This window comes from Sarcophilus harrisii, chromosome 3 (assembly GCF_902635505.1).
Source record: "Sarcophilus harrisii chromosome 3, mSarHar1.11, whole genome shotgun sequence".
Classification (NCBI taxonomy): domain Eukaryota; kingdom Metazoa; phylum Chordata; class Mammalia; order Dasyuromorphia; family Dasyuridae; genus Sarcophilus; species Sarcophilus harrisii.
This window is the reverse complement of record NC_045428.1, coordinates 527,018,630-527,071,924: the sequence shown is the minus strand read 5'-3', so window position 1 is coordinate 527,071,924 and position 53,295 is coordinate 527,018,630. Positions and strand designations below refer to the sequence as shown.

Here is a 53,295-nt window from a genome sequence, read left to right as displayed (position 1 = left end):
CCTTATAGATTGATAATAATTTGTATTTCTTGATCAGGGTTTTTTTCTCTTTTTGTCTTTTTTGGTAGGAATAGCTGCTGATTAAATTCTTTCAGATATTTTGCAAATATTGTTCAAATGCTCAAAATAATGTGACGTGTATCTAATTGGTCTTGTTCGACTCCTTTTCCCCTTTCCCTTCTTTATTTAATGTCATTTTCAAATTTCTCACATAGCACATAAAGGACTATTAATGAATCTACAAGCATTTAAATATCTAGTATGTGCCAGGGACTGTGCTAGGCTGTGGAGATTTAAATACAATAAATGAAACAAATTTTACTTGCAAGGAGATGGAATAGAGAGAAAACGACAAATATGTATTATATCTATATCTATAGAAAAAGTTTCTATAGAATAACTACAATAAAAAAATACAAAGAAACTAAATAAAGGATATTTAAATGAGAGGTGAAAAGCTGAAGGGAATCAGAAACATTTCATATCACAGAAAGTGGTTATTTGTGCTGTGCTTTGATAGAAGATAAGAGATTCTGGGAGGGGGTGGGGGTCAAAAGCAAGAATATTCTTAAACTGAGGGAGTGCCAGTGCAATGTCATGGAGACCAGAGTTAGGCTAACTCAGACTATGGGAGGGAGAATAACATACAAGGGTAGAAAGGTAGGTTGGAGAAATATTTGCTTTCAAAGCTAACAGGAGTGGTTTAGATTTGATTCAAGAGGCAATAAAAGGCACTGGAGTTGATTGAGTAGATGAGTGACATGGTCAGAACTATACCAAAGGAAAATCACTTTTAGGCAGTGGGAAGGATAGATTGAAGTGGGACAAACCTGAAATATGACTACCAATTAGGACTGTGCTGAAATAATGTAAAGGGATGATGAGTTGAGACCTGAATTGAGGTTGTGTGAAAGAAAAGGAGTTGGATGCAAGTGATGCAGAAATGCCAAAATCTGGCAAATAGTTGGATATAGATTGAGGGAGAATGAAGAGTAGGAAAAAAAAAATGTTAAAAACCTAGAACAATAGGATGATCATACATGTTGCTACTCTCAAGTTTACAATCTATGCAGGAAAAACAAGATGAACACAGAAATACTAAAAATCTCACTAAACAAGGAGGCAGAGGGTGGGAAGTGAAGAGGTGGTGAAGCACCAAAATTAGCTAGCATTTAATTATAGGTTATCTACTATTTGTCAGACATTTAATTAATATTTCACTTGATCTTTTCTTTTTGAGGCAATTGAGATTAAGTGACTTGCCCAGGAGTCACACAGTCAGGAAATGTTAAGTGTCTGAGGTCATATTTGAACTCAAGTCCTACTGACTTCAGGGTTGCTGCTCTACCCACTGCACCACCTAGCTGCCCCTCATTTGAACTTTTCAATAGGTAGGTAGGTGCTAATAGTTTTATAATTGGGGAAACTTCAGCAGACAGTGATTAAGTAACTTGCCTCAGAGTCAAAGAGATAGGAAGTGTCTGAGGCTAAAGTTGAACTTAGGTCATTCTAACTCTAGGCCTGACACTTCATTCATTATACCACCTAGCTGCCTCTAACAACCAAAAAGATCAAATAAGTCTTGTGGAGGAGGCAGCACTGAAGTTGATCTTTACAAGTATTTTTTTTTAAAGATAATGGTGGAATGCATTCTAGCCATGAGTGACAGAGTGAGTCTAAGATTATGAAGATCAAGATGAGCCTAACAAAAAGGCCAGAGTTAATTTGCAAATATTAAATGACTAACCAAGACATTTGATCCACTAGACTACTATGAGCTTCTTGATCAATATTTCAGATTTATGCTTTAGGAATATCAATTTGCAAGGTGCCTTGGAGATTAGAGATCAGGAGAGAAATTAGGTTACTGTTATAGTCTAGGCGAAAGGCGATAAGGGCCTTGAGAGATGTGATTATTGTAAATGGAGAAAAAAAGGAAGGATTCCACATATTTTAGAGGTAGATTTGGCAAAACTTTGCAAATGATGGTGCACAAGAAAAGAGGGAAGAGTTGAGGATGACTAAGCTTGTGAACACAGGTGAAAAGGATAGTGGTATCCTCTACAGAAATAATGGATGGTTTCTGACAAGTTGATTTTCAATGCTCACAGGATATCCAGTTGGGAATTTCTAATAGTTAGCTGGTGGTGAAGAACAGAAGTGCAGCAGACTAGCACTGGATATTTAAATTTGGAGTCATCTGTATAGATAATTGAGCCTATGGGAGCTGATGAAATTACCATACAAGAATATATAGAAGAGGGCCCAAGATAGCACTTCCATCACATAGTGAGGCAGGACTAAAAGTGATCTTCCAAAAAGACAGAAGAGCAGTCACAAAGATGATCCGGGAGGAATCAGTGATATATGACTGAAGCTGACCTTTACACTGATCACAGGGAACACCTATAGCAAAGTTCCAAATGGTTTCTCTTACCTTTTGCAACATATAGATCTTATCCAACTTTGTGTTTTCTTAGAAAAAGAGACTAAGTAGAAGAAGGCAGGGAGATACAACAACTGGGACTTCAGAAGGTAAAAGAAAAATGATTAAGAAGCAAGTTGAATGAACAAATATTCAGAGAACTCACAAAAGACTTTCTACACTTTTTAGGCCCAGTAATCCTACACCTAAATAACTCAAGCCAATGAAAGATAGAGGGAGAACTAATAAACACAAAATATATTTCCTAGACATGTGACATTAAAACAAATCTGTCAAAATGGATTTCCTAGTCATGTGACTTTAACTAAAACAAAATCTTTATGTACCTCAATTTCCAAAATTTATCAAGTGATTACAACACTTCCTTACAAGATTGTTTTAAAGATGACATTAAATAATTTTCTAAAATGCTATGCATATGTATGCTACTATAATTATGTGCTTGGTAATGTGTTTTTAAATGAAACAATTATGAAATTAAATTGAAAAAAGATGGGATTGAAAATAAGTTTTCCACCTTTACCTCAGTCTTGTAAATAATATATATAACTACGATTTCATATTCTTGCGTCTAAAAGGTGAATAACTTCAGACATAGCACATCCTTCTTTTGTTCAAAATTTAATGATTTCATTTTTATACTTAGGCAATTACTTAAATTTATGCTCAAAAGTACGAATTTAGAAGTATAAATTCAATTCAGATAAGAATACATTATTCAGAATATTGTATAGTGATTTTTAACAGACCATCTAACATATAGTATAAAACAGTTTCACTTACCCAGTCCATGTAAATATCCAAACATTTATTCAAGTATTTAATTAAACTAGAAAAAAGTAATCAGTAAAACTTTGTACCATGTCTGTAAACTTTATTTTAAAAATTGTGTTAAAAACTAATCATACAGGAATATTTTTATTAATAGGCTTAAAAAGTTTGTTCCCCTGTTTAAAGGAAAATACATTAGCAACATCTTCCATCCGAGACCATCTTTAAAAAAGTAAAACCTCTAGGTGCTGAAATGTTCTACAGTAGATTTTCTACAGTTCACACTTGTAATCACAAGATTGGAGACCAGTCTCTCTAAAATCTGGTAGAGAGATTGCTGTCTTAAACAAATGATTTTCAATCATGTGTTACACTACCACAGGTACAAAATAGAGTGCACACTGCATTTCACTAACAAAGCAAATCTTTTCTATATGCTGCCATACCATTTTTTTTCAGTATTTAAGCATGATGTCTTTCAAAGAGAAATACTAAATCCCATGACTGTAAACATTCACCAAAGATTTCCAGTACAATGAACAAGAGAGATGGCCTACATGCCAGTCAATTGTTATTATTTGTACAAATGTTGTCACCTCTATTGTTAAGAAACATATCCTGAAGGCAAATTATTACAGATTCAGATGTATTTCTGTAAGAAAGCATGCCTGGAAGTATAATTTTACTCAAAATACCTGAAATAGTCATTCTAATGACCAGAGTAAGCACCATTTTTCTAGTTTTTCCTTGACCAAAATATATTTTTCAGTTTAGTTCAGCAGTATGTGCAAGACATTTCATATTAGTATTTAAAAACTATTGGGGGCAGGGAAAAGAATGGGGAAGGAAAGGTATCAGGAAGGAGTCTTAAGTCCCCTTCATGTATACACTCTGAGTTCCTATTGATACCAATAGGAACTACTCATGCATACTAAGGGAAAACCCTAAGGGCCACATGCAACCTTTAATCCCTAGGCACAACTATTACATGATGTCAAGCGAAATCACAGGAAGATTTAAGGCTGTATTCGGCTGTAAAGAATTCAATCTCCTCTTTATCATTCTTTCTATACAGATCACACATACCAAAATTTCATAGAATGGGAGCTGATAAATACAGAACACTTTTGTAATATTGTTTCCCATATGATTTGTTAGTCCTATTTACATGGGAAAATGTCCATACTTAAAACTGCTATAAAGAAAAATTGAAGCTACAATTTAATTCTCTGAAACACTCCAATTTCCCTAAAGTAATCCTGATTCTCATTTTCTGACTTCTCCCCAACTTCTTTTTTTGCCAGGGTGTTCACCACAGTCCTTAAACAATTTTGGTCTTCTTCCATAGGAGGGAGAAAACAAAACAAAACAAAAAATCATTTAAAATTTATATTCACTGCCACCCACTTTGGGAAAGTCCAGTCTGCAGTGAAAATGGGGTTCCAGGTGCTGAAGGATAACTAGGAAATCCATCAGGCTGAGTAGGATAGCTCTCCAAAGCTGAAGCTGAATGTACCTAAAACAAAAAGTAAGAGCAAATTTAAGAAGCTGTTCTAGTTATAATTGTTAATAGAAGTAGGTTTTCACTTGCTTTAGCAAATAATACAATTATAATATTAGTACTGGAGGGGAAGACAAGTACTTAGCTGAGACACTCTTAACTGCTTAACTGCTTAAATTTTTTAAAAAGAATGTGTTACTTTCATAAAAAAATTGCTAGTTTACTGATCCAAATGTTCTTTAAAAAACAAAAAATATAGAAACCATAGAAAAGGAAAAATAACTGAGTCAACATAGCCAACACTAAGTCACCATTTTAAGAAAGCCAATATGATTTGAAGATTTGGGGAGTGAGTTCATTTACAGTTTAGGCAAAAAAGTGGTGATGATAAACACAGAAAAATATTTTTTACTACTAAATGTTAAAACTTTATATTTGACAATAATCTGTCACCATTCTAAAGTACTTTAGAAGTGTGACTGGTTTACCTGCTGCAAAAGGGCTGACTGTGCAGCTGCATTGTGCTGCAGTTCCTGCAATGAAGATTGTGAGGGGTTCTGGGAAAATCCAGGTATTCCTGGGAGTGACAAAAGTCCAGGAAAAACAGAATTTCCCGCTGCTTGAAGTCCAGACGACAATCTGTAATGGACAATTAGGAAAAGTTCATGCACAAGACTAAATGGTTACAAGCTGGATTTCCTATATTTATCAAATATATTTCATATAAATATTAAACCTTCCATACTTCCTGATTTTTAAAAATCTGACAAACCAAAACACTGAGATCTAATTACCAAGGGAAATTGCATATGCATCTACATTCCCTATATTCATGCCAAGTTTGCTTCAAGATGGTTATTTGGAAACCATTTTTGATGATTTACAATACATTACAAGCTTACAAAAATGAATGCCATTATTTGATTTTCACTTTCACCTAATACAGTAAATTGCACACATAGTTTCTTAAGGGGACAAACAAGATTAAAAATGAAAACTACTATGTAATTTCATTAGTAAAAACATACCCAGCTTGTGCAACAAGTGCAGAGTTGAAATTGGAACTAAATGCAGATGCAAATCCTGGCAAGACCGGAGCTGGTGATGGAGCTGTAGCAGCTGCTGGCAATGGTGCAGCTGCTGCTACTGTAGATGATGCTTGGAACCCCGGGAAGGAAGGGAGTGCAGGAGTAACTGTTGGAGTGTTGGAGACAGGGAAGCCATGGTAGGATGGGTTTGAAGATGGTAGAGGGCCTTGCGGAACAGAGAAAAGGGATGGAACAGCTGTAGATAAGTTGAGGGGGAAAGGTGTTGCTGAAACAGGGGCTGAGGCTGTAAGGCCTGAGATCACAGCTGCAGTAGAACTGGGATGAGGGACCGATGTGGAGGAGGCAGTTGTAGGGGGAGTGGCTATTAATGACCCCGGGAGAGATACAGAAGGATTAAGTGCTGGGTTGCCAGCAAGAGGAAAGTTATTGGTCAAAGAAGTGAAAGGAGGAAGAGCAGTAAACACAGGAGCAATTGGTGTGGAGGTACCATGAGGGGTCAAAGAGAGAGGTGTAGAACCATTTAGGGGAGCACTCAAGGAGGAAAGGCCTGATAAAGTTGGATTAAGGCAAGTGGATAAACTAACTGGCACTGATGCTGCTGCTGAAGTAAATGCCCGACCTAATGCTGCTGACAGGCCTAAAGTGCTATGAGTCGGATTAGCAGGATGGGATGGGCCTTTGAAAGCTGAAGGAGTGGGGCTTGTAGGCTCAGTTTTTACCATGACAGGAATGCTTGTGACCACAGGGGTAGCTGGAATCTGCAGTTCGGGATTACCTGGGTGGGGGCCATGCAAAAGTGAAGTTGAGGAACCAGCACTAACTGGGAGTGCTGTTGATGATGACGAGGGAGTGGCTAAAGAAGATTGTGCTGGCAAGGAAGGGGGAGTGGAACTTGGGTTGGCCACGGAAGGAGAGGAAAGACCTGGGAATATGGCCATGCCTGGAGTGGCAGACCTTTGGGGAGTAGGCGTAGCTGATGGGGTATAGCACTTGTTAACGGATGGAGTGGGAGTATCAGAGTTTTGATTAGTGAGAGAAGATAATGACGCCAAAGCAGAAGAATTGATTGAAGTTGTATCATTTGATGTCAGAAATCCTTTTAAGACAGACAGAATTGGATTATTCAGCCCAGGAAGACTGGTAGCAGGACCACCAGCAATTACAGAGGGAGCTGGGCTGGATACCACTTGGGGAGTAGGTGTTAAGGACAAAGGAAGCCCTGCAAAAACTGAAGATAATGGAGCAGGATTAAGGTTATTAGTAGAAACTGCTGTAGAAGTGGCAGGAAAAGGGAGGCTGTTAAAAGGAGCAGGAGCAGGAGCAGGAGCAGGAGCAGGAGCAGGAGCAGGAACAGGAACAGAAGCAGAAGCAGAAGCAAATGCTTCATTGGGAACAGGAGGGACACAGGGTGGAGCAGACCCCTGTGGGGCAGGAGGAGCAGTTGCAAGGCCTGACATAGGAGTCAGGCCAGAAAAAACTGTGGGGATAGGGGCCGATGTAGTGCTAAGTACAGACGTAACAGGGACATTGGGCAGGGAAATGGTTTTGATGACAGTTGATGTCGGGATTGATGACTGAGGTGTATGGTTTGCTGCAGAGGCCTGTCCCGGGAACACAGGAAGGACAGAAGTAGATGAGTTCATCCCAGAAATGACTGGTGTTGCTGGTGCTGATGGATGATTTGCTGCCTTCACTGGAGAGGGGGTAGGGACTGGAGTAGCAATAGGTGTTGAAGGATTGGAACAATGAGGAGAAAAAAGCTGACTTGAGTGGGAAGAAAATGCTGTAAAGAAATAAAAGACAAATAAAATTAGCAATTTTTTTAAAGAAATAATTTAAAATGTAAAATGGGTGAAATTTCTTTTGCACATGGATACAAAAATCTCTCTCTCTCTCTCTCTCTCTCTCTCTCACACACACACACACACACACACACACACACGCACAGAGTCTTTAACATACTATAATTATAGAGAGGTAACAAAGTACAGTCGGAAATACACTGGAGTGCTGAAGTGGGAACCTTGGGCTCAAGTCACAGCTCTGAAATCTGGTAGATATGGAACCTTGCTCAAATCACTTCATCTCTCTGAACACCTCTCATCAATTACTGTAAAAACCATGGATGATTCATTCTGTACTAATTATTTCAGAGTTCTTGTGAGAAAAATACTTTGTAAGCTTATTAATATTTTTGGGAAGGGGGACATCCTTGAGCAGTGGGTCTGGGAGTTCCAATTCCATGTGAAAAAGAATCTATGAGAATACAAACTACCTCCACTAAGATCAATAATTCTTCTGTCTCAAGAATTGCTTGGAGGGTATTAAGAGATTAAGTTACTTATTTATAGTGGCATGGGTAGGCCTTGATTTCAGGTCTTCCTGTTTCAAGGTCAGAGCTCTAGCCACTACATCATACTGCTTCTCATTAGTGAATAAAAATTAATAAAAAACTATTAAAGTAAAATAAAAATACAATAGGAAAAAATATAGTAGTTATTCTTTTAGTAAATCTGACACTTACTTGGATTTTGAGGTTTTGATGGATTAGAAAGTTCTTCATTTTCTGTGGAGAAAAAAATATATAAAATGATTTTAAGGTCCTACAGAACTAGAACTATTTTTCCCAGTTGATTAGAGACAAGAGTCATGCATGTATAAGAGGATCTATTTATTCATTATTCCTTAGGGAAGTCACTCCATTATCTCATAACAAGGGAACTTTAGATTCTCAGAGAAAGAAGGGAAAACAAGGGACATCTAGCCTGCAATATTCATAGTGCTGGAAATTTACTATACAGTATCTAGAGTTCTCAATCCACAAAGGACCCAGCCCCTTTTTAGTTGACCGAAGAATATATTTCAAAAATTAATACTAAAATGGTTGAAAGAAAATTATCATTTGGAATCCACTGTTTAACATGACATCTTGATTCTTGACTTCAAAATTGTACTGGGTCCTAAAAATCCAGGTGGAAAGGACTTAAAGTTTTCTGGGACAGGGGCTAATTTAATGTCCCTTGTAAGCTCTAAATATAGGACCCTAATTTCTTAGGAGGTTAGGGATACTCCCTCTCTCCCTAACCCAATTCCTTTTCTTGATGCTGAGTCGGTGGAAGTTAACTTATAAAAACCAATATTCCTATCACAAGTACCTTCAATATTCATGTATCCTTATTATCTGTCATATTAAAACAAAATGAAACTGAACAAAAATATGGGAGAAGTGACTCTGAAGGCTATTTTATATGGAGGAGTCAGGAAGAATTGGGTTAAAACTGAAGACCCAGAAAAGAAAATTCTTACTATTAAAGTTCTTGGCATTGTCATGTTTCAATATCAGAAACTCGTCAAGATGTTATAAGTGGAAAAAGTATTACAAGTTTGTAGCAGCACTCAAGGATCATGGGACCTTTGCATCTGACCTACAGTTGACACCTTCCATATGTGCTATCTCTCCCATAAGAATATGAGTTTCTTGAGAGCAGGAATTTGTATCCCCAGTGCTTACATATAAGTACTTAATGCAGGGATCCTCAAACTTTTTAAATAGGGGGCCAGTTCACTGTCCCTCAGACTGTTGGAGGGCAGGACTATAATAAAACAAAAACTTCGTTTTGTGGGCCTTTAAATAAAGAAATTTCATAGCCCTGGGTGAGGGGGATAAATGTCCTCCGCTGCTGCATCTGGCCTGCGGGCCCTAGTTTGAGGACCCCTGACTTAATGAATACATGCTTTTCCCATTCATATATTTATTCATATACATTTTAAAATCTTATTAGCTGTGTTACCCTGGGTAGGTAGGTAACAACTCCTCAATGCCTTAGCTTCCTCATCTATAAAATAATATAGTTGTGGTCTCTGAGGACTTTGCAGATCTCATCACATCCACTAGATGGCAGTGCAGTTTGTTAAAACTTCCTTGGCAAGATCAGTTTGATCTGATCAGTAATCATTTTTATTTTGATCTCAGTGACCCAGAATTGAGAGAAGAGACTCTCTGCTATGGCCCCTGAGCTTCTGCACATCCTTAGGCCTGTACATTTCTCAGTAATCATCCAGAAGTCTGGCTGCTTATTGCAAGTGAATCTTTTTTTTTAATCACTGCTTCAATATAGTCCCCTTACTCTTACTGTGCATTATGGAAAATGACTTCTCAAATCCTTTGTAACTCAAGTTTATGGCATGGCAAAGAGCTGTCCAAATTCTTTTGGAAAGCACCTGCCACACTCAGACTAAGACTACAATACCTCTTAGGAATTTTTAAATCACAAAAATTTATAATGGACTTGAAATCTTTTTCATATGATCCATCAGTTAAAAAAAAAAAAAACTCACAAAAAACCCTATAATTAATTATGGGGCATTAAATTCATTCCTATGAAACTTCATCTCAATAGAGTTTTCTCATCACTAAGTCATTTGAATTATGATATTGATACATAAGCTATAGATTTCTATCACCTGCACATCTGACAAATGTTATCTATATCTTCATACAAGTCACTGATAAAAATGTTGAACATCAAAGGGCCAAGGACAAATGCCTGGCAGCATGCTACTATAGATCTTACCATAAACTGACAAATACCTTTATCATTCCACTCTTCCCACTTCCAAAGAACTATACCGCTAGCCCAATGGTGTCAAACTCAAATAGAAAGGAATCTGTGCTGGTGGCACATTGACTTAGAAAACCATTAATTTACCTTATCTGTGTTGTACTGTATTTATGTTGTTCCACATTTCCCCATGATGTTTTTAAGTTTTGCTGGTCAGGCTCCAGGCAATAAGTGTTAACAACCTCTGCTCTATCCTCTATCACTGCACCTCATCCACAGGGGCAGCATTAGAAGCTTCAGATGCTCTGGTAAAATCCTTAGCACTTACTTCAGCACTCCTCATCTACTAGACTGATAACCCTGCCCAATTTAGAAATGAGATTAATCTGATATCATCTATTCTTATTAAAGGTATGCTGATACTTAGTAATCACTTTTCCATGTCAATTTTTAATTCTTCACATTATGCTTCCATCAGCACCATTATATTCTCCAATCTTCTGATTTCCCAAAAGAGTAATTGTGGGCGATTAAACTGTTTCAGGAATTTGGGGTAATCTGTTTTAAAGCACCTCAAATCATAAGATTACAATTTCCAACTGTACATTATCAAAAATAATTCTGTGGATAAAAGAAATGATCTAATGTTAAAGATCTGTTTTGTTTTGTTTTGTTTTAAATAAGATTCCATTACCTGTTGCCACTGGGTTAGGGGTATATGGAGGTGGAGGTGGGACTCCTGGAGCTATGACATTGGCCAGTGGTACCAAACCCGCATTGTTATAAGCACCTAAAACATAAACACATAAGGAAAAAGATTTGTTTCAAAATACATTAACTTGATGCTATTTAATGTTACTGAAAATATTACTTGAGTTACTTCCAGTAGTATTCACTTATATAGAAAGATAAATCTAAATCTATCTACCTATCAGAGTTGATATGACTTATGTTATTTTGATAATGGAAAAAATATCCACACAGTTTAAAATAAACAACTGCTTCAATTTGATATGGTAAAATATAGTAGCTGATGCGAGAAAAAACTCACTTTGTTACATTCCTGGTAATTTTCAAGAGTACATACTATAAGTGAACTCAATAAATTAGATACTTAAGAAATGAAACAGTACATACACAGAAATCAAGTTAGAATCAAATATCTTACTTGGTGCAATAGTTGCATGAGGTCGGCAGGGGGGTATAGGATATGGAACAGGTTTATGTGGATTATATGTTGCAGGAGCCTGGATAAGGATAAAATAAAGTTCAGTAATAAGTGCAATAGAAAATATGCATTACAGTGAAAAATCTGTTCAAATAAACTGAAAGCCTCCCAGCATGCATACCAGATATCATACGTAAGGTACTTTTCTCTGTCCATCTACCCAGTGGTGATGATGCCTACCCAGAATTAACCGTGTGGATTTCAGTCATTTCATTCACATATCTTCAAAAAAATCATTTAATTTAGTGATTCTTAAAATGTAAAATACCCTGTGTCATCCTCTTAACCATTAAGTTACTGAAAACATGGTAGTAACATAATGCTTTTTATAGTTCTTTGAAAAAGTCCTATGACAGAGCCAGCAAGGCAATATATACAATAATTACAACAATGTAAATAGAAGGGAAAGAAAAGTGCAATTATACTGAACAAATCGAATTCCCCCTTACCACCTTCCCCTCTGAAAAGAGAAGAGTCCTCTTTTCTTGGCAGAGGAAGCTTTTGGTTTAACTATATGAATGTGCTGGTTAATGGAGATAAACTGAATGCCTGCTTCCATTTCCCTTTTTTTTTTTTTTAATACTAGAAGGAAAGAACTTCTGGGGAGAAGGAATGAGAGCCATATTTGGGAAAAAAGATAACAAAAAAAATTTTTTTTAAAGAAAAAATAAAAAATGATAAGCTGATTATCAGATGCAAAAAATAAAATTAGTATCCAGTACCCATGATATTTTCACAGCTAATAAATGAATTTTTGACAATGGTGTTCTTGTATCTCAAGATCATGTAATTATATTTTCTTTTCTATACATACTGGTTTACATGGGCCAAGTATTCGTGCAGCTATTCCTTTGCCCTCATTTGTACAATCTTCTCCATCTTTTTTGATAGGAAATCCCTATAAAAAGAAAATTAGTTATTCTACTAATTATCTTATTATAAATTATAATTATAAATTCTACACAAAAAAGGTAGCATAGTAGTATAATAAAAGTAATATAATAGTATAGTAATAGAAAAACAATATTGGGTTGGGAGTCAGAAGATCTGACGCTGACCTAGAAGCCATAATACTGATATGATCACAAAGAACTTTTTGATATCACCTACAAAGAACACTAGATTTAGAATCAGAGCACTGGATCTGAATCTCAGCACTGATATTATGTGATCATCAGCAAGTCACCTTTAAGCTCTGGGGAGTTCACTTTTTTCTATACAATAAGAATCATAAGTCAATTTTATCAATTCTAAGACTATGGTTTCTGAATACAGCTTCCTTTAATTAAAAGGAAAGTTCATTTTTCTTAAATGCTTGAGGATCTCCGATTTAACTGTAGATCTTCTTTCAACCAAAAGATTACATATAGCTTCTCTAGGACATAGTATTCAATAGCTGTTGTAGCAGCCAATATAAGTTTTTCAACACTGATCTGAATTGTAGCCAGTCCTTCATGGTCTGCTAAGAGCTCACCTACTCCCAAGAAATCTTCTCTAATTTACTCCCATTATTAGTGCTCTCTTCAACTTAAAATTATTTTATGCATCAGAAAATGGCTGCTGAAATATATATTTTAAATATATATATATTTTATATATATTTAAAATATATATAAATATATATTTTAAAGATAGTTATCTGGCCTCAGACTCTCCCTAGCTGTGACTGGGGAGAAGTCATTCAATCCTGTTTGTCTCAATTTCATCATCTGTAAAATGAGCTGCAGAAAGGAATGGCAAATCACTCTATTTTCTTTGCCAAGAAAATTCCAAATGGGATCATGCAAAATCAGTCATAACTAAGATGACTGAAAAACAATAATTAGTTTCTAAGATCTATGAAAAAAACAGAGGGTTGGGAGAAGAGAGTGGTAGGTAAGCAGAGGAAAACCAGTTAATTCTAGGTCTGAATTATCACAAATTCTAAACTACTAAGATTATTAAATAATACATTAATAACGAACTTGCAATTTTGATGACACAACAGAATTTTCTTCATGTACTCATTTTTTCCCCAACATATGTCTTTTACAAATTTTAATTATTTAAACCTGTTCTTTATTCACAAGAGCAGCATATAATTATAGTTTGCTTACTGGGAAAGTTCCATTTATCTGACTGGGTTTCCCTTTAGGATATGGGTTGCCAGGAATCATTCCACAAGAAGATATCATGGCATGAGGAGCTTTACAACCTCCCTTTAAAGCCTGAAATAAAGCCAAAAGGAAAATAAAAAATGAGACCCTGGAAACTTTCACCTCATGAAACAGCTAATACCTGAATATATGAAAAACCAACATTTAGATGAATTCATTAATAAATGGCATAACAATCCAAGTTCCCAAAAGAATGGAAGGAGATGAAATACCAATGTCGCATTATTAAGAGAACAGAGCATTAAAGATAGCTACAAGATGACATCTAGGATTCCACTGTAGAAACATTTACTTAGTTATTTAATTTTTCTTCTCATAATCACTAAAAAGGAACAAAGCAACAGGATTGTGATATTGGGGAGGTTCCTTCTTCTTTGTGAACCTCAATTGTCACCTGTAAAATCAGAAGACTGGGAGATTAGCTGATTTCCCAGATCTCTTGTAAGCCTGAAATTCTTGGACTCTTAGTATATTTCTTCTTGGAACTCTAAATTAAATCCAAAAAGATATGCACCTTTTAAAATAAAAACCTCAAAAAAACTACCTGCTCAAGAATTCTCCTACACCGCTTCTTTTCAGACATGTTGATCCTAAAAAGATCTTCAATAAGGCGATAATTCTGTGCATCAATAATGTTCCTACCAAGAAAATAAAATTAATTCATTTATGTCATCTGAAGCTCTAAATATACTATATTATGGGAACTGACAATCTTTCCTCATAGAGATACAACTCTTTTTCATATGCCATTAGGGAGTATATATGAGTGAGTGTGTGTGTATGTATTTATGTATGTGTATACATTTATATAAAAGTCCAACTTAAAGAGCTTTATTTTATTATGACTACAAAATGTAGGTTTGTATAACCTGTACAACTGAATGAAAAAAAGTAAAGTAAATGCTTTCTCCCCACTCCTCTGCAGAGGTGGGAGGTGCCCAGGTGTGGAACCCTTTATACTGGATGGAAAAAAAAAACAACCTTTTTTTTTGGATGAGAGGAGGAAGAAGGGTCCAGGGGAAATTTAAGCAAAATAAAAGATAACAATAAAATTTTGTTTTTTAAGAAGTAATACCAGGTGATGATTCATTTCTATTAATTACTATTTCTTCTATAGCATTCAATTTTTACAAAGTGCTTGAGCTACACTTCAATTCCTACAATTCAGCTTAAAAGAACTCTTACAATTCTTTGTTGTTTCCCTAGTAAATGCAAAAGGGCAGATCTAAAATTTAACAACAGACTTTAAAGAAATCACAAACCCCCCAAAATTTTATATTTTTTCTCTTCACCAAAAAAATTTATCTTTAAGAAGGCAAAATGAAATAGTTGAGAGAAAATGGGATTGGGGGTCAAACAATCCACGCTAGAATCTTGGACCTGCCATGTACTTGAGCAATTTTGAGCATGCCACTTAACTTTTCTAGTCTTAATAATTTCCTCTTTGGTAAAAAGAAGTGGTTGAACCAGATGACAAGCTCTTTATTATTCTATGCAGAGTCATATTGTCTTAGCACAGTGTTCTAGGAAACTGCAACATGCAGTATTAAGAATTCAAAAGGGCCAACTGATAAAAGTAAACAGCAACAATGCCAATTTCACAATCTATCTTTGTAGTCTCAATTTGGGGATTAAATACAGAAAGAGTTCTATAATAAGTACAATGGCTTTTCCTAGAAGGAAATAAAATAAAATCATGATTCTTTCTTGCCAAACATCATTTAGCACTGTTTAAAATGAAAGAAACATTTACTAACTTCCTTACTAGGTTAACTGAAATCTTTTCATCTGAAACAAAAAAGAACACAAAGGATTACTCACGAAGCTAACAGTTCGAGGGCAATCAACTTATCTTTGCTGAAGGTGAAACAGTTGAGGATGTTGACCACTTTTACTGCAGGGACAGCCACCATTTTCTAGTAATAGAAATAAGAAAAGGGTAACAGACAAGTCACAATATTTATTCCCTTGCTTTTGATCCCTTCAGAATGGCACAGATACTACTATGACCCTATACAAGTCACTTCTGCCTCTAATTATATGTCAGTTTCCTCATCCATAAAACAAAGGACTAGACTCGATGACCTCTAAGTTTCTTTCCATTTCCAGATCTTTGATTCTATGACAATCCCTCACCATTCCATGCTATTTATTGTTTTTGATATGGTTAAAATCACTGTCAACTTCATCAAAATGCCAGTACTGTTAAAAATAACAACCAAAAGCAACAAAAACAACATGGTTGAAAATATTTATGGAAAGCACAGGTTTAAAAAAAATCTAAAGATACAAGTCTTTCATTTTTGAAACTGCAGAGCTAAATCAGATTAACACAGAAACTTAAATAACATATTATTATAGTACTGGCTTTGTAGATGATTCAATGACTCCATTCTAACTTAATTAACTTACCTACCACTCAGGCTTAAAAAGAAAGCTACTGGATTAACAGGTCAAGATACCTAGATTTCCAGAGTCAATTTAACTAACTAGGTATATGATAGGAGGCCAATCCCTTTACTACTGAGAGACTTTGGTTTCTATTTGTAAAATGAGAAAGGGGATAGGAGTAGGGAGGAGTAGACTCTATCTTCTGTTTTTATATACAGGCTTTGTAACCAACAATCTTTTCTCTGACACTCAGTTTTTAAAAATGTCAAGTGAAAATGTTTAACTTCAATAATCCCTAAGATTTCCTGGAGCTCTAAAGATATAGTTCTATATACATATAAGAAATCAAGAAATAGTAGAGATTAACAGATTTAAATATATTACTATATTTATGTATTATAACAACAATACAATTAACATTATACCATATATGGTGATATATCACATATTATAATACATTAACATAAATAACTTTAAGAATTTAATATATACATAGATTCTATAATTATTTAATGATAGGGAAAACCAAAAGGAGAACCCCATAAAAAGTCATTTGAGTCACTCTGCAGCAGATTTTTTAGAGTAAGAATTCTTAACCTGGGATTCCCCAGACTTGTGATACCTCTCCATTTTCCATGATCTTTTAGCTCATCGAGAATTGGCTCTGCAATCACTTCTGTCAGTTCTTTCAGGAGCTGAGGACATAGTTCACCTGAGTCAAGTGACTTAGCAAAGTTTGCTTTTACTGTCTTTCCTTGCCTTAGGAATCAAGTCAATTAGCAATTTTTGATCTCTAATTTTTACTGTAAAGAACATTCTCCTTTACAACAAACTTCAAGTAAGAATTGGGCAGCTCTTTCATTTTTTTTTTTTTTTTATTATTTATCGTCATCCCACCCATTTCAAACAAAGATCCTATTCCTTCTTTGAGCCTTCCTTTACTAACAACACCCACACCCCTTTAAATTACTCTTTCCCTTGATTGATTCAGGAGCATTCCTGAATCTTTTTCTAGGATCAGACCATACCCTTATATTTATTTTTTTACTTGGCCTTGCTTCCTGTATATCCACACGGGTCTCTTCAGATAAATCCAATTTTTAGTCTTATTTAAACTGTTCTCTAACTCTTCATATTCAGAAGCATCTTTGAGTGTCTTAAATCTCTTTGGGCTTCCCTTGGTACATTTTAATGCAAAAGAATGCTAGCTTTTTCCTATGAACCTTTTGATACCTTAAACTATAAATAGAATTTCCATCATTTCCACCCCAATAAAAATCAGGTCCAGAATAGAATTTCCCCTTGTTGGTTCAACAACTTATGGAAGCATGAAATTATCTCTAAGGAAAATTATGAAGTTATAAAGTTCAACTTTTCATGGACAATTCTAGAAGATGACTAAACTATTATATTATGCCTTAGGGAGAGACTTGTAATCCATTTCCTAAAGTCCTCATCTATTCTCTCTCTATCCAAGTGGTTCAGTAGTCTGGTCTATAGTATGTTCCAATGACCACATTATTCTGTTATTTCTCTGTTTTGATGTGTACTCTAATATTTTCCAAATCCCCCTTACTTCTGAATTCTCTCACATATATGTCCCTTATTACTACACCATTTTTTCCACCTATCATTCCCCTTTACCCATTCCATTTCTTTTTAGGATGTATCCCTATCTGGAGCAGTTCAGTCTAGAGTTCAGTCACGGGCTTCATGCCACCAAAACTTAATGCTACCAGAGGCCAAATGTGTTCCTTGGCATTAGTTATCCTCCTATTTAATTCTGAATGGTATGGGTTTTACCACTGGCTTCTTTTAGTTTCTTCTTACTGTTTCATTTACTATTTATCTCACTTCTAATATCCATCTGTGGGGGCACACACAGGCATTATTCTCATGTCCTTGTTCTTTTCAGTTTACAGCTTGTCACATACACTCTGTTAGAGATGCTCCATTCCTTGTGAAGAATCTGTCAACCCTAGCCTATAAGCTGTGAGTCAGAATCCAAATCAGTCTGGTGTCATACTCTCTCACAGTTAGCTAAATGAGATGATGATCAAGTTCCTTTCCTACTCTTGAGTGAGACATGATAGAAGACAATGTTGGTTTTACAATCAGAGGCACCATTTCAGTATAGGCCATGTCACTGTTAGCTTATAGAGTACTAGGGAATTTATTGTACTGTTTGAAGTTTCAGTTTCTTCATTTATATAATGAAGATATTGGACTAGATGACCACTCATGTCCTTTTCAAGTATAGTGACATGATTCTAAGACTTCATGTGGTATATAAAATATAATTTGTATTGTTCTGAACAATCACCAGTTTTTTTAAAAAATAAGAATCAAACAAATTTAAAGTTATCTTGCTTGATATACAAGTTTTCAAACCAGCTTGATTCAAAAACCAAGGAATAACTGATAGTATAACAGAAGATAGTATAACAAGATAGTATAACAGAAAAAAAAATTAAGTCATATATTTTAAAAGAAAAAGGAGCAAAGTGCATACTTACATGTTGTAATGCTTTCACTGCTTTCAGCTGGGGTTCAGCCCAAGAAAAGTATCTCAGCAATTCAACTACCTGAAAAAGAAAATAATTTTACTCATATAGGTCAAAAGCAAAATAAACTATCTTTGAAGATATTTTCTACATGAGTTTTATGACTATTTCTACATCATTTCTACCATTAAAACTGGGTTCATCATCAAATCAGAATAGTTTAAATAAATTTAAATCCAGAGAAATCAGTGCAATATCATTAACATCACTTAGGCAGTGCTAGAGTGGTATAGGAGATAGTGTGCTGGAACTAAATCTGGACCTGAGATCAAATCTCAGACATTAAGCAAATTACTGAACCTCTATCTGCCTTAGTTTCTTCAACTGATAGATAAGGATAATAATACCACTTACCTCCCAGGGTCATGTGATTATATCTATAAAACATTTATAAGGCACAATGCCTTATATAATAATAGGTGCTCAATAAATGCTTGTACCCTCATCATACAGCCTATTATAAAAACTCCCCTCCCCCTTTTTCTTCTCTTAAGCCTACAAATACATTGATAACTAGTTCAATTGGAATAATGCAGAAATGATGTTAAATAAAAAAATCTGGGTCCTAATCTTAATTTGACAATTGTCTATCTATATGACTTGACAGTACAATCTGATTCCTCTGAATCACTTTTCTTGTGCAGCCACCAAGGGAAAGATCTTGAACAAATCAAATTAGTGAAATATTTTTTTGTTCCTTAGAACAAATATAAATGAGATCATAAATATGCATTTTCCCAGACACTTGGATGGTAAGGATACACATACCTTTTAAAAAGGTCACAATGTCAGTATAGAAAAAGCTGTTTTCTGGAACCTCACTAATTAAGAATACTTCATAACCTAGCAATTTAATAAAAAATCTATCTTGTAAACTACTCAGCCAATGTTAGCACACGGAAAAAACTCAGATAATACTCCATATCTGATGAGAGCTAAGCAGAAAACATCTATAAGGAAAATAGAGAACTTTAAAAAAAAAAAAAAAACCCTATAACCATAAAAAGTAATAAAACTTTTTTGAAAAAGTTAAAAAAAAAATTTGGTTAGAAAATAAGGCAAAGGATTTTTTCCTAAGATGAAACTGGAACAGCTATTAAAGCAATAAGGTTTGGTATAAGATTGTAGAATTAACAATCTAAGGTCATCCCAGAATTATTAGAGTATTTTTTTGAAATTGAAATCAGTTTTTTTCCCTTACCTTCCCAAACATCTCTGCCAAAAATTAAAAAAAAAAAAAAAAAAAAAAAACCACCCCAAACCTGAGTTTTCATAGGTTAAAGTTCAAAAGTAAGGAGCAGAAAATATAGAAGTTTTGAGCAATGCTAGATAAGCTGAGCTCCATCACTACTACTAAAATACTTTTTCTTAACTAAATCTATACTTCTCTACTCCTTCCCAGAGATTTTCCTTTGCTAAGTATATTAGAAGCTATTTCAGATTTGTACTTCTACTAGAGGTCTGAGAATGATAACTAACAATTTTTTTTTAATTTTTATTTTTGCTTTTTCTTTATAAGATATGAACATGGGTAATTTTTCAGCATTGACAATTGCAAAACCTTTTGTTCCAATTTTCCCATCCTTTTCCCCCAATGGCAAGTTGACCAATACATGTTAAATATGTTAAAGTATAAGTTAAATACAATATATGTATACATGTCCATATAGTTATTTTGCTGTACAAAAAGAATCGGACTTTGAAATAGTATACAATTAACCTGTAAAGGAAATAAAAAATGCAGGCGAACAAAAATAGAGGGATTGGGAATTCTATGAAGGGGTTCATACTCATTTCTTTCGCTGGGTTTAGCTGGTTCAATTCATTCCTACTCTATTGGAACTGATTTGCTTCATCTCATTGCTGGAGATGGCCACATCTATCAGAAGTGATAATCATATAGTATTGTTGTTGAAGTATATAATGATCTCTTGGTCTTGCTCATTTCACTCAGCATCAGTTCATCTAACAAATATTTTCTAAACCCTATTTCCAGATATCTGTCATCTGTGTATCTCTCTCTCAAGAAATAAAACTGATAAAAGGGATAAAACTATATTATTAGGCTTAAAAATATTGGATTAAGTATGAGAACTGATAGAAGTCATCTCTATTATTATGATTATTCTAGAAGTTCAATTTCAATATATAAAACATGCTGCTTCTATTAAGGCACCTCCCAACAAGATGGAAAGAATTTTAAAGATCTTGAATAAATACATCTGTAAATGAACCAGGCAATCCTAAGGTATCTTTCATATAATACTGTCATGAAAACAGTTGCAATGCTAAAAACAATAATAAACAAAGAACAGTACCTGTTCACTAGAGAAGTATCCATGCACATATTCAATTGCTTTTAATTTGTATTCTGTCAAAACAGCCTAAAAAGAAAACAAACCACACACAGTATTCTGTTAAATATGTAAATAGCACAAATAATAAGTATCAAAGAAAACTATCCTGTAAAATATCATTGAGTGCCTTGGTACCACTGAGCAACAGGATCATATAGGAACTCTAGAGTTGGTGGAAATATAACAATCAGTAAAAAAAAACTAATATATAGTGCTTTGAAGTTTGCTAAAGTGCTTCACAAATAATTCTTTTCTTTAATAGCTTTTTTAACAAAGCATTTTTTTTTTCCTGAGGCAATTGGGGTTAAGTGAGTTGCCCAGGGTCACACAGCTAGGAGCTATTAAGTGTCTGAAGTCATATTTGAACTCAGGTCCTCCTGACTTCAGGGCTGGTGTTCTATTCACTGTGCCACCTAGCTGCCCTCACAAATAATTTTCACTGAATCCTCACAATGAGCCTGGGAGGTAGTTGCTGTTGTTATTCTCATTTTATAGTTGAGGAAACAGAGGCAAACGAGTATTAAATTATTAGCTAGGGCTACGCAGTTAGTAAATGTTGTCTGGATTAGTTTTTCTTCTTATTGTTTCATTTGCTATTTATCTCACTTCTAGTATCCATCTGTGGAGGTACACACAGGCATTCATCTCATGTCCTTGTCCTTTTCAGTTTACAGCTTTTTTGATTAAATTAGCAACATATGTGTCGAATACACTCTTTGTTAGGGATGCTCCATTCCTTGTGAAGAATCTGTGCGCAACTTTTCTAGGCCCCAGGTCCAGTGCCTTTTGTAGTCCACCACCCGGTGGCCTGGCTGGTGGACCTGCACAGGAATATCCCAACCACAGCCACCCTGACAGCTGTGGTTCAACAAACCTTTGTCTGAAAACTTTTAGTGGCATGAAACCCACCATCTCCTGCAGCAATCCTCTTTACTTTTTGATAGCTTTGAGAGGAAAAATACAATTATTTTTGGCTGAATCACCTTGCTGTGACCCGCTTACTTCATCACAAAAGCTCCTTCCCTATTTCTATACCTATTTCTTTGGCTTGCCATCGATGGCCTACTAAAACCCAGAACTTCGTGTTAAAATTAAAATTTCAGAGTTTTCATCAGTAGACACTTCTCTCAAATTCTAATCATGTGACCTTTATAAATCAAAATAGAAAGATATGAGTTTATAATTCTAAGAATGTCTGTAAAACATCTGTTTCAAACTTGGAATGCAAATTCCATTTTAAAATGGTAGACGGTGAGTGTCATAGAGTTTAAAAACAAGTTTCTGTGGACTAGGAAACCGGAAATCATGTTTTAAATGGTTATGGTAAATTGAATTTTGAATTAACAATTATGAAATCCCAAAATGTTGTGTTTGTAAGATTGTTTTGTACCTTTTAGAAAACCAGTCTATCCTACATTAGTAAACAGTGCAAATAATGAATATTTGTTTCTAATGACATAATTGGATTATTAGAAGTTTCCTTAAAATACAGATGGAAGGTATAGGAAGTAGAAGAATCAAGGATATAAATGGAAGTATTAGCTAAGCAAGGAGATGGGTCATATTCTCAGTCACTCAAGAAAAGCATTAAAAAGCACTGGGGTTGCAGCTAGATGGAGCAGTGGATACAGCACTAGCCCTGAAATCAGGAGGACCCGAGTTCAAATCTAGCCTCAAACACTTAACACTTCCTAGCTGTGTAACCCTGGGCAAATCACTTAACCCCAATTGCCTCAGGGGAAAAAAGGAACTGGAGTTGGAGAGGGAACTAGAGTAGCTCTGAAGACAATATAATTAAATTGTTATCCTCTTACATTCTTCAATGTTATGATCAGTATCTTCTCAGGCAAAGCTTTCAAAACACCATGGACTTTTTTTTATTGCACATTCATTAAAAAATTTACAGCATACAACTCGGTCAGCTTTAATCCACTTTTCTTTTTAACTGTGAATTAAGTTTATGAATCAAATATAAAATAGAGCATCCATTACAATTTTAAGAATTTGTGCTGTCTTTTGGGGAGGTCATATTCCCTAAAAAATCTTTATCATCTTCATTGAACATTTCCCTCCCCTCAAAAAGCATCTTAGCATTTTTTAAAAATCTTTCAGAACTTAACTTATCCATGTCTAAGCAACATTAAATAATGTTGTATATTTAATATGTGAATTTTTCAGGTTCTGAACTTGATATCTGTGATGTACCTACAAGTTATAGAAAGGAATGTTTTATAAAACATACATACATGGGTATTCTTTTTAAAAGTATCTACCATATTAGGGGAAACATTATTTTTTAAATTAATGTAAGATTAGGTTTTCATGTTTTAAGACAATATGGTATAGTAAAATTGGGAATTGAATGATTGGATTTGAATCCTAGTCTGTTACTTTTATTTATCAGCTGTGATAAAAATCAATCAAAGCACTTGAGTTTCTTTACCTATAAAACTAGATTTTCATTACCTGTAACACTAGATTTTTAAAAAAGTCTCTGCCTGCCCAGTGGCCAACAATTTAAAACAAGATGAAGGGTCAGAAGAAAAACTTTAAATATCAGGTAGTAAAATCAAGAAAGCCATTCTTTTTTTAGGATAAATTTTTCTGAATAAATTAAAATAATTTTATTAAGGTGGTTTCCTATATGGAGAGCTATAGAAAAAAAGGAGGTAAAGGAAATAAAATGACAAGCTGTATGCTATGAACAATTGTAGAAACCGGAATCAGCAATATGTAAGAACCAGTTAAGATGTTCTGGGTGAGAATATGTAGTGACATAACTGTCACCTATAGCAAAAATATTGGCTGAACCCAGCCCTGAGTCATTAAATAAAAACAATGGCCAAAGGAAATAAAATCAGCCAAATAAGAACTATGATTACTTTGCTTCTAACATACATGAACGATTTGTGTTTTATATTGTTTATATCCCAATATTGTGAGGGAGATACAAAAATGATAAACATTTTAAACACAAAAGAGATCATAGCTTTTTTAGTTTTCATGCCTTTGGTCTAAGCAAGCTGTAATTGATCAAAAATCATCTGGTCAAACGTTTCGAACAAATGATCATACAGATTCCACTCCAACAAAGCCAGGGAACTCTATTTCCTAAAGCAGCTCATTTCAATTTCACAAACATTTATTTAGAGGATGTTATGTCTGTTTCACCAAACCTCCTGTGAAATATGAATATAGGACAAATTATTATCTTTAGGTTTATTAACAAAAGATTTAAACAGCTCAAAATAAAAGATCTGTGAAACTGTACAGGTTTCATTACCAAAGAGACTTGAACAGAATAATAGGAGTTTAAAGGGGAAAATCTAGAGGATAATATGACTGGTGAAGATAGGAGTGAAGGATGAGTAGAGTGTAAGCAGACAAGAGAAGAGAGATAGTGGAGAAAAGGGCAATGAGAAAAAAATGTTTTAAAAAATGAGAAAAGGGCAATGAGAAAAAAAAAAGAGTAAAATGGAGGTAAAAATACATATAATTCTGCTAGCACTCGGCTAGAACACTTAATTCCCTTAATGTTTACTATTTTCACTAAAAGTTTTTCAGTTTTTCCCTTATCCCTGGCCTTTTCCCTCACCCCTTGAAGGTTGTGAAATTCTGAGCAATGCTAAGGTACAATTAGTCCACAGCCATATGTGGTCAGAAAATTGTTTTCCCCCAAGTTTTTCATGGAGATGGATGTGTTAACAGAGAAAGTTTGAGAAAACTTGAGATATTTGTATTATTATTTTCTCTTCTAACTGGTTTCTAGTCCCAGCTTTGTCAATTATTAACTGTGGAATCCTTAACTTCTTTAGACTTTAATTTCCTTAGCTACAAAATAATGGCTTTGGAGTAAATACTCAGATCTACAGCTACTTTGATTATGAAATGTAACTTTCCAAAAGAAACTGCAGTACTCATAATCTTTCTCTTGATATGTGGAAGAACAATAGCTTCTCAGAAGACACAGGAAGTTTCCTTTCCAAACCTATCCTTTGAAGTCTATTTTTGTCCAACCCTTTATTTTAGAAATGAGAAAAGTACCAGAAGAGTGAAGTGACATATCTTGTTGCTGTCCAAGCCATGACTAGAATCCAAGTCTACAAACTTCTAGTCCAGTTTCTTTCTACTACCTTCAGGAATTAAATTCTCCAATTTCTCATATTAATTATTCTATTCAGATTTTGTATAGGAGAATAACCTATATTGGGGAAACAACTAAAAATCTAATGCTCTACTGGCAAGGGGTAGTTTTGCAAACAGGATTTTTCATATAAGTTCGTATTTCTTTAATATACATTATAGTTTAAGTACTTTAACTATAAAACAGTATATAGGAATGTTAAGGTAGAGTATTGTGTGGGTGTAGGTCTCTGCCCACAGAAGAATTCAAGGTACATTAGTAGTGGGGTTGGACAAGAAGTCAGAACAATGTTTACATTCACTATTAGGGGCCAAGAATCTTCATCTCTTCTTTAAGTAATTTTTCCAAAGAGAAGCTACTCACTTATTTGATTTCATGGTAAAGCTAAAAACATAATATATAAAATCCCTAGCTTGCCTCGTCTAGAAAGAAACATTTCAATAATGAATAACAGGGAAAGGGCATTTGGAATTAATATATACTCTAGGTTCTGGACTTCACTTTTGTTAGGGCTCAACTTCATCTACATCATCATGGCTTTCATAGACTTTTTGTAATGTAGCCTTCCATTACTGAATAGTAAAAAAAGTCTGAGTTTTTGCATTGAAGCCCTGAATTTGAATCCTGATTCAGATACCTAGACTCAGTGAATATAGACACTTTATTTAAGCACATTTGAGCATCAATTTCTTCATCTGTAAAACTGGGGTTTTAATATTTCTTAGGATTGTCTAGGATAAAAACAAGATAATGTATGTAAAATACTTTCAAAGCCTTTAAAGGGTTTTCAAACCATCAGTAGCAGTTGCTATTTTGATATGACATTGGTGCATGAGAAATTTCTGAGTTTGAAACAGAAGTAAACAATGAGCATTAGTTTTGACTTCTAGGTCCTAGAAATAAAGAACATGAAAAATTTGTCTTAATTTTTTTTTCTTTCTTTTTTATCTCCTTGGCTATATACCTTTTAGTATTGGCTCAGGTTCCCACAGTTCTAGAGTTAAGCAGTCCATTTAGTCCAAACTCTTCATTTACAAACCAAACTCCAGCATGCTAAAGTAACTTTTCCAAGTTCACACAGTAAGCTTCAGAAGTGGGATTTGAATGTAGATTTTCCAAATGCACACTAAGGTCCCTCCTTACTTAAATCCCTCATTCCACTAGCATGATTCTCACAAAGTGCTTTTCAAACCAGATAGCACCCCCTCAAATTCCCATTTTCTATGGATTCCCTTGAAATCCTTATCTGAGATCAGCTCTAATCTAACATAGTTTGAAAATCTGATACCCTATTAGCTACTTTCATTTGCCAGAATGATTTAAGCTGATAACTTCAATTTTTCCCTACTTCTTCCATGTCCTATCCCCTCTAATATATTAAGCACCCTGAGGACAGGGCCTATCATTTTTTTTTTTTTTTTTTTTTTTTTTAGGTCTCAGCACCTACACTAGTCTTGGAAATGATAAGTATATAATAAATGTTCTTGCACTGAATTTGTTGAATATTTTTACTTTCAAAATTCATAGATTATCTCTAAAAAAACTCAACATGTTCCCAAAAGCAAGTTAGGACCTCTAGCAATGAGAAAAGAGGCAGAAGAATAAGGGGAGATAAGAAATAAAGCCTTACCATACACAAATTATTTGTAACACGTGTAAAGTTCTTTAAGATTTGCTAAGAATTTCTCACATCTATCTTGAAAAGTTATTCCTATTTTACAGATGAATAAACTGACAGATTTATGTGATCATGGGAAAATCACTTAGTTTCAAGATAGCAAATCTATCCATTATAGACCTTTAATATTTTAATTCCTGTAATCCTTAAATTATACATTTTTCTAAAGTAAATTCTCTCCAATCAAGTTAAATTCTTTGGGGGACTCTGTACCAACTAGAATTTTCTAATCCCCCACAAAACTTCAGGCAGCCTAAATGTGTTAAGAATAGAACACTTAAAAATAAATATTTTTTCGGAAAAAAAAAATTGGAACTTTCAAATACTTAAACTCAAAGTTAGTCCAAACAAACTTTAGTATCCATGCTTCAAGGAATAAAACTGATTGATAATTAGCATATCAATTGTTCATAAAGGAGAACTTTCAAAGAACTTCTGAAGACAGTGAGTTCTAGCTAAGCATTTACTTAGCCAACTTATTTGAATTGCAAATTCTTTTTCTAAGGACTCAAAGATGCAATCTTTAAGTCTAGTCATCATCAAAATCGTCATGGATTCCACCTTAGGTGGAACTGAAATTAATAATATTTTACAGCAAACTGATTTTAATTGAATTCAAACAAGAATTTTGGTTTGTAAAATAATCATGAAAACATTAGACAAATCAAATAATCAATTACATTAAGGTTAGCACTTTTTAGGGGTCAAAGAATTTAAAACCAAAACTAATCTTACTAGTCAAATTCGAGTCAAGTAAACTTTAATCCTTCAGATACAAATGTCTTGTAAACTACTCTAAGGAGGCGGCTAGCTGGACCTTTAGTGTCTGGATATCCTGAATTCAAAATTTCCCTCTAGTACTTGAATCCTCTAAGCCTTAGTTTCCTTATTTGTAAAATGAGGATAATAATAACATCTCACTAAAGTTAAGCATAATTCTAGGGAGAAAATCTCATGCCAAGTTTATCTTTGTATCACTTAGGAAAAAATATCAAAGTTCTTTTTTGTAACAATTTCAATTAATGTATCTATTTTTTCCAAGAAAAACTACTGTATTATGTTGCTAAATTATATCTTTAATGTTTTACTGTACAAAAAAAAAATCATTCTTTGTTTTATGACAAACTGTGGGATAAAAATGACTTAGATACAAGTAAATTTCTGAAATTTACAACCAATATTCCAATATTTAAGTAAGCAAAAGTTAATACACTTGAAATAAGCATTCTTCCAATAAGTTAACCTAAGATAGTTATTTTCCCCATCAAAACAAGAAATAATTTGTTTGCTTTATTTTTCTGGTTCAATAAACAACTTGGCTTAATGTTGGAAGTGGGAAGAAAACGGCCTGAATGACAAAGTGTTAAATAGTTTTGTTGCATGAGAACTTAGAGCATCATACACTGATAGATAGTTACATTTTAAAAACCTTCCCAGGTATTTATTAGGCAACTAATAATTTTGGAGACATTGTTTCCCCAAAGTCTGGGAGCCCCATTGGAAATGAAACAAGTCAGACTATATTTTGCCGATTTTTTTTTTCTTTTTCCTTTTCCTTTAAAAAGTATTCGTGCAATAGGCTGGTTCTCCGAAGGGGGGAAGGAGGCTACTGGGATAAATTCTTGTATTTATTAGTTATTAGTAACATAGATATGGATATTGATACATGTACTTATGTGCACAGACATAGAACCATACACATTATATATGTGTATACATATACACACATACATATCTAATATACATTTTCTTTTCTTTTTTTTAAGAACCTCAACAGATCAAAAGAACCCTAGAACCCTTATCCCCATTTCCTTGGTCCAGAGCATCCTATCTCCACTTAGATCACTGCTTCAAAGGACAATCGATCAGAATGATATGGCCTTCTATGTACTACTTCAAGTCACCAAGAAAGAACATTTTTACCTTTCTAATTTCATCCAGCACCGTTTCAAAGGACTTTTTATCCATCTTGACTGCGGTCTTAAGACGTAGTTAGTATTTCAACAAAGCATTCGTACTCGCGCTACTCCGTTTTGTTAAGTAGCTACAGTGGAGGCATGAGTAAATGACCCAGAAGGCAAAAGAAATTAAAAAAAACAAACAAACAAGGGGGGGGAAAGCTGGCTAAGAAGTATAAACTTGAGAGAGGGACGACAAAACAATTCCCTGCAAAGTTTTCTCCAGCTGCAGTTGCGTGCAGACACAAAGTGGACACGACGCTGACGGTCTTATTTATTCCCCGGTGAGTTACAGCCAGAGAAGGGGACTCCTACGGAAGAGAGGGGTGTTTGGGGCCCGGGAGAAAAAGGAAGGAAAGCCAGGACGGGGGAGGGCAGAGCAGGAGCGGCAGCAGCGGCAGCACCTGCGCCAGGGCTGCAGCCGGGGAGGAGGGAGGCGAGGCGCCCTGCACCTGTCCCCGCCTCCGCCGCCTCCGCCTCCGCCGCCGGTCCGTGCGCCCGTCACCGCCAGCCCGCCCCCATGGCCGTCCGCGCTCCCACAGCGCTCGCTCGCTCACGTTCCCGCACCGTGGGCGCCTTCGGTTCTACACACTCCGGGCCGCGGCGGCGGCGGCGGCGGCGGCAGCACAGGGGCTCTCTTTGTTACCAGCACCCGCGGCTTCCGGGAGCGGGCAAGGCTGTAGAGCGCCCGAAGAGCCGGATGGAGGGGGAGACCTTCTGGGACAGGGGGGATCGCGACTGACGAGGAGCGAAAGCGCGCGAGCCCGCCAGGGGATCGGCTACCGAGGCCCCACCTGAGAGTCCCACCCTTGGAGGGGGGTGGGGGAAGGAGGGACCTTCAAAGCTGTGCGTCGCGGCGGAGAAACTCAACTCTCCGCGCCTCCAACACGCGAGAAACAAAACACAGCCTCCCCCCCCCCCCCACCCCTCCCGCATCCCTCCCCGTGGGGCCCTAAACAGGGATAGGCAGCTTCCGAGAATGCCAGAATTCACAAAGAATAGGAGCGGGATTTTAATTTCCCTAGAGGCTACCTACATGAATTCTAGAAGTTGCCTAGAATGTATCGTCCACATTTGTGAGCGATCTGCGTGACTTTTTACTCGAAACTGAGTGTAGGGAGATAGTGTAGTGAGGGCACGAGTCGGGGCACTCGCAGCTAGGACCCAGGGAAGCCCGGGCTTGGAACTGCCAAGGGGGGGCGGAGCCAGATAGTCACCTGACCCACCACCTGCGGGTCCCGTGACTTGCTTGTCAAGAACACAATTGGGAGTAACGGTTGAGAAAGTTGGTTGGATTTTCCGTGTTCTTGGTCTCTGTTGGTGCCCATCCGATTTCTCCAAGATTTCGCAAACTCTCCTTCACTGACCTGCAGAAATCTCTTCGAACGCTTCCCACCCAACCGGCCTCCTCTGCGACCTCTCTTCGCCCTAAACCGCGTTCCTGTTCTTGTCCCGACAGAGCTGCTCCCATGGCCCGGCTCTGGATCTGCATGGGGGCAACTACCTTCTTCATGGCCTTTGTAGTTTTCCATTTCCGGTCCTGCAGGTCGCCGGTGAGTCCGAGGGAGAGAATTCACACTGGGGGACGCATGTCTGGCACCTAATAGGAGTCTCCAAGGATTAGGCTCTCCCGAGCTCCGCAGTATCCTTACCTCCAAATCCATCCCTTCCGTGAACAAGGAGTGTCTTTGGCGCCGCAGTAAAGGTCTTCGTGCTCCTGTGCGAAGTAACATAAACAATTGTGTACTCCCCAAGTTGTAGATTATTGTTCTTTTATTCGGGAATATATGATATTTACGTCGTAAACTTCTCTCGACTTCCCGCAATGAATTTTTTGAATGCATAGAACAAAATACGTAGAATGTCAAATAGTTACCAACATGTTAAGAGAAAATCTGGAAGCAATGGGTATAAACTATTTCTACTTAAGCATAATAACGGATAGGATGAGAAAATGTTTCTGGGTGGCACCGTGGATTCAGATGTGGCCCCAGAAACGTAATCTGGGCAAGTCACTTAACCCTGTTTGCCTCAAGTCCCTCATTTATAAAACTCAGCTAGGAAAGGAAATGGCAAAGCGCTATCACTTAACCCTGTTTGCCTCAGTTCCCTCATTCATAAAACTCAGCTAGGAAAGGAAATGGCAAAGCGCTATCACTTAACCCTGTTTGCCTCAAGTCCCTCATTCATAAAACTCAGCTAGGAAAGGAAATGGCAAAGCGCTATCACTTAACCCTGTTTGCCTCAGTTCCCTCATTCATAAAACTCAGCTAGGAAAGGAAATGGCAAAGCGCTATCACTTAACCCTGTTTGCCTCAGTTCCCTCATTCATGAAACTCAGCTAGGAAAGGAAATGGCAAAGCGCTATGGTATCTCTGCCAAGAAACCCCAAATGGGGTCACAAAGTGTTAGACATCTCTGGAGTGGCAGACACAAAAAAGTGCCAATTTTTTGTCGGGACTTAACCTGTCCCTCTATCTACAATATCATATCTAGTGCTACTGTGGTTTATTACATATATCAACAATTGAAGCAAATGGTAAATTTCAGTTAGCTTAATGAAAGTAAAGAAAGCATTTTTCTCTCAATCCAAATTTACAGAGCCTCTAAGTCTATTTAAAGTTCTCTGGTTGTGCAGTCCATAGGTTAAGAACTGCTCCTCGAACCTAATGAAATGATTGATTTCTTATACTTAATCCTATGTGAATGCCTGTAGAGAAAAATGAAACAGTAAGGGTGGGAAAATCTGAGGTGATTTTTAACATGTCTTGTTTTATTTTTGAATGAAATTAATTCTCTTCCTCTTGTTTTGCTTAAGGGCTTAGGAACCTTTGCTTTCTTTGTTTCCTGGAGAACAGAAAAACCTCTTTACCATTTGGATGTAGGCTGGCCTAAACATCCAGAGTACTTCACTGGCACAACATTTTGTGTTGCAGTAGACTCCCTTAAAGGATTAGTATATGTAGCTCAAGTAAGTATGTGTAGCACAAGGATTTTCCCCCCATAGGGAATATTATGGTTCCTCCTTTTTTTTTTTTTTTTTTTTTTTTTTTACTGTCAGCAGTTTTTTGGGGATTTTTTTTGATTGTTGTTTTTCTCAGTCTATAAATATTTTAAGTGCCTACTATGTTCCATGCACTTAATTAAGGGCTAGGAATATAAAAAGAGGCTAAACAAAAAACTTGCCCTTGAGCACTCAATTAAATGGGAGAGACAATAAGCAAACAGTATGCATGAATAAACTGCTTACAGAATAAATAGAAAATAACTAATGGGGAAGATACTAGAATTAAGGTGGGTTGGGAAAGTTCCTAGAGTAAGTGGTATTTTAGTTGGGACATGAGGGAAGCCAGGAAGTGGAAATAAGGGAGAGTATTCTAGGCATGGGAGATATCTAGACAAAATGCTCAGACGTGAGAGCATGTTTTTGGAACAGTGTCATACACAGAGTAGATACCATACACATCTGGGTGATTGAAATAATAAGACCAGCATCCCTGGATCAAAGAAGATGTAGTAGAGAGTAAGATTTGATGAACCTGGAAAGGATTGTCTGGGGGGGGATTAAATGATATTTTTTTTGGTTATATAGCTAGTGTGTATCAGTGGCAGGACAGAAATACAAGGCTTTCTGCCTCTTAAGACTTAATCTGTCCCTCTATCTACAATACTATATCTTCTCTTCAGAGTTCTTAACCATGATAATGTTTCTTAAAGATCCTATTGGAATTTAAATGTTATATTGATATAATTACCTAGTATCAAGCTATTCTGAAAGTGCCAAAGATTTTATTTTGGGTGTGAGTTTACAGGTTATTAATTTTGTTAGGTTTGGGGGGAGTGTTCTCTTTAAATTTTCTGTAGATTTACAGTTAAGCTAACATTATATTTTACTCCACCACAATAATATTTACTTACATCTGGTTTTGTCTAAGCAGCTATTTTTGTATATCTTTAGAGAGGGGATAACATACCAAAGGTATTAGTGTTCACAGAGGATGGATATTTCCTACGAGCTTGGAATGATACTGTTGACACACCTCATGGTATCTTTGCAACCAGTACCCTATATGAACAATCAGTCTGGATCACGGATGTAGGAAGTGGTATGTGTAGTAACATCTAATAAATTATTATGGAAGAACTTAATATCTTCCCCCATAACTTTTTCTGTTGTGCTTCATTTTTTGAAAGCTGATATTCTCAAATGGTCAATTTCTCAATTCTAAGAAACTCAAGTTTCTTTCCCTCTTAAAAATGCAGTCCAAGTACAAGCAGTGGCAACTTCGGTAGGCTCATTGTTAATTCTAACCATACTGAAACCAGCGCGATGACCGAGCACTGAGAATTATTGAACTAGGCTGGATCAGTGATTGGCTTTGATGACTTGAGTAGCCCAAATAAACTGGACTTATCTCCATTTTGGTCAGCACCATGGGAAGTATTTATGGTAGAAGGTCTTGATTTTCATTTTGTAGGGTATTTGAATTTTGGACTTGTTCCCATTATTTACCACCAAGAAGAGCTAATGAGTCATATGTGAATATACCATAGCATGTCCAAATTGATTAATTGCTAGTCTAATTCCCAAACTTGCTATTAATATGATGAAAGATTCTCCAAAACAACTCAAGAGAGGAAAATATATCCTTTGTATTCCCTGCTTGCTTCAGCTTTTTTTTTTTTAAGCTTATCACATTATTCTTTTGCTAATGCCAGACTGCCATTGTTTCAAAAGAAAATTCTGATTATTAAATGTGTGCATAGATTTTTTAAATCGCAATTTTCTGTGTTGTGAAAAACATGTATAGATAGATACAGGCATATCTGTCTATTTGTTTATAGTTATGCATATATGCACATACACTACAGAAATCCAAAACCCCTCTGTTAAGAACAGAAAACACAAATGGAATATGGCTTTCTTTCTTCCACAATTGACCCTAAGTAGCTATTTCTTCATTTCAGTTTGTACTAATGCCAGAGAAATTGAGGCAAGACAGAGATTAGTTTTTAATCTTTTAATTGTGGAGAGTTAAGGCTCGCTGGTCAAATGGAACTCATGTTCAAAATTCATTCGATCCTGAGAGACTGAAGCAGGGAACTTTGATAACTAATAAGGGTTTGCAAACAGCATAACCTGAATATACAACAAAGGTAGAAAATGGGGGAGAGGGGACAACACTGGATGAGCAGACAAGCCATAATTCAAAGAAAGGATCATAACTTAGTCCTGACAGGATAAACGTCAAGATAAGGTCAAGGGCAGGAGAAATTGAGGTTAAAGACAATACTTAAAAGGAAAAGGAATTATCCCAGCAAGGACTGAGATAATTGTACCTGGAGTTTTATGACTCAATGGCTTCTTTTCTGATTCAATTCTCCCAGTCCTAATGGCAAGGAAAAGGGGGGAGGACACTATAATAATTTTATTCAGGGCATAACAGCAAGACCATCATTGGCAAAATTAAATTTTTATTAACAAGTAGATACTTTTACTCAGAAAAGGAGATATGATATAATAATTGGTATAAAAATTTCTATAATGCCTGTGATATCATTAGTGGTTCTGTAAATTTGGTTCTATTAAGTATGCTATCAAGAAGGGGAAAATAAAATAAAGTTTATCAGCAACATATTTAGATTTACAGATAATCTGGAGGGAGGAAAAGACAGTTTGAACTTGTGACCCAGGATTTGGGGAGCAGCAGTGGCCTTGAATTTATTAAAAACTTTACAAAGGTTATATATATTTGAGAGATGAATGGTTTCTAAGATCCAGAAATGCATAGCCTAATTTTCCTCAGTTCAGATTAGAATGAAAGTGAAAGTTCCTTTTTAAAAATGAATACTCTGATTTGTAATTTATCTAATTTGTAAATCTTGGATTTTTATTTTACACTAGTAAAGTAAAAACTTGTAAAATAATACTTGCTAGTAGACAATTTGAATCAAATTTTACTCTCCAGAAGACTGGATACTAATACTAATAATAATTATAATAATAGCATTTAGGGTTCCTATCTTGGAGCAGGCACTTTGAGAAGCACTTTACAAATATTAACTCATTCAGTCTTCATAATAACCCTCAGAGGCAAATGCTGTTATCCCCATTTTACAATTACGTGTGAACTAAGGCAGAAATTTTTACTTGCCTGGGGTCATATGTGTCTGGTAAGGGTTTGATGCTAGGTTTGTATTCAGATCTTTCTACTTCCAAGTTCAACACTATTTCCATTTCATCACCTATATATGCCTATTTAGTGGCACACCTAGATTCTGTCCTTTACTGAAAATGTCACTAATTAAAAGTTTGGGGTTTCTTTTTAAAGTTAATGCTTTTTAACATTTGATAAAACATCAAAAATATATTCTTATCAATAAATATTGTCACACCACAAGATTTTGAAGTTTTAGCTGGTGACTTTTTTTTTTTTGGATCATTTTTGCTATTACAACATCCTAGGACAAGTGTAAAATCTATACTATTTCTGAATTAATTTTAAGGAGGTTTGGCTTGTACTCCTTCAAGCTCTCATTGATTAAGGACTTGTACTTTCAGTACAATCCTGTGATTCTGTTTTATAACATTCCATTAAAACACATATATGCAAACAAAGCAACTTATCTTTCTTCCTCTTTGTCTGTTTGTTTTTTGTTTTTGTTTTTTTTCCCTGATGAGTCAGGAATAACAATAGCATTTAGGGTTCCTATCTTGGGGCAGGCACTTTGAGAAGCATTTTACAAATTTGCTGTATGATTTCACAGATCATCAAAATGATGAGTCAAAATTTTTCCTAGTTGGCTCAACCTGAAAGAAAATCAGTCAGAAAATTGGCTACTAATCAACATCATTCTTATCTTTTTAAATGAAATTCTTTCACTTTTTACATTTCTTTTTCATCAAATGATGCTTCCTGCACCTTTACAAATATCTTGTGGTTCAGCTTCTAGAATTATTCTTACTAACTAACCAAGACTCTAAACAATAGAATTTGGAGCTAGAAAGGATAGACTTTAGAGGCCATCTGTATATAATTTCCTCATTTTGCAGATTAAAAACTGATCTACCCAAAGCCACATACCTTTTTAGTGCTCAAGGCAGAATTTGGACTGACTTGAGGACCATGCATTTTCTATTCTACTGTGCTTAACTTTTAGTTATTTTTAAAAGACAACCAGAAATTTATTCAGATTACTTTAAATTTATATTATGCAATTTACAATCCTCCATATTGATTTCAGCTAGTTTTTCTAAAGATAATTCCCCAAAAGAACTATGTTTTATGCTTTTGCTTGCAAGAAAATCTTATATGAAAATAACTAAGAAAAAAAAAAAACCTAACAAAATTAAGACACTGGTAATCTTAGGACATTTATTCTTGCTTTAAAAAGTATTGAATTAGAAGCACCAAAAGAAAAATAATAGATTTGTATTATAGAAATTAAAGCCTCCAGGGGCTTAAAACTTTATTATAATAGAGAAGTTGAAGTTATAGACTAATAGTCTTTTAAAAGTTATACCTCAGTAGTTAAATCTTTTAATTATAGATACTTGTGTGGTGTTAGAATAGGTCAAAAAGATTACATTTACTTGGTTCCAGTGATTTAGTAACATTACTTACAGAAAAATCCTCTTCTAAAATAATCAATATTCAAATCGGTCTAGAAGGCTCAGTATAAAAAGAATTTAAAAAAAAATAGAGGATCTAAACCAAAAACAAATGAGATTTTAATGTAATAATGATTTAGATATAGTACATACTAAAATATAGTGCCTCATAATCTATCTTTTCTCAGTCTTTTCTGATTTTTCTCTTTTTTTTTAAATTTAAAGCACAATCTATTTGAACATTTATCTTAAGAGCTTTATTTGTGAAAATTTATTTTAAATTCAGGATCCTATGGACATACAGTGAAAAAATACAGCTCCTTTGGTGACCTCATTCAAGTTCTGGGTACCCCAGGCAAAAAAGGAACTGGTATAAACCCAATTCAGTTTGATAACCCAGCAGAAATATATGTGGAAGATAATGGAGAAATGTACCTTGTGGATGGAGATGGAGGATTGAACAACAGACTGCTTAAATTGAGCCAAGGTATATAAGCTTATTTTAGTGCTAGAGTCATCTACAAGAGTGATTTTAAAATTAGTACCATATAACTACAGGAAACCATGGTATGAACCAAAGGGTGACCAGTTAGTTTATGGGAAGATGAACCACAGATCACACTAACTTTGACTTATCTCTAACACTCCTTTGCTACCCTTTATCCTACAGATGTATTAATCTGCAATGATTATATAACTTTCCAAACTCTAACATATCACATAACCCATCTGGGACCACTATACCAACAATTGCAAGGCAGAATTGACTTCCCTGGGCTTACCCATGGTTCTTTCTTCCTTCTCCCCCATCTCCTTGTGTCTGTGACAGTGTCCAGAGGGCCGTTGAGTCTTAGACATCTTAACCAATTTCACAGTTAATAAGACAGTATGTTGTATAGGATAATTAGAGATGGATGGGCTGTAATCCACATTACAGATCTTGTTACATTGTTTCCCTCAAAAAATCTATCCCTTTTTGGAACTTCTCTATTTCTATCCATTTATCCAAGTTGCAACTTATGAGTCATCTTCTATTCCATGCTCTCCTTCACTCTTCACAGGCAATCATCTCAATTTCTCAAATACATCCCCCTTCTCTACAATCAAAGTTAAGGTCTTTTTTGGGGCCCTCAACTCCTGTTCCCTGTACTATATCCATATCCAGCCCCCAGACTAATATTCTTGACTACGTCTCCATTATAAATTCCAATGGCTCTCTATTGATCTTAAAGATGGATATTTCATCTTTACATCATAATAACTGAGAATATATAAGTAAAATTTGTACATAAGTATTCATATATGGGGATATACAATCAAAAAACCTAGATCAATAAAAGTAAATATGCTAAAAAAAAGTTGGAAGACCACTCTTCTAGAAGGCTTTTATTTAATGTGATGTTTGCTACTATACATGTGATATTTGGATGTGTTGTATGAAAAAATGGCTGGCACCTGGTATGATTTTGTTAATGAGTCATTCCTTAGAGCTCAGAAGAATAGGTCAAATAAAATGAAGAGTCAGAGTGAATTCAGGAGCTGAAAAGTAATTGGATGACTATAAGAAAAAAAGATTTAAGGATAAAGAGGCCTAAAGTTGTATTTATTATCATTGGAATAAACAATTACAATCCAGAAGAGGAAGTATGACTAATACCCAAACAATTAGAGAACTATTTTAAGTGCAAACTGTGGTACTGACTTAAATAACTTCTTACTGTTACACTTAAATGCTCTAAGACTTTGGAATTATTCTATATATGAAATTAATGGAGGAAAACTTTAAATTCAATGGAGGTAGACTCAGTGAGGAAGCCTTCTTAAAGAAAGTGGGACTGGAACTGAGTCTTAAAAAGATAAGGCTTTGGATAGATGGTTGGTAAAAGGGAGAACATTTGGGCTACAGGAGAGGGGAGGACACTGAACAAAGGTTCTGAAGTAGGAAAGGGTAAAGCATATGCTCTTTATTTTTGGTGTCTTGTAGAACTAATGACATTTTTTGTGGAAAAAAAAATGTGATGTGTTTTAGGAAGATAGAGCCAAGTAAGGGAGGAAGGGAGATTTCATTCAGATCCCAACAAGAAGACTGTTGTAATAATCAGGCCATGAGGTCATAAAAGCATGAACTAGCTTGGAGTGGGAATAGAAAATGTATCTTAAGAAATATTTATTATATAGGGAATGGCAAAAATGAAACATTCTCTGCCCTCAAGAAATTCGAAATTGTGGATGGGAAAATGAGAAGCAGAAACAGCATGTGCAGAAACGTGTATGTAAATATGTGATGTGTACAAGCTAATTGGGGGGATACTAAAGGACTTGGCAACTGCAACTTATAAGAGATGCCTTAGGAGCTCTGCTTTGAAGGGAATTAGGGATTCTAAGACATAGAGGTGGAAAGAGAGTGCATGCCAGGCAAGGAAGTTGGTCCTCACAAAGGCAGAATGCTGTATGGAAACTCACCAGTTTTTTGAAGGTGAAGAATGTGCAAATCAGCCTGGAAAGATGGACTAGAGAGTCAGAAAAAAAGACTTGAGGTGCTATGCCCAGGAATTATATATTTTATCTTGGATACAGTGAGGAATCCTGGAATATTTTGAATGAGGGAGGAACATGCTCAGCCTTGTGATAAGACAGTCATTTTGCCAGTGGGTTGTATGATTGGTTTGAGAGAAGACAGGATAGAGGCAGACAACAGTTAAGCTGTGGCCATTCAAATATGAGGGGATAAGGATCTGAAATAGTGTTAAGTGGAGAAAAGAAGGGTACAGGAGATGTTGTGAGGCAGGGAATTGATAAAAATTGTCAGCTGATTAGATGTTGAGATGAGAGAAAATAAATATGATTCATTAAAGTTGCCTGAGTGACTAGTAGAAATTAGAAATAGGGCTTGTTTAAGAGGATAGTTTTTGAGTTCGTTCCCCACAGGATATCCAGTTAGAAATGTCCAGCAATGATTTGGTATATAGGATTGAAACATAGGGGAGAGACTTTGAGATCTTTCAAAGAGATGATCATTTAATTCCTAAATGAGGTTAAACACAAATTGAATATGAGAGCTGAAAGAGAAGTGAATATTGCATATGACTTCCAAGTTAATGTGGAAGGCTAGAATGATGATATTGATGACTTTTCCTATAGATATTAGTAAGGCATTTAAGGTTTTTGGTTATCTGGATCCCACCTACATTTATAGCCATATTTCATGAACTCTACACTTGAGCCAAAGTGACCTAGTATTTGTTCCTCAAATTTAATCACTCCCATCATTATGCATCTATATAAATTATACTTCTTTCTTGGAACAAACTCCTTTCTTATCTCAGCTATTCCCTGATCTGTGAAGTTTTCCCTGATTTCTCTCAATAGATTACCTGAATTTTCTAGGAAAAATTCTGTCTTTCCTTCTCCTTTGTGCCACCAATATACACTTCTTGAGGAAGGGAGATTTTTTTTTGTTTGTGCCTTTTATTCCCCTGCTGGTCATGAAGAAAGACTTCAAAGAGGAAGTATAAGAAGGAAGATGGAAAATTAAGTTACCTTTCTGGTGGGTGTGGGAGAGGATATGTTTTAGGAAAGGAAAATATAATCTTCCAAATTTGAAGTTTTGACATTTTTTTTTCTTTTTTTTGACTCAACTATGTATATGCCTTTCATACAAGATATTTGACTCAACTATATATTCTGGGATACCTTTTACATGAAGCAGTCTGTGACATAATTATTTGAAGTGATACTTTTTTCATTGTTCTGTAATTTTGACTGTATATAATATAATGTTTTCTTATATTTAGATTTTGAGATGCAGTGGATTCGTGGGGAGCATGGAACAGGCCCAGCCCAATTCAACATTCCACATAGTGTAACAGTTGATTCAACTGGTCGGGTAAAAACATTTTTCTATCTATACCCAAGTGCACGTTTATTTGAAACATTAATTATATAAGTACTTAAGGGATAGGTAGGAACTTCATTGTTTTAAAAAATCATTATTACCCATTATATGTGAAGTCCTTTAAAAGTTAGGAAGAAAAAATCTTTCAAAATTTCATTTGTTTTTGTAGTGGAAAAAAATACTGATTTTGAAGTCATATTTTGAATGTTTCTCTAATATTGGCTATGCCACCATGCACAAATAAATTTCCTTTTGTGATCTTTGGTTTCCTCTTCTTCAAAATGTAACTGATTACACTTGTAATCAAGATTGTTTTGAGGATTAAATGAAATATATGTAAAGCACATGGCAAACTTAAAAGTGTCATTAAAATTTAGGTGCCTATAAGCTGTTACAGTTTTTAGAACTTGAAGGAAACATGTTCTTAATTTAGAATCCCACATGATTAAAGGGGATTGAGAGATTTCAACTCTGAGCCACAGTGTTCTTTCTTCTGTATTATGCCATGGCTTTGTAATTCTTTTCTAAGCAAGATTGGTGATGATTGTCACCTGTCCAACCCCAGGAAGCTCACTTGATTGGCCAAGCTAAACCTATTGACAGAGATATTATCAGGAACTCATTCTGATAGTAGATAGGTAAGCTCCACTGTCTGGATATTGTCATCACCAGAATAGTCCCAGCTATTGGGACTTCCATGGCTACTTATTCTCTGAAAAATTCCTTTTTATATTCTTCTATAAATCCCCATGGAGACTACTGGATTTTAATGGAACACAGGTTTTTTTTCTTTGTGTGTGTGTGGGGGGGGGGGGGGGGGTCCTGTTGTATTTAATATGTTAGCCTGCTCCCCTACTTCTTAATGGTTATAAGTCTTAAAATATCTATTGACACTGAATAAATATGGGTTTTCTTTTCATATCTTAAGTCAGATGAAGCAATCACAGTATATTCTCACAGTGCTGTAATTAAAACAACTTTTTTCCTGGGTTTTTGCTACTTGTACTTTATAAAGACCAGACCACACCAACTTATGGATTGTAACAAATTATAATCAAAATGATTTAGTAGACAAGCATATAGAGTTATCTGAAATGAGTTCAGTGCAAGGCTATTTGTCTTTTTTTTTTTTTTAAACTGACCTTTTAATAGAAAATATGCTACTTTTTTCTTTTTTGGGGTGAAATGCCAAATATTTTATGTCATTATATAGTAGATCAGTTGTATAGAAAACCATGTGTTTGAAAAAAAAATTTGCATCCTAGATCTTTGCTAATAATCATTTAATTGATTCCTAGGTATGGGTTGCTGACAGAGGAAACAAAAGAATTCAAGTATTTGATAAAAATACAGGAGAGTGGTTGGGAGCATGGAGTGATTGTTTCAAAGAAGATGGTCCTTATTCTGTCAGGTAATAATTTAAAGAGAAATTGTTAAAGCTGTTATATTTGTTGCATCATTTCTCTGGAAGAGCTCGATACACTATTAAGAATTTTAAAAATTTGCAAGCAAAGTAAAAAGGTACAAAAAATGAAGATTGTGAAAGATGAGATAAAAAAGAATAGTCATGATTATGGCATGACATATCAAATCCAAAGCAAAGAGGAGCATCAGGCTCTTGAATGTGCAGCCAGTGAACACTGAGAAGAGATGCCTCAACAGCTTTCCTCAAGGTCACTGGGATCTGTAGGGTGAGGTATTTGGACCACTAACTGACACTCTTGCTTTATTCACTTGTAAAGAATTCTTTTTCTAAGACTTTATTATCCATCAAGTATTACAGAATTAGTTTTTTATTCTCTTCCTTTAAATAGTAATTTAACTCATGTATATTCACAGAGAGTCTGTTATGTAGTTGGCCTTAAGTGCTTGTTAGGGAGATAGAGGTACCTAACTAATTTCTCATCCGAAGTTACAGTTTTGTTTAAATGGTTGTCATATTTAGAATATTTCACATACATTTATGACATGTTTCTTGTACTTTTTTTTTTTTTGTAGGCTTACTCCTGATGAGAAATACCTCATTGTTGCCCAGTTGAATATCAGTAGGCTCATTCTATTGTCTGCACCCCCTGTAGGGATGATTGGAGACTGTATTGTGATAAGCACAGTCCAGCTAGCCAGTCAAGTGTCACCTCATCTTGTGGATGTTGACAGGAGGACTGGAGCAATCTACGTGGCAGAACTTGGGGCACAACAAGTTCAGAAATATGTCCCTTTAAAATAAATAACTATCTCCTTTCATTTAGATATTCATAAATTTGCTTTTCTCAGGGAATGGCCATTGCAGATGTTTCAGTTGAAAGCTCTTGTGATTTTTTTTTTTTTATTAATGACTAAATATCCCTGTAAGACTTTACAGGGCACGAATTTTCTGGCATGTTCCTTTTAAAAAAATTGTTTCAGGAAGCTTTGTTTTTATTAATAATCATTGAATCCAGATAATTTATTGGTACCACCATGTCTTAGCTTTTTTCTTTTTGAATAAAAGGCTATTTTGAGGGATTCCAACGAATTAGGATTAAAATGCTACATCATTTTGATGAACCAAGTAACTTTCTCCTAGAAGGTTGTCTTTGGGGTGGGGAGTAATGATAGATATAAGAGTTGAAGGATATTTTTAAATGCCATTTCAAAAACTTGCTGTGAGTTTCAAACTAATATGATTTATACAGTGAATGGGAAATGAAATTGTTAAGCAGAAGACATGGATTTTAGGACATCAAAAGCATGCCATTGAACTCATTTTACTTCTATGGCTATGAAGTATCTCAGTCCTTTTAATTTAATAATGTAGTAGTCCCTATGCACTTTACCACAAAAAAAATTTTTTTAGAAGGTTATGAGCTTTTTACTTCTTAGGCTAGTTCCCTTATTGAATGTAGAAGATATACAAGAATTAATATATGTCTACCTCAGGGAGGTATTAGAAGAATTAATATGCCAATATTTGCCAAAAATTTTGAGGTGTTGAGGTTGGTGTGTTTTTTCTTTACATATTTTTATTTCTATACCATTTTTTCATGCAATCTACCAGTTTAATTATAACCAATTTCTAGTACTTGTTTATTTCAGCACATTGGTACATTTTTTACCTATTTCTATTTTCCTGTTATCATATACTTTGTACATCATTTGGCAGTATTGATTATCTACCTTGAATAACTTAGCAAATATTTACTTACTCTTAGGATATTTTCTCCTGCAAGTCATTACCTATTCCAGCCAGCCACTCTCTGAGACCTCTATTAGGTTTTCAGAATTCTAGTTCATTTCAATGTTGGCCCAAGTAAAATATAATTAATAAGATCTCTCCACAGAAATAACAGTGCACTTAAAAGGCAAATACAAATGATTTTGTGATTATCCGTGCAACCCTAGTAAATCATAAGTTAAGAATTGATGGGGCAGCATTTTGTTAGCTTTTCTTATACTTTATTTTAATATCTCCTTTAGAATATAATTTGCACAAAGCCAGAGACTCGATAGTTTGGAATCTCACTGCTATTATTCAGCACTTAATATAGGAGCTCTCTATAATTGTCTTATAACTTTTGATAGTTACCACTGACACCACAGTCATCTTTGTGCACAGGGGTATTTTTCCTTCCATATCATAATCCGGCATAAATTACAGAAGAGTTGGTTTTATTTCTAATCATCTGAAGGGTATTCTGGATGCGACTGGGGTAGTTAAATTTAATATTGCTTCTTTGATTACCTAGGAACAATATCAACAAGTAGGAAGTGATACCTGTATAATTTCTAGTTACCAGACTAATCTTGTATTTTTGCTTAATGATTGTGAAATTTCAGCTTTCCCAATAATTTTGCAAATTCCCTTTATATAAATATATAAAACCTTTGTATGATAATGAGAATGTTGAAATTAGAAGGCCGAGATTGAGTGTGGACTCTGACTAACTGAACCCATGGTGACATACTAACCATGTGACTAAAGATCCAGACTCACATTCATAGTAATTGTATGACTATGAGCAATTCACTTAACCTTACTGAGCCTCAATTTCCTCATAAAAGAAAATGGAAATAATGATTTTATTTTTTTACTACCTACCTCACAGGGTTGTTATGAATAAAGTGTTTTGTAAACCTTAAAACCCTATATAAGTGTGAATTATCATACCTAGATTATCTTTGGAAATTATCTTGGCCAGAATACTGTTAGTAACCCATAAATTGGCTCCATTATTGTAATGTAGACATATGACTTGAGAAAATAAATATGGGTGATTTTTATGGGTAATATTTTTCTTTAGTACCATTGTCAGATTTAAAAGCTTATAAACACAATACCAAGTAGAAAAATTTTTGATCTAGAGATCTAAATTTAATCCTGACTATCTTTTTAACTAGATTTTGTGATTTTGAACAAGATACGTCTTAAGAATTTTTATTCCTCTGTCAAATGAATCATAAGATTTTAGCTATCAAGCTAAAAGGGACCAAATGGTATCTTGCCTTCTCAATTTAGAAGAATGTTGTTTGGGCCAAATGAGACTATTGTAGATAATAAAAGCACTTTGAATAGTTTCAAAGCACATGTGCACCTATGCAAACAAAATATTGTCGGTATGTGAATAGATAACATTTTAAAGCCATGTCACTGGCATCTAGTAATTTGAAGTTGTTTTCAGCAAAATAGAGTCCCTCTCTCTGGCCTCAGAATCCTTATCTGTAAAATGGGGATGATAATAATACCTTTAGTATTTGTATCAAAGAATTATTGACAATCAAATGAAATAATGCCAGTTAATCTCATTTTGAAATCTATACACAGATAAATTTGTTGATTGATTTAGGAGGGATTGGTTTGAACTTTTGTTGCAGGGAGAGAGATTGTTTTAACTTCTTTTGTAATTCTTCTCATACTGTTATTGTACACCGGATTTCTACGGATAACTTGCTAATAAAATTTTTATCAACATTTTTGTAAGAATATTATTTTACCTTTTATCTTCACAGATTGATTAAGTAGATATAAACATTAGGGCTTCCTGAAACTAAGCAAAACATAGGAATTTTAGATAATATTAAAAATAAAAGCATTTTTTTTTTTTGCCTACTTGGATTTATCAGAGGTAACTTAGTAACACAAAAAGACTTGTGTGATTTTATTTTATTTTTCTTTTATTCTATGTGTTAATAATTAACAAGCAAAATGGAGAAAATTACTACCTAATTTTTTTTCAAAAGATAGATTGGAACTGCCAAAATAATATGGATTAATGTACTTTCTCTTTGAAAACAGAAGAGGGCAGTGGAGTTCTTTTCAAGCTAAAAAGCATTTTAGCTATATTAAAAGTTAAAATTTTAAGACCCCATTAAAGCATAGTTCTTTTAACTCGCCCCCTGCTTTTCTCAGGCTAACAACAAAAACCATTGTTATAGTTGATTTTACTTTGTCTTTAAAGTTTTATTGTAAGTTATTTTCCCATTAGATCTCTTGGTTAAAACAAAAATATAACTTCAATAATTTAATCTGTTGACCAAAGGCTAAAATCTTGGCATAAGCTAGATGTATTCGTACAACTTGCTGTTGTAAGTTTGATGTAACAGCAACAGTTTATTAAGATAATCATGCATCTTTCCATTTCTCCAACCCAAAATTTATAGCAGTTCTGTCATTCAAATGAGAATAACAATGCACTAGTAAATTCTCAGTTTATCCTAAACAGATTAAAAAACCTGGGCCAAGTAGAAAGGGGTCAAATGCTTTTCCAGAAGTGGAATCAAGAGTTGATCTTCTTGATTATTTAAAAATCCCAGACTATATTTTCTTAAAGGGGGAACAATAACATTTGCCAATGAACTGAGAGGTATTTGTAAACTTTACGAATGCTCCAAACATTCTATGTTATATGTTGCTTTTATATGCAATATTTTTTTATTTTCCAGATACCAGGTTGAAGAATACTTGTGATGTACTAAAATGTATTTTTTATCTTTTTTGAAGGACTACTAAATACAACTTATTACATATTAAACAGAATGAAGGGATTTTTAGTTTCTCTGTTTTGGGATAATTTTTGTGAGAGTAATGTATATATTGTCAAATGTTTGTTTCACGAACTTTTGATAATCAATTCCTTAGTTTGTTAATCTACATATTTCTCAGGATTCTCTGTCATTTCAGTGTCCATGATAGATAATATATTATACTATATGTAGATAAAATTGATTTTCATATTGTAATCTTTGTTCAAACCCTGCCTCAAACACTTAATACTTGTGTGACTCTGGGTAAATCAACTCTTTTGCTTCAATTTCTTCATATATAAAATGAGCTCAGAATAGCACCTATCTTCCTTTCCTATTGTGAGGATAAAATGAGATATCTGTAAAGTAGTTTACAAAGAAAACAAAGTATTCAACTATGACCCTGTTGATATCTTCTCTTTGGAGCTGCCTCGTTAGATCCAGCAAATTTCATCATTAGGTTAGAACAGTGATTAAAGCATTTAGTCACAGAAGTTCACAGACCACTTACTAAAGCATTACATAAGCCGTTAAATGTAAACCTCATTAAGGGAAGAAGCTAATTTTGGTATACATTTTTTTAACTAGACTCATGATTTTATTAGTAAAAGAAATTTTCAGAAAGGATCCTCCATCTAGCAAGATATATTAGAACTGGAATTTCAAGATGTTAGACAATTGCCTGGGATTAGCAAGAGATGAATGACAAGTCTGGAGTCACACAACTAGTTTGTCTAGTAGACCACAGGTCTTCCTGACTCTGAGGCCTGCTTTCTAGCCATTTTTCTACACTATCACAAATTGTGCTTAATACATACTAAATATATGCTTGTAAATGAATGCAGTGGTAAGCACCAAATCACAAAATATGAAATTGTATCAATACACAGTTTCCTGACAAAGTTACTCATGGGGATTATCCTGGAATTAAGTGATTTGCCCAGACAATGAGAGGTTAAGAGCACCAATTCCCATTTGTTCCTTTAATCTGTTTCAGCAGCAACAAAAAAGTGTTATGAATCCCCAATCTCATTTAATATGCTGTTCGAAATTCTTTTATTCATTAGCTGCTTATAATAACTACAATAATCACTTTTGTGCTCTAAAAGCTCCAATTTAAATTTACATTATTTCATTTTTAAATAATTATGAAAACAATGTAAAATTATAAAACTATAATTATAAAAAGTTACAAATACTTTTTTTTCTAGAACATTCTTTAAAAATTGAAAGTAATCCAACAAGACTTCTTACTAAATTTTTTTCACAAATTTTATTCAGTACAAATAACATTTTCGGTGTAATAAATTACACCTTGAAAAGTGTTTAACAACATAATAATCATGTCTGAATTTAATTTGTGTTGGAATTTTATTTGAAAAAGTTTTGCAATACTTGGCTGAACACCAGAACAGTCTTACCTCTTTCGATAAAGTAAATAAGCTCACACAAATATATATGAAAAATAGTAGAAAACATTTACAAGGTCTTTTTTTTATCTTGCATAATATCTTTTCCATCTGAAAGATGAAAATTCATTAAAATTTTTATTTTTATAATATTTTTATATTTTATTAATCATATTGTTGATTATATAATGTAATTATATAATTATAATTATTACATTAATTTATTTTTATATTACATACATTAAAATTATTTAACTACCTAACCAATTGATAAAAATAGCTTGTTGTGATTTTTAAAAATATTTTTCCACTGGCTAATGAAAAGTATGTTATTAGGCATACTTAAAAGTCAGTTGCATATAGAACTTTATTTCTAATATATATAAACTGTAAAAAATCTATACAAAAAAATCTGTAAAAAATGTTTACAGATTTGTAAAACTCTTAAAAAAAAAAAAACTCCTATAGATTGACATTGCTGAGTTATTCTCAACTAATGTCTACTGAATGACTGACCTATGTTGCTACCAATTTGAAAATCTATTAGATAAAAACATAGTAAAATAAGTGGAGGATAATTTTAATTTGTAAACCAGCCTTAATACTGCAATGAGAAGCATCAGGTTTGTTTCTGTAGAAAGTTTGTTATGAACCATAAGGATTTTAAGATGACTTGTAATGTTCATACTCAGCCATCATAGCTTTCAAACAACTTGACATTTATACTTCAGGAATACAAACATTTGTTAACATCTTGTTCATATGATTATAGACTGCTGAAACAGGATTGCAGGGTAATGAAGCAAGGAAGCTACTCTGGTTCAGGGTACAGAATACATGTAACAATGTGCATATGCATCTGGTCATCCATATGGAATAGATTTGCTTTTGAATGTTGAACCTTATTGAAGGTTTGGAAACAATTTGATGACAGGTTAAGAAACTTCAATAAGCTAGGACTTCATTAAAAGCAGTCAGAAGCTGATCAATGCATGAACATCAAAATTGTACACATGATCATCATTTTACATGAATTTTACATTGCAGAAGAAAGAAAAGATGTGAACATTTTATTCTTACATAGGAAAAAACAAATTTGGACCATAATTGGTGATTATTTACTGTTTGTGGTACTTTTTTATTGTAGCTTTTTATTTATAAGATCTGTGCATGGGCAATTTTTCAGCACTGACAATTGCAAATCCTTTTGTTCCAACTTTTCCCCTCCTTCCCCCCACCTCTTCCTTCTGAAGCCAGGTTGACCAATACATGTTAAATGCATTAAAGTATAAGTTAAATACAATATATGCATACATGTCCATACAGTTATTTTGCTGTACAAAAAGAATCGGACTTTGAAATAGTGTACAATTAACCTGTGAAGGAAATCAAAAATGCAGGCAGACAAAAATAGGAGGATTGGGAATTCTATGTAGTGGTTCATAGCCGTCTCCCAGAGTTCTTTCACTGGGTGTAGCTGGTTCAGTTCATTACTGCTCTATTGGAACTGATTTGGTTCATCTCATTGTTGAAGAGGGAATGTCCATCAGAATTGATCATCATATAGTATTGTTGTCGAAATATATAATGATCTCCTGGTCCTGCTCATTTCACTCAGCATCAGTTCATGTCTTTCCAGGACTTTCTGAAATCATCCTGCTGGTCATTTCTTACAGAACAATAATATTCCATAATATTCATATACTATTTGTGGTACTTTAAAAAACATTTTAATATGAGCCTTTTGGACCATAGTCATGAACCCTAGAGGGATTCACAAACCACTAAATGGAGACCACTGAATTAGAATAAAGGTTAAAGTCATTACATTACAAGATAATGAAGAACAGAAGATGAATACAGTGTCAACTTCAACCTGATCTATTCCAACAAAAATCAATAGCAAAAATGGAAAACTAAAGAATGGCAAAAATAGTCACTTTTTTTTTTTTAAACAAAGGTATAACAGATGTAAAACAGCCATGGAGAGACCAAGAAAGCGTAGAGGCTGCTTCAGACAATTGTTTCCAAATCAAAGAGTTGGAAGTTAAGGACAATATTCATTTGGAATATAAACATGTTTGCTTCCTTTTTATTATACATTTGATAATTATCAGTAAAAATAATTAAAATTGGGAGTAAAATCTTAGTTGACACTCAACATTGAATAAAGAGGAAGCAAATAATAAATTACACATGCTAATGAATTTTTTTTTTATTTCTGTCCTTTTCTATAATATCAAGTTGGAGTAAAGGAATGAAAGAAGAGTAGCATTATAAATCTGGAAAAGTACACCTAGAGAAGAAGGTTCTTTCCAGTATGTGAATCTATTAACTCTCTTCCAAATTATTTTGTCATTGAAGCCCTACAACTTTCTTCTTGATACCATTCTCAAAAGATTCTCTAGTACATTCACCTTTAAATCATCTGCCATCATTTTCATGTGTTAGCTATATAGTTTTAAGATGAAACCTTTTCACTGAGCAACCTGTGAAGTAATATCAGCTTCTTCACATCATTCCCTGGCTTCCTCTTAAAAATTTTTCAATTTTTTTCCCCAAAAATTGTTTTGTTATTGAAATTATTAATTTTTTCTGCTACATATCTTGGAGTTAGAAGAGTAGGTTGTTTTTCCTGCTCTTGGCAAATTGTGTATTTTTTTTTTATATGAGCAGTAGGTATTCTGCTAGAATGGCATCAATACCAGGTATTTTACCACATGTGAGGAACCTAATCAAAATCTCACCTATCTTCCTACTGAGCTAAGAATCCTGCATTTCTTGATACTTTGCTTGCATTTTACTTTTGATGGAATTAAACACTAACTGCCAAGAGATTATTATAATTATTTTTCTACTAAATCCCATGGTGATCTTGTTTATCATTTAGTAGTTTCTGAATCTCCCCATTTTATACAAACCAGCCCGGATGTTTGCAAGTACTTTGACTCAAATGAGTAAATGTGGTGCTGTACACCAAATCTCTGAAAGCTAATTGCTCCTTTTCTACTTCCTCATTGCCGACCATGTAATGACTCAGCTTTCCATCTAAGTCAGAAACAAACATTCTACATGGAGAAGCACTCTAATCTTTTGACTGTGAGTCTTCTTTTAAACCATTACTTTTGTTGAATATGAACATTTTGCTTGAAAAGGATAAGTCTAGAATCAGTCCAGCAATCTGCCACACATCTCCTAGAGATGTGTTGAGAGCTTTAATTTTTGAACTAAATTTTGTTTCTCATTTCTTTATGAAATGTATATTTTTTGAACCATTCTGAAATTTCTCCTTGTTCATTTCTGAAAAGTCCACAAAGTATTACTTCATTTCTGAAAAGTCCACTAAGCATCACATGTACATATGAACTATGAGTTCATATATCCTTTATATCATTTACTAACTTTTCTTTGATTTTTCATTATGGTTTTGTTTTTAAGATTTTCTTTGCTTTTGTTTTTGTTTTTGCGCTGAGCTTTTAATGAAGTTCTTTTATTATCTTTGGTTTGTCTGCATTTTTTCCCCCTTTACTCCCCTTTCACTTCTCTGCAATGTTTCTTCCTCTTCTCTAGTGGGCAGAACCCTGAGGCTGGGCTACAAGGCTGCCTCACTTTCCCAGCAGTGCTCTGCATTCTCTGTGGAGGGAAGAATAAAAGGGTTGCTAGGAATCCTTTATCAGTGAGGACCAAATTGAGGTCACATGTTGGCCTCTTACCAAGGTTTATTATTGACAAGTATGCTATTAGAGTAACACTTTTGTTGCTGACAGGTGTTCACAATAAAGTCAGAGATTTATGGGAAAAGGATCTTCAGGTCATTTAAAACTATATATAACTTTCACCGAAAGTTTTCTTTTCCCCACTTTGATTTGTATAGCAACTAGAAGCATTAGGGGAACTACAAACCCCCATGTAATCTCTTTGAGATTTTTTTGAGGTGGGTCCCTAAAATCACTGGGGCAGCTATGTGGTGGTTTAAAGTCAAGAAGACTTCTTCCTTAGTTCAAATTTAGCCTCAGACACTTAAACTAGTTGTGTGAATCTGGACAAGTCACTTCCCCTATTAATTTCCTTCTCTATAAAATGAGCTGGAGAAGAAAACCACTTTGCTATCTCTGCTAAGAAAACTCTAAATGGAAGCACAAAGAGCTGGACGTTACTGAAAAGATTGAACAACAAACTTTAGTTAATATTTTTAAGCATTGGAGGATGTAATCACCTTGTTATCCAATGGACTTTCAAATGTCTCTAGTGACAACATTCTTTTTCTTCTTTTTTTTGCTGAGGCAATTGGGGCTAAGTGACTTGCCCAGAGTCATACAGCTAGGAAGTGTTAAGTGTCTGAGATCAGATTTGAACTCGGGTCCTCCTGACTTCAGGACTGGTGCTTTATCCATTGCACCACCTAGTTGCCTCCTTGTCCCATAATTCTTATAATGTTGATTCTTCAGTGCTCAGCTTTCCTTAATAGTCTTAACTTTCACAGCCATTCATTGCTAATGGAAAAAACATAACTTTGACCACACAGACCTTTGTCAGCAAGGTGATGTCTTTGTTTTTTAAGATGCTGTCCAGATTTGCAAAAGCTTTCCTGCCAAGGAACAAGCATCTTCTAATTTCATGGCCACAGTGACTATCAAGCAGGATTCTCCTAATGCAGGAATATATAATATGATGCTGCCTCTATTTTTTCTCCCTCTTATTTGCCAGGAAGTGATGGACTCACTTGCCAAGATCTTGGTTTTTGTTGTTTTTATGTTAAGCTTTTACATTTTCTTTTTATTCTTACTAAGGAGCTTAATTCCTCTTTCTTTCTGGTATAAGAGTGGAATTGCATGCGTACCTGAGATGACTGATATTTTTCCATGCAAGGCAACTAATTCCAGCTTTCAATTCATCTAGGCTAGCCTTTTACATGATGTACTCTGGATAGAAATTAAATAAGGTAACTATATACAACCTTGTGTTTCTTTTCCTATATTAAACCAATCAGAATCCATGTTCAGTTCTAATTACTGCTTTTTGAATTGCATATAGGCTCTCCAGGAGACAAGATGATTTGGTCCTTCCATCACTTTGAGGACTTGCTACATTTTGTTGTGATCCAGACAGTCAAAGGGTTTAATATAGTCAATGAAGCAGAAGTCATTGTTTTTCTGGAACTCTCTTGCTTTCTCTATAATCTAGCTATTGTTAGCAACAGTTCCACTGCTTCTTTGAAATCTGCTCTTCTGGTACTTCTTGGTTCACATGTTGCTGAAACTTTCTTTGCAGAATCTTAAACATAACTTTGCTAATGTAATCTGTACATTACTTGTAATCTGAACATTCCTTGCCTTTGATTGTTAGGTACACATTGATTGGTTATAATCCAGTGTTGTGTTTTCCAAATTTGCTGTATTGAGTGCCACACCGTAACACAATTTTTGAGGGTTTTAAATACCTCAGCTGAAATTCCATCATTTCCATGAGCCATGTTGCCTGAGATCTGCTTGACTTCATTCTGTAACCATCAGTAACCATATCATTGTGGTTATGAATGATGCTAACCATCAGTAACCATCAGTAACCATATCA

At 34.7% G+C, this 53,295-nt stretch overlaps 2 protein-coding genes across 2 annotated transcripts; one reads left to right on the top strand and one right to left on the bottom strand.

Moving 5' to 3' along the window:
* Positions 1–3,052: 3,052 nt before the first annotated feature.
* Positions 3,053–29,531, bottom strand: PROSER1 (proline and serine rich 1). The gene is made up of 13 exons (XM_003764537.4): positions 28,771–29,531; positions 20,987–21,052; positions 18,621–18,689; positions 15,535–15,629; positions 14,258–14,351; positions 13,654–13,764; positions 12,372–12,455; positions 11,498–11,576; positions 11,024–11,119; positions 8,292–8,333; positions 5,747–7,550; positions 5,207–5,357; positions 3,053–4,733 (listed from the first exon to the last, which is right to left on the bottom strand). The coding sequence occupies exons 1-13, from the start codon at positions 28,813–28,815 to the stop codon at positions 4,611–4,613; spliced, it is 2,859 nt and encodes a 952-aa protein (XP_003764585.1). The 5' UTR covers positions 28,816–29,531; the 3' UTR covers positions 3,053–4,610.
* A 173-nt stretch (positions 29,532–29,704) lies between these two features.
* On the top strand, positions 29,705–45,260 carry NHLRC3 (NHL repeat containing 3). The gene is made up of 7 exons (XM_003764538.4): positions 29,705–30,358; positions 31,624–31,776; positions 32,764–32,911; positions 36,704–36,904; positions 40,212–40,303; positions 41,611–41,723; positions 42,311–45,260. The coding sequence occupies exons 1-7, from the start codon at positions 30,275–30,277 to the stop codon at positions 42,537–42,539; spliced, it is 1,020 nt and encodes a 339-aa protein (XP_003764586.1). The 5' UTR covers positions 29,705–30,274; the 3' UTR covers positions 42,540–45,260.
* The last annotated feature ends 8,035 nt before the right edge of the window (positions 45,261–53,295 follow it).

Coding starts and splice junctions, on each gene's coding strand:
- PROSER1 (XM_003764537.4), bottom strand. CDS start 28,815: ATGGATAAAAAGTCCTTTGAAACGGTGCTGGATGAAATTAGAAAG. Junction 11,120..11,497: donor TCATGCAACTATTGCACCAA/GTAAGATATTTG, acceptor TTTATGTTTTAG/GTGCTTATAACAATGCGGGT. Junction 4,734..5,206: donor AGTCAGCCCTTTTGCAGCAG/GTAAACCAGTCA, acceptor TTTTTGTTTTAG/GTACATTCAGCTTCAGCTTT.
- NHLRC3 (XM_003764538.4), top strand. CDS start 30,275: ATGGCCCGGCTCTGGATCTGCATGGGGGCAACTACCTTCTTCATGGCC. Junction 30,359..31,623: donor TCCGGTCCTGCAGGTCGCCG/GTGAGTCCGAGG, acceptor GTTTTGCTTAAG/GGCTTAGGAACCTTTGCTTT. Junction 36,905..40,211: donor ACTGCTTAAATTGAGCCAAG/GTATATAAGCTT, acceptor TCTTATATTTAG/ATTTTGAGATGCAGTGGATT.